The sequence below is a fragment of the Miscanthus floridulus genome, chromosome 17, assembly GCF_019320115.1.
Source record: "Miscanthus floridulus cultivar M001 chromosome 17, ASM1932011v1, whole genome shotgun sequence".
NCBI lineage: Eukaryota > Viridiplantae > Streptophyta > Magnoliopsida > Poales > Poaceae > Miscanthus > Miscanthus floridulus.
Window position 1 is genome coordinate 101,546,646 of NC_089596.1, and position 67,269 is coordinate 101,613,914.

The 67,269-nt window shown below is 46.8% G+C and overlaps 5 protein-coding genes across 10 annotated transcripts; 1 reads left to right on the top strand and 4 right to left on the bottom strand.

The window, feature by feature from the left end:
- Positions 1–8,874: 8,874 nt before the first annotated feature.
- Positions 8,875–11,828, bottom strand: LOC136516480 (anaphase-promoting complex subunit 10-like). Its single transcript, XM_066509886.1, has 6 exons — positions 11,572–11,828; positions 11,402–11,462; positions 11,223–11,315; positions 10,763–10,833; positions 9,490–9,594; positions 8,875–9,301 (listed from the first exon to the last, which is right to left on the bottom strand). Exons 1-6 carry the CDS (start codon positions 11,775–11,777, stop codon positions 9,232–9,234), a joined length of 606 nt encoding a protein of 201 aa, XP_066365983.1. The 5' UTR covers positions 11,778–11,828; the 3' UTR covers positions 8,875–9,231.
- Positions 11,829–12,324: 496 nt separating this feature from the next.
- On the bottom strand, positions 12,325–18,134 carry LOC136516479 (PH, RCC1 and FYVE domains-containing protein 1-like). Of its 6 annotated transcripts, none has more exons than XM_066509884.1 (11): positions 17,890–18,134; positions 17,643–17,670; positions 17,374–17,447; positions 17,190–17,276; positions 17,024–17,113; positions 16,775–16,861; positions 16,536–16,652; positions 14,048–16,090; positions 13,817–13,963; positions 13,090–13,472; positions 12,325–12,909 (listed from the first exon to the last, which is right to left on the bottom strand). In XM_066509884.1, exons 3-11 carry the CDS (start codon positions 17,389–17,391, stop codon positions 12,819–12,821), a joined length of 3,063 nt encoding a protein of 1,020 aa, XP_066365981.1. In that variant the 5' UTR covers positions 17,392–17,447; positions 17,643–17,670; positions 17,890–18,134; the 3' UTR covers positions 12,325–12,818. The 6 variants fall into 6 exon arrangements, with proteins under 6 accessions (XP_066365981.1, XP_066365980.1, XP_066365979.1 ...); XM_066509883.1 differs by having other exon boundaries at positions 17,374–17,441; positions 17,619–17,670; XM_066509882.1 differs by having other exon boundaries at positions 17,619–17,670.
- Positions 18,135–22,394: 4,260 nt separating this feature from the next.
- Positions 22,395–23,951, bottom strand: LOC136516096 (mitogen-activated protein kinase kinase kinase 17-like). Its single transcript, XM_066509493.1, has one exon. The coding sequence runs from the start codon at positions 23,865–23,867 to the stop codon at positions 22,395–22,397; it is 1,473 nt and encodes a 490-aa protein (XP_066365590.1). The 5' UTR covers positions 23,868–23,951.
- Positions 23,952–30,922: 6,971 nt separating this feature from the next.
- LOC136516097 (mitogen-activated protein kinase kinase kinase 18-like) lies at positions 30,923–32,443 on the bottom strand. The gene has a single exon (XM_066509494.1). It carries the CDS (start codon positions 32,303–32,305, stop codon positions 30,923–30,925), a length of 1,383 nt encoding a protein of 460 aa, XP_066365591.1. The 5' UTR covers positions 32,306–32,443.
- A 25,533-nt stretch (positions 32,444–57,976) lies between these two features.
- Positions 57,977–59,886, top strand: LOC136519033 (uncharacterized). Its single transcript, XM_066512709.1, has 3 exons — positions 57,977–58,955; positions 59,097–59,249; positions 59,342–59,886. Exons 1-3 carry the CDS (start codon positions 58,874–58,876, stop codon positions 59,713–59,715), a joined length of 609 nt encoding a protein of 202 aa, XP_066368806.1. The 5' UTR covers positions 57,977–58,873; the 3' UTR covers positions 59,716–59,886.
- Positions 59,887–67,269: the final 7,383 nt, after the last annotated feature.

Genomic DNA, 67,269 nt, shown 5'->3' on the forward strand with positions numbered 1-67,269 from the left:
AGTGGTATAAGTTACAAGTGGTATCTTCAAGTGGTGTCATTCCAACAATCAAGTGATGTCCATCAAAAATACAAGATTCAAGCCTCAACCATCTACCCCAAATGTATACCTTTGCATTGATGAGAAGCATACCTTTTATGGAAATTGATGACAAATGGAGAGAGATTGTACAAAGATATGAAACCTCTATAGGGGGAGAGATAAATTGTGTAAGGGGAGAGATAAGATATGGAAGCTTAGGAGGTTGGACATGGACATGGATAAAGAGGGAGCAACATTGAAGAAAAGAGATGGATCAAAATTCTTGGACAAGAGAAGCACACAATTAGGGGGAGCAAGCTCATGAACTTTGATTGATTGCATTTGATATGTGCATATTCATGTGCTTGCTTGCATTGCATAAGCTTTAAAATTCAATATGCATGCTTGTATGGTGTATGCTAGTTGTAGAACTTGAATGATGATTTGATAACTAACATGCATAGGATGATAGCTAGACACTTGGTATGTTTTTCAAGTAATGCTAGTACCTTGCTTTTAATGTTGATCTCACAAGGTATCTAGTGTTTTTATTGCCAAGTGATGTCTAGCTAACCATGGTGCTAAGGATGAACTTCAAGGTGCAACTCCGATTGGTACACACTTCAAAGGTTTATTCTATACACCTTAGCATCATCTGGTAGTAATTACTCTCCCACATTTTTAATCTATGCATATGTGCGAACTTCAAATCAAACACTCTAGCACATATGTAGGGGGAGCTAATACTACCATCTCGGGTTTATGGTACTTGTCCAAAATCATTTTCACATGGTAAAATTGCTTGGGCAAGCAACATGAATCCAAAAGAGCTTAATTTCTATATCTTTGTAGAGTAGTCATCAATTACCAAAAAGGGGGAGATTGAAAGGTCCTTGTGTGGTTTTGGTAATTGAGTGATAACCTAGGTGGACTAATTGTGTTTATGTGAGATACATAGGTGATTAGTCCACAGGTACATATGTGTGAGCAACATATACCATGAAGGTGAAAATGGCTTTGAGATGTTGCAAAGCTCACACATGTGAAGATGAAGGAGCTCATTACACATGAGACATGACATTGAGTCATGTGATCAAGGTGAAGATCAAGACAAGACTTGGCTTGATGGACCGGTTACAAGCGTGAAGGGCAAGTTGAAGGCTTTGGAGCGATGGACCGCGTGACGGTGAAGCTTGAGCAAGACTTGGCGCCAATGGACGAAGGCAATGGTGAAAAGCAAGTGAAGTCAAGATCGATGAACCAATATGATCACGTGATGATATGAAGTGGATCATATCATTGTTGATCATGTTGGTGCATATGTTGCATCAACATTGGAGGAGATGGAATGGAATGCGCAAGGCAAAGGTACAACCTAGGGCATTTCATTTCACCGGTCATAGGTGTGTAGAGAAGTTTATGACTAGGTTTAGGATAGATGGTCGTACTATCAAGAGGGGCAAACTTGTTTGTATATCGGTCATCTAGTGCCACTCGAGTGATCTAACTTTGCATCGTCGCTAGGATCGAGTGGCGTGGCAAGTTGAGTGGCTAACACCCTTAAAAATGTTTGTGAAAATATATTAACACATGTGCACAAGGTGATACACTTGGTGGTTGGCACATTTGAGCAAGGGTGAAGAAGATAGAGTTGAAAAGGAGTTAGTCGCGCTGGTTACAGAGTGACCGGACGTGTCTGGTATGGTGACCGGACATGTCCGGTATTCGGTGACATACTCAGCGACCGGACGTGTCCAGTCGCCACACCGAACATCCGGTGTGAGTCAGAAAACGCGGTGTTCGGCAGTATAGTCGATCGGACGCTGGATGAGTCTGGTCTGGTGTGACTAGACGCATCTGTACTCGACCGAACGCTGAGGCTCAGTGTCCGATCGGTTTCTAACTATCACGTCCGGTCGGCCCTGGAGGCTTACTAGACTCGACCGGACGCAGCGGTGTAGCGTCTGGTCGTTTCATGCTGAGCATCCAGTCATCTTGTCAGAGAGCTGTTGGAGGCAATGGTAGGATACATGGCAATCAGACAGCTAGCAGACACATCCGGTATAGCGGCCGGACACGTTCGGTATGCATGATCAGTGCGTCCGGTGCTGCGTCCGGTCGGCCCGAAAAACACCCAGTGAAGGGGTAACGGCTAGTTTAGCCCTTGGGGCTATAAATAGAAGTGGCCTTCGGCCATGGCTAGCATTGAGCACCTTGGGGGACTTTTGAAAGGTCCTAATATGGCTAGAGGGGGGTGAATAGCCTATTTAAAAATCTACAAATCAACTAGAGCCATTTGATTAGTATGACAAATAGCGTAATGCAAACTTGCTCCAGCTCTACAAGGGTTGCAAGCCACCTATCCAACAATTCTAGTTGTAATGATTACTTAGGCACCTAAACTTGCTATGTAACTACTCACTAAGAGCTCTCAATCTTGCTACTCTAAAGAGCTCAACTAGATGAAAGTAAATAGTAAAGCAAGCTCTCAATTCTAATTACACTAAAGAGCTTGTATCAACTAGTTTGCAATAATGTAAATAAGTGAGTAGGGTGATTATACCGACGTGTAGGGGATGAATCAATCACAAGATGAATATATAGCCAATCACCGGGAGAATGCCAAAGACAAGAGACAATCGATTTTCTTCCGAGGTTCACGTGCTTGCCAACACGCTACGTCCCTGTTGTGTCCACCAACACTTAGTGGTTTGGTGGCTAAGAGGTGTTTCACAAACCTCGTCCATACGATAGGACACCACAAGAACCGACCCACAAGTGAGGTAACTCAATGACACGAGCAATTTACTAGAGTTACCTTTCGGCGCTCCACCGGGGAAGGTACAACTCCCCTCACAATCACCGGAGACAGCCATGAACAATCACTAGCTTGTGCCGATCCTCCACCGCTGCACCGAGCCGTCTAGGTGGTGGCAACCACCAAGAGTAACAAGCAAAATCCGCAGCGCAACACGAATACCAAGTGCCTCTAGATGCAATCACTCAAGCAATGCACTTGGATTCTCTTCCAATCTCACAAAGATGATGAATCAATGATGGAGATGAGTGAGAGAACTTTGGCTAAGCTCACAAGGTTGCTATGTCAATGAAAATGTGCAAAATCATCGAGCTTGAGCCGGCCATGGGGCATTAAATAGAAGCCCCAACAATTAGAGCCGTTGTACCCCTTCACTAGGCACAATGCGGGCTAACCGGACGCTCTGGTCAGACTGACCAGACGCTAGCCCTTAGCATCCGGTTGCCCAATGGACGCCATGTGTCCCTAGCTTCAAACGCTGTTCGTCAGATTTCAACGGCTACGAAGCTGACCGGACGCTCCGGCAAAACTGACCGGACGCTGAAGCCCTAGCGTCCGGTCGTTTCCAGTAAGCTTCTTGAGGCGTATTTCTTCGACCGGACGCATCCGGTCCACCTTGACTGGACACAGACCAGCATCTGGTGCAATACCCTAGGTACTGTGCAGACCTGTTAGTTTAACCGGACACAGCCAATCAGCGTCCGGTCGCTGAGTGACCCAGCATCCGATCAATAGACTGACGCGGGCACCCTCTGCTGCCACTGACCGGACGCACCGATCCAACTGAGGCCAGCGTCTGGTCACTTGCAGTGACCTCCAACTTTTCTGTCTAGGGCACCGGTTGTACCGTTGGACTGTCCGCACTCTACGGGCGGACACTCTGCCGGTGGAGTTTTTTACCCTTGCACCTAAACTTCACCACCCTTGATCAAATGTGCCAACCACCAAGTGTATCACCTTGTGCACATGTGTTAGCGTATTTTCACAAACATTTTCAAGGATGTTAGCACTCCACTAGATCCTAAATGCATATGCAATGGATTAGAGCATCTAGTAGCACTTTGATAGCCACATTTCAATACGAGTTTCACTCCTCTTAATAGTACGACTATCTATCCTAAATGTGATTATACTCACTAAGTGTCTTGATCACTAAAACAAAATGGCTCCTACATGTTATACCTTTGCCTTAAGCCTTTTGTTTTTTCTTTCTTCTTTTCCAAGTTTAAGCATTTGACCATCACCATGCCATCACCATTGTCATGATCTTTGCCATTGCTTCATCACTTGGAGTAGTGTTATCTATCTCATAATCATCTTAATAAACTAGGTTAGCACTTAGGGTTTCATCAATTAACCAAAACCAAACTAGAGCTTTCAACTTTGTGTCCATACCTGAGAGTGCTTAGGAGCCCTCCATCTCACACATACTTGATAGTGATCATCTGATTGTGTGAGTGAGCGATTCTAGTGCGATTACATTGTGAGGTTGCATCGAGTAGCACTAGGTGATTGAGTTGCAAGTCGGTGGTGCTTGTTACTCTTGGAGGTTGCCACCTCCTAGACGGCTTGGTGGTGGTCTCCGTAGAAGCCCGCAAGAAGCTTGTGCGGTGCTCTAGAGAAGAGCTTGTGAGGGGCATTGTGCTCGCCCCACGGGAGTCGTGAAGAGCAACTTTAGTAAAGCGTGTCATTGAGCTACCCTCACTTCTGGGGTAGGTTCTTGTGGCACCCGACGTGCGGGCTTGGCGGGTGATTCTAATTAGCCACCGAACCACCAAGTGAGCGGTCGACACAACGGGGACTAGTATGTTGGCAAACACGTAAACCTCGAGAGAAAAAGCATCATGTCAACCTTGTTCTTCCCGTTGGTTTGCATCCCCGTTACACAAGCTTGCAATTACTTTCATATACATTGAGCTTGTGTTGTTGCTTTAGTAATTAGTTAGCTTGTGTAGCTTGCTAATTATCTTCTTGCTTATGTAGCATAGAAGTAGCTCCCTAGCGTGGCTAATTTGGTTTGTGTAACCTTGTTAGTCACATTGCTTAGTTTGTGTAGCTAAGTAATTGCGCTCTCTAATTTGGCATTGGTTGCCTTGTTATTGAGTGTTGCTAGTGAGCTTAGTTGGCTTTGTGCTTTTGCTTACTAGCATATGTAGGAGCTCCCTTGTTGCTTAAAGTACTAGTGGCATAGGTTTGTGTGACCTTGCTCCTAGAATTGGTTAGGTGAGCTCTAGCTAGCCCGGCACCTTTGTTGCTTGATTAGTATCTTTGGAAGGTGCTAAAGAATATAGAAAGAGGGGTGTAGTCTTGGCTAGACCGATAGTTATAATTCCGCACTTGTTTCTGTTAGCCGACGCGATTAATTTTAGAAAAGACTATTCACCCCCCCTCTAGTCCGCCATCTCAACCCTTCACCAGTAACATGTAAAAATAATAGTAGTTTAGCGGAAGTAGATAGTTTTAAGTTTGTGTGGGAAGCCCCTGTATAAAACGTTCGTGCGCTTAACAGTTATAATGGTATTTTGTTTTCTGCGATGGAGTCACTCCGTTCGAGGAAGCTTGTTCCCCTTCGTTCCTTAGTTTTTCCCTTAGCATAATTTTGTTTTTTAGTTCTTTCTTTCTCGTACCTACCCGTTTGTTCCGTAGGCTGCAACTTCGCAAGCCCGGGGCGTGCTCCGCGAGGCTCGGCCGGTCATAGCCGTAGGAAAAGGCAGGGTGCGACCAGTCGGAATGTTCTAAAGCAAAGTTACGTAAGGTAAAATAAAGGAACGAACTACCCTTTCGTTCGGGTAGGAAGGAGTTTCTTCATACAAAAGTAAAAGAGTACTTAAGGTAAAAACAAAAATAGAGGGGTAGAAGAGCCCCCTAGTGGAGCTCCCGAGCGCCCCGAGCCGAAAAGTGTTCGGGGCGGGGTGCTCTTATAGGAGCGTTCGCTAAGTAAAGGTAAGACTGAAACTTAGGAACGGAAGAAAAGACATAGATGTTCCAAGGTCCTCGGAGAGAGCGTCGTCGTCGTTGTCCTTCAGTCGGTAGGCTTCCGGTTGGATCACTTCAGTCGTCTGGATCCTAGCCCGCTGCGCCCCTACCCTTGGCCGCTGCTTCCTCGCCTTCTTCTTCCCTTGGCCTGCCAGCCTACCTCAGCAGGTGCTTGAGGAGCTAGCAGTCCTTGTAGAGATGCTTGACGGGGTAGTCGTGGTTGGTGCACGGGCTCTCCATGAGATTGTGGAAGTGGCCCAGAGGGTCTTGCTAGGGCTGTGTGCCCGCGTGATCGGTCGTGGCGACCGACGTGAAGTTAGCCAGTTGGCGACGATCCTTTCTGTTCTTTTCCCCCCTCTGCGTGGAGGGGCCCTCGTCTTGATCCTGGTGCTTGGCCTTACCTTTGTCGTGGCCCCCGTTGAAGCGCGGCGGAAAAGGCGCTTGCTAGGGGTGTTGGACAAAGGTCCATGGTTCCAGGCTGTCAGGGCTAGGACTCCGGTCGATGCTGCGCGCGTCTTGGCTCGGCCCAAGCTACGCGTAGATAGGCAGTCGGCACGGGGCGGTCGTCAAGTCAAGACGAGGTGCAGTTGTGGCTTCTTGTGCCGCAATCGGTGGTTGTGGCGATGGCAGGGTGTAGTGCCCCATCTGCTGCATCCCTATTCCCCGGATGGGGAGCGAGGTCGCGAGTCGGTGTCGCGATACGGAGCTTTCCGCTTGTTGAAAAGCGGCGGTCTCCACCAATGCCCGGAAGTTCCGGTATATTGCCTATTCGTGAGGGTCGTTCGGCTCGGACAGGCTACGTAGGAGCATTGCCGCGGCGGCAATGTTCTGACTGGCCCGAGCGAATTATGGGGGGTCGGTCCCCCGAACCGGGGTGTTGCGTTGGAGCTGACGGGCGCGACCCCGAGCGTCGCTTGCCGGTCTATGCGCACGGGGCGCAGTGTGGTGCGCCGAGTGCATTGGTGCAGTTGATGGCTGATGCGGCCACTGTCATCGTAGGTCCTCCCTGTGCTCACGTGTGAGCTCGAGGGTCTCCGCGTGAGGGCCCGGCAGGGCGTGGGTCCAAAAGGACTTTGTTACCCCTAGCGGCTGTTCTGGGTCGTCCGCCGCAACGTACTCCCAGGACCGACGGTGGCTAGGCGCCACGTCGCCGATGCTGGAGCCATCGCTCCCAACGTCGTCATCCATGATGTCGAGGAAATAGGTGGGAGCGTAGCTCGCCATCCCCACAAACTCAGACGTGAGAGGGTGCGGCGCCAGCACCTTTTGGAGTCCCCGGGCGTATGCGTCCGCGGAAGACGTGAGGCCATAGGGGAACCGGTCATATGGCGGAGCAGGGTTTGAGCAGAGAGTTTGCTCGGAATGAAGCGCAGATGCCGCGCCGTCGAAGTCGCGTGTCCCGGAGTCGATGGAGGACGTCCCTCTGACAGGTGCCGGGTCACAAGCCTCCTCGCGGAGGTGGAGTACGCCGAGCTGGTCGGCGACGAAGTCTAGGCTCCCGAAGCGAAAGGCCTGGGCTGGCTCGAAGACGGGTGGAACCCGCATCCTGACGGGCGAGAGTGCGGGGAACTCCAGCGAGCCGAAATGAATCGTATCACCCGAGCCCGCCACGGCGGGGGTCGCGAAAAAATGGGCCATCCGATGACCAAAAGATGTTGAACGTACAGCGTCTTCCCCACGAACAGCGCCAACTGTCGGTGCAGAAAGTGACCAACTAGTAAATATTTGTAGTTTTGCTGCACGTTGTGATCGGAGGTGGCTTAGCGCTCAATGACACAGGATTTATACTGGTTCAGGCAATGTGCCCTATGCCCAGTTGGGGTCGGTCGGTGACTTTATTCCTGAGCCCAGGCGCTCGAAGTCTGTAGTGGGGGTACAAACGAGAAGGAGAAAGGAGGGGGTGTACAAGAGGTTCGGTTGGCTCCGACTCGATGGGTTGCGGTCGGAACTTGGTGGTCCTGTGGTTGTAAGGTGTTGATGTCGATCTAGTGAGTCTGAGCTTCGTGAAGTCGATCCCCTCGTCGGAGGGAGCGCATCTCCTTTTATAGATGAAGGGGATGGCTTTACAGGTGAGAGGGAGAGAGTACGGATATTTCTAAGCCTTGCTGCCTACGGTGATGAAAACTGGATAATGGTTGACGCCCCCCAATACTGTCGATGTCGATGTAGGATGTCAGATGTGCACGGAGGGTCGAGCTATCTTCTTCAGGAAGGATGGACGCCGGTACCTGCAAATACTTCTTGATGTCTAGTGGCATATGAGGAGTCGCGCTATGTTCACCCGGTATAGTAAATCCTGGAGCCCATACTGCGATCGATGTCCAGAGATACGCGGGGGCTTACCATATGGGAGTTTCTAGTGGCCCCTACAATACTTTGTGTCAGGGTACCTGCAGAGCACTGTTTCGTGCAGGGTATGGTCACTGGTACAGTAGTTTTGACTTGTGTGCCATGTCTTGCCTTTCTTCGCACGTCTTTTGGTTTCTTCCGAACGGGGAGCCCCCGGTCGAATGGCTCCAGTCGGCTCTCGGTGCACCGGTCGGAGAAGAGCAGTGAGTAGGCTTCCCACGAGCCCCCGACCGTGGGGTCGGAGTAGGAAGCAGCGTTTTGAGCCAAGCCTTCCGATTGGAGAGACTGCTTGAAGACGGCTGGTGTGCAAAGCGAGTGCTCCGGTCGGAGAGGTGGGCCGAAGAAGTTGACGAGCGGACGCCTGTTCTTAAGGGTAGACCTTCCGGTCGACGACCGGACTACCCTTCCGGCCTGCTGTGTTTTTAGCTTTTTGGGCCGGCCCATGAAATATATGTTGTTTTCCTGGGCCGAGCCCAGGCGTGGAAGCCATTCCTCAAGGGACTCCGGGTTTATGAATCCGACAATAGCGTTACATACATGGATACAAATTGTTAACTCGAACAGACAATGTGAACATATTCGCCCAGAGAAGCTCTCCAGTCGATTGAACAACTGAGGCATTGCATTGAAAGATGCTTCAAGTGTTAAGTCCTGCGTGCATTTTGATCAAGGCTTGCACTTGGAAACTTTTCTTTCTTCATTCTACTGCAGATAACTCCAGCAAGGACTGCACCTACACATGATTAATTGATTAGGTACCCATTGTCAGTAGAACCAAATTTCATTACCAACGTAACGAAATTACAAAGTTCAAAGGTTCAACAGTACTACCGCCCACAAACCACATACCCTATCCTAAGGCACTGAACACCAAGGGCTCAGAATGATTGGGACCAACCAAACAAAGACTGCAAGCCAACAGAGGCTGCCAAACAAGTTCAAAAGTATTTATAGTAACGACTGACATACTGCACGCAGGCAGGCAAAGAGACTCTACATGGCGCGATCATCGAGAGCCATGGGCTGCCGATCCTCCGTGTTTCCTTCTCTTGATCACTCATGCACTGTCATCTAATAGTAGAGTATGTCATGAACTCCCTGGAAGTGAAATGAAATGGCTGGGCGGGAACAGGATTCCTGAAACAAGAAAAAGCATAAAATCAAGATTTTGATTGTACATAAAATCCTATGTAGGCCATGTGGCATGAGATGGGTACAAGCATCAAATTCTATGTTAACTCTACTGTAGCTCCGTAGATCTTGGTCTAGTCAAACATACTCATGTATTACAAAAAATTAATAGACATGAAAGGCATCCAACTTACGGTCTTGGCCCATAGATCTTGATCTGTCGGATATGAGTATCCCTCCCGTTCAGATGATTGGATAAAATCGCAATTTGGAGCATAAATGTGTGGATGAATGTTTCCCTGCATACACATACCCAAAAACCATAGTAATATATCTGTCTACATTACAGAAGTAAAATCAAGTAGTACAAGGTTTAAACATAGTGTCCCTTCCACTAACTTTTTAAAACAGTTTCACTTCCTCAATTATTATGATGGCAAAATTCTTCAAGCATTCACTAGATAAAATATTTTAACTCTTTCCTGGTGAGATTGTGACTTCGGCACTACTACTCGGGAGGAGGAAGATGTTAGTTTGGAAGATCAAGTAGTGCCTAGGAAGGATACATTTCGATATTTAGGATCAATGCTACAGAGGGACGGGGATATTGATGAAGATGTTAGCCATAGAATTAAAGCAGGGTGGATGAAGTGGCGGCAAGCGTCTGGTGTCCTATGTGACAAAAGGGTACCACAGAAGCTAAAAGGCAAGTTTTATAGGACGGCGATTAGACCTGCTATGTTGTATGGTGCAGAATGTTGGCCTACGAAAAGACGACATATTCAACAGCTAAGTGTCGCGGAAATGCGTATGTTGCGTTGGATTTGCGGTCATACAAGAAGGGATCGAGTTTGGAACGATGATATACGTGAGAGATTAGGGGTAGCGCCAATTGAAGAAAAGCTTGTCCAACACAGATTGAGATGGTTTGGACATGTGCAACGGAGACCTCCAGATGCACCGGTGCGTAGTGGAATCCTAAGTCAGGATAGTAACGTGAAGAGAGGCAGAGGAAGACCGAAGTTGACTTGGGTAGAGGCAATAAAAGGAGACTTGAAAGGATGGAATATACCCAAAGACTTAGCCTTAGATAGGAGTGCTTGGAAGATAGCTATTCACGTGCCTGAACCTTGATTGCTTCTGTTGGGTTTCAACTCTAGCCTACCCCAACTTGTTTGGGACTTAAAGGCTTTGTTGTTGTTGTTGTTGTTGTTGTTGTTGTTTCCTGGTGAGATTATAGATGCAGTATTATCTGCCTCAAATGTGTCAGTATCTGACAACAAACCTGACACGATATCCAAGTCTTTTCAAATTTAACACAAAGATTCAAACAATAGGAACAACATTAGCATTATCACCAAAACAACAAACCAAGGCTGTCAGCTTAAGTCTGCACATTTGTATGTATAAAGGGAGTATACTCATAATTTTGGGAAGTAGCATTCATCTTCAAGTTACAATGCATACAGTGGATCAGCCCCGGATAATGATATATGGACCCATCCAACTGGCTTTGCAAGCTCCACGGTTTTAATCTCCTGGAATCATGAGATATGTTCTATTGTAAATATTCAAATCATGGCAAAAATTGTCAGTTAGTATGCTCAACATTTCAATTTTCAAACGATTAGTTCAGTGCAGCAGTACTTGCAATGCGGAAGCAATTCTCTCAGGAAATGCCAGATCATATTAACTGTATCTAACTTCTAGGAAGGCACGAAATACCAGAAAAACAATCTAGTTATTACAGTGTATAAAATCAGTTCAAGCTTAGCCTCAGAATGATTACTTATTTCACAGGTTGAAACTCAGTCTCCCTGTCCTACTCAACTCGGACGAATCAACATGTAAAATCTTGCTTAAATCTACTACAGCCGACAAGCTTCTGAACATCCTTCAAACGATATCTCATGGAGAACAAGCGTACCTTGAGGTTGTGGAAGCCATCCCCGGCCCGGATGGAGATCTTGCTCGGCGTGTAGCTCTCGTCGAGCTTGAAATCCACGTAGAGCACAACAAGCTGCCGCGCAACACAGAACCAATTAATCTCAAAACCATCGGAATCACAAGACAAAGCGAATATAGCATCGCTACTGAAGCAGGCACCTGCAGCTGCACCTTCTTCTGGAACTGGATGCTCACCAGGTGCGGCTGCGCCCCATCAGACCTGAGACCAAAATCGCAAAACCCGAATCACCAACTCTGACCTTCTAGCTTCAACTAATAATTCAACAAAGGAACAAAAAAAAAATCGGTGATGAGCGGTCGCCACTGACTGCCAGTAGGTGTCGAGGTTGTCGTCGCGCAGGGCCGCGACGCCGTTGCCGGCCTTGCAGGAACTGACGCTCCACGCGGCCGTCTTTGCCATCTCCCGCATGTCCGCGTCCACAGTCAGCTCCGGGCTCCCCTTCAGCCTCCCAGCGCCTGGTGCCCCCGCTGCCGCCGGGGTCGCCGCCGCCTCCTCCTCGGTGTCGGATTCCATCGGACTAGTGCGAGGGGAAGAGTTGGGGGAAATTTTGGACGCCTTGATGAGCAGTTGCGCGGGCAAGGAAAGCGGCCCAGAAGCAGGAGAGGAGTGCAAACTTGCAGCAGGCCTTCAACAGGAATCGCAAAATGTAACAGGCTGGTCGCCCAGAGGGCAGAGCGCGCAACCTAGGTGGGCCGTGGCCTGCTACGACGTATGTGGCTTTCCTTAATCAAAATGGGCTGGTGGTTCGTCCTGGCATGCACGTGGGCTTCCACCACGCATCATTAACACGTCAATTAAAACAAAGTTTTTATTTGCCTCTGCATGTTAATACTGTTGTTAGTTCGATTTTCATCACCTTTTAAGAATTTGATATATTTCTAACAGAGTATCTATTTTGAAATCTGTATGCACCATAGCATTGTTTATAATGAAATCTATAAAACTAGACCATGATGCGTATGTTTTGAAACATTTTTTATATATTCACACCTTACGTTATATGCAAGTAGGCACTTATGTATTAAGTAAATATGCAGCAATTTATGTTGGTAATAATGCAACTACACTAAGTTGGCCGTTGCCGCGACACGGCAGTAGTAGTACAATATATCACCATTACATGCATTCTCATTTCTCGCACAACACAAGCCAGTAATGGAACCTCATCACGGTCACGGCGGTGGAAAGCATGAACAGCTGAATGAATAATAAATGAATATAAAATGAAATATCAAAACTGTGAAATAGTAAACTGTCGGAGGTGAACTGGAGAGGGTACTATCCTCCACGTGATGAACCACGCACTGCCATTTCCGTAGGTAGCAAGCACAACAACAATGAGAATCTACGTCAGCATCTTCCCCATTCACAACCTAATTCTACATCGCCACAGCACACAGCCACAAGAGCAATGCTCCAAGCAACACGAAGAAAACTTTGCTTTCTTCAAGTACAGGCCGACGATCACCCAATAACAGGCTCGCCTCCAGCTACTCTTCATGAGAAGATGGGAATGGAATGGATGACGTGTCCAGCCGAGTATGATGAGGCTGGTTAGTTGGCCGGGTGGTTGTACTTCCTGAATACTCTCTCCTGGTTCTCCCTCCACCATTCCTCGGCCTGCTGCTCCGCAAATCTCCTCTTGCTGATCGGGAAACAGCCAAGAAAAAACAAATGGTCAGCTCAAATTGTTCCTAGAAGCAAAATTTTCTTGGCACAAAATGAAAACTACCAAGTGCTTTAGAGCTATGTAATTAATGTGCTAAGTGATTGGTGGTGGTTTCTTCTCTATGCAATGACAGGAAAATGACCTACAGTAGGGTACCTGAATCTGACACGCTTGAACACTTTAGTACCATCTCTAAGCTGGATGAGTGTCACATATACCCCTGGTTCAAACTGCTCAATCAGTTGCACTTCTCCATGAGTACCAAGCTTTGGTCCTAAGTCACCATTAGCTCTCGAGCTGTTTTCCATGATACGATGGCATGGAGATTCGCTCGCCAAGGAAACAGCTGAGCTACTTGCATTTCCTGTGCTGCCGTCCTGAGACATTACGAGGTTGCTTATGCTTGCAGACTTACGATGCATACCTGTGACTTCCAGTGGACGAATACCTTGTTCCGTAAGAAATCTCGCTGAATGATTTTGCAAGGTTTTTAAGTTGTCAGCAGCATCACTGGGCACCCTATCTGCAATACTCTTGAGCTGAAGAATGAATGAACGTGATACAGTGAGCACTCCAAGACAGATCCAGTAAACATGTAAATAAAGAACCCCTATTTTATGAACCACAAAACTTATATCGAGTCAGGTTATTCAAATTTAAAAATAAGTTCTCTTAATACTACGCTTTTTCATTCGCAACAATGTTGAGGCACACCTCTATTTGTATTTTAATTGTATTATAGAAATCTTGGTACTGTAAATTGAACAGAATAAAAAGAAGCATACTATTGAGTCTCAAGTGTGCAGCATGATATGAACTTAAAATTTCAACATGCAGGCTCAAGAGCTGCATTCAGTCTTACAAAAGTAGTTTAAAAATTTACCTCATTGTCAAGAAACCTAATGAACTCCAAGACACCATTACGCCTTGAAGACTCTTCTGCAGCTATAGAGGCAGAATTTTCAGCTCTCCTTTCCGCTTTCTGCAGTTGCTCTTCTTGGGCATCACATTTTTGTTTCAATTTATTAACCTGACAAAAAAAATCGACCATTTTATCAACATCAACTATAAACACGATAAAGGCAAAAAAAACCTACGGTATTCTAAATCATACCTGAGACTGCAACTTTGAGATATCTTCATTCAGCACCTGTTTAGCCACCTTCAAGTTATCAGTGTCACTTTTACCACAAAGAGGAGTCGCTGCTGATGGACTTGGCTTCTTTGTGAGAGGAGATGGTGACATAGGCATGGCCATTGGCATTGGAGCCATTGCCATAGGCTTCAGACTAGCTGGACCACCAAATGTTGCACCAAAAGCGAGATTGTTAAAAGGTAACATGGAAGGAACCTGGGGTGCCCTCATTGTGGACATAGGATCTGGTTTTATCTCGTTTCTAACTGCTTTTATCTCAGCTTGCTTGAGCGGTTCTGGTGTTGATCCAGTTGCAAGCCTGGAAGGCCTTATTTCTGGCCTCTCTGACCTGTCTTTGCTATCAACAGAGCGACGAGCAATGGCATTTCTTTTGCTATGTGAACTGTTGCTGCTGGTCTCTGCAGCCTTAAGTTTCATGAAGCATGAATCGCATACGCGATGTGGTTTGCCAGGAGTTGGTGCCAAAGCAGCTTTCAGAACTTTTCTTGAACTACACGCATGGCAATGAACAAGCCCACAATTGTAACAATTATGTCTCTTTCTTGTGAAGCCAAATGGTTGTCTACAACCTGAGCAGACAGACTGATCAGCACCTGAAACCCACTTATGTATACAAATGCAGGTCGTGAAATTAGAACCACATGCTATACTTTTAACATGACGATCTTTTAATGCTTCCACAAGAGTTGGCTTTTTCTTATCTTCAACACCACCATGTCCCAGCCTCCCATTGGCCCCCATTCCCCATGTATATACTTCGCTTCGTGAAGTCAAGACTGCAACATGGCATGAGCCACATGAGATCTCTTCAACCAATTCTCCAGCCAGCCTATCTTGTACGGAGATAGGTTGTTTACCGTCAGATTTTGGATTCCCAAGCTGGCCATTGCTAGAGCTGCCCATTGTGAAAACATGACCAGATGTAGAGAGGGCAATGGTCATACTATGTCCACAAGCCACCTGATGGAAATTATAATCAATGAGAGATTGAACGCAAGCAGGAACAAGCCTAGCATCTTTATCCCCGAGACCTAGTTGATTCTTGTCACCAGCACCCCAGGTATATAGCTTCCTGGACATCACATTCACACCTGCCTGATTACTACCCTCCACAATCGCAGCAGAATGCCAGAGTCCACAGGCAACTTTCATTGTTCTAAATCCACTCAAAGTTTCGACTTCCTTTGGATATGCAATAGTTTCACGATTCCCATGTCCAAGAGCACCAAATGTTCCATCACCAAAAGTGAACACTTTACCACTTGATGTGGTCAGTGCTGAATGCCATGAGCCGCATGAAACAGACAATACCTGAACCCCTTCTAAAGGTCCTGAGACTCGTTTTGGAAGCCAGTGGCTAGCTCCAACACCATGTCCAAGCAATCCAGCATTGTAGTATCCATCACCCCAAGTGTACAAATCACCAGAGGCAGTTACAGCACAAGTATGGAACTCCCCGCATGCAATATATTCTACATTTGATACTGCTAAGGCTTCAACAAGTTTAGGACGACTAATATCTGCATCGGTCCCATGACCAAGCCGTCCGCCAAGTTCTTCACCCCATGCAAACACTTCTCCTTGCCTAGTAGTAAGTGCAATGTGCCTATAACCACACGCTATCTGTTGTACGTCCAAGACAACATCTGATTCAAGTGGTTTAGGAATTAAAATGTCTGCTTTGGAGCACAAATAGTTTGAGGATCCTTCTGTGGGGATCACATCAGTCCATACCTCACCCCACACATAAACATCACCAAGGGATTCAATGTCATCTTGTCCAGAACCTTGACTTGAAGAACTAGGAGCACTGGAAATACTAAGCCGGCTACTGTCTGTACTTGCTCTTAGCATATTTCCACGATCAGATACAACATCTGTTTTTGCTGAGTTGAGAGAATTGGTTGTGCTATAGCCAGCTGAGTTAAAAGTACGTGTAATACTTGAGGCAATATCTAATGTTGTATCATGAAAACTGTTATCTTGGTAATGTGATACTTCCTGAAAAACATAAAGAAATGCTTAGCTTGAAAATTCTGCAACACTTGATCAAAGGTAAGGAACAGTAGAGTCTGGGGCAGTCCAGCTGATAAAAGAAAGGTCAAGTGGATAAACTACTAAGTACTACTTTATTAGAGGCTAACTACTATGCGGAATAAATAAGAACCAAATAGCCCCTCACCCCCCACCCCTTGTTTTGTTTGTCAAAGGTACCATAGATCACATACATGCTTATCCTTATGACTTTGTAAACATATAATGACATATGTGTGCATCGATCAAAATACCATATTTCCTAAAGCAAACCTCACACATAGAAACCAATGTATTAATGAAATTTGAACCAATCTCAAATACTGAAAGCAAACCTCACACATAGAAAATATAAGTATTGATTTAACTGTAAAGTAAACAATGTGGCAAACTATTAGGAACATCAACTCACATCTGAGACTGATAACCTATCACTTGGACCATCAGCTGAATAACTTTTACGGCATGAAGTAATAAGTGCCTCAAGTGTTGAAAACCAGACCTCAACTTCTGCTTGATCCTTGCAAACCTGTAGATCAGCTAGAATGTCATGTAATTAAGGTCTTCCACGAATTGTAGTAAAAGATAGATCTAAACACATAACTTCTGCCACTAGTTTAGTGAAAGTTGTCTAAATCATATATACTTAACCAAGTCAAGGGAACGTTGGCCGTTCTTGTATATCAAAGAAAATGATAGGTAGTCCTTCTCAGGGCGTAAAAACCTCCTAAATACAGCCTGCCAAGAAAAGAAGATGAATTCATGTATGTCAAATTGAAATGTCTGAGACCCCATGTCTGAATAAATTATTGGACACTAAATATTGTAGTTTGACACTAAATTATTTGTATAGCAGCAAAGTAACCATCTAACTCAGTGGAAAGTTGTGCTTTGACTTACAGTTCTCTGTCCAGGAATGATTCTAGAGACTGAAGACAGTACAAGGTGCTTCACTTTGCTATGGGAATGCCATACTAATGATGTTTCATCCTGTAATGAGAAATCATCAAAGGAATGTTATCTGTGTACAGGCACTTAAGAAGTTAAAATTGGCATAAGAACTTACACTAGAAAGTCTGAACTCACGAATCTTGGGTCTTCCCTTCCGACTGTACTTGATAAGATTACTGCCTTTTTTGAGAGTTATAAGGGCCTTTGGGGCATATGGAAATGTTAGCATTTCCAATTGACTAGGGCTTAATGACATGCTCAGGAAAATAGAATAAAAGGGACGGCATTTAGATACTCACATTATCATCTGGTGTCATCTAAACAGTAACATGTCAACATCCTATTTCAGGTAGTGGATCTTGATCACCTGCAACTGCACATGCAGGCTAACGTTGGGACCTCAGCATCACCAAGAACGGATTCAGAACAAATCAACATGAAACGTCGCTGCCATTGATATTGAAGAAAATTGTACGGTGATCATAACAATACGAAATCTCCAGATTTATCGACAACAACCAATACGTTCTTATAGGATACCGACCCATGCGCAGATAGATCTCTTAACCTCCCAATCTTGGCTGGTTCCTTTTTTTCTGAAACATTACAGAAAAATGGATTGACATTGCCAAATAGATTAACGGTGTTGTATATATGGGGGAAATAAAATAATAAAAACAAACGAAATGCAACGCGATTAATACTTAACCACGAAGCGCATAATTCTGTTCCAGACAGGATGAAAGATTTGGAATTGAGGGCGCAGAACGAAATGCACAATCCATCCGACGCAAGCCCCCGTCTTGCATGCTTACCAGCAAAATAAGAAATCAATCGGAGTCCGGATGGATCTTCACTCCGCGCCAGTCTAGAGGGGACGAGGACGACGAGAGAAGGGCGGGGAGCGAGGTTGGGGTGGAAGGACACATTGATCTGCATGGAGGGAGAGGGAGGCGTGTTCGGCGGGGAGGGCGGGGAGGAGGAGCATAACGATAGTTGGGGAAGGAACGAGTGGTCTGCGCGATCGGTTGAACACGGTCGGGTTGTCGTTGAACAGGTGGTCAATTGGCTATTGTGGCTCAAGTGCTCATTGAAGTCTTGGTGCTTATATAAACTGGAGCGTTTTTGAGTTTTTAACGCAAATGCATATGAATTCTTAAAAACTAAATAAAAGAAAAAACACAATAAGAAGGGTCCTAGCACTAGCGAAGCTAGAATTTTTTTTTTGTCGTCATTATACAGTCTCGTACTAAAATTAATTGGCACCGCCGCATTGACAGAGCTACGTATAGACTATTGTGGTCACCGGATCCCCACCTGTATAAAATTTTCACTATCACCTTCTTGTCATCCACTAATAATAGCAAGCATCACTAACAAATGAAGTATTTTTAACCACTAGTAGAACTAGTAGGCAGCCGCGAAATGAACGAGTGCAAGGGTGTTTCGCGTTGCCTGTCCTCAACTGCTGATGTGCTTTACTCACTACTCTTCGTCTCGGGGTCACCGTTGACATCCGCACTCACCATGCAGGGCATGGTATTTCATACATCAACCGCCCACCATAATATCAAATAGCACATTGTGTATTTTATCAAGCATAGAGTGCCCATCGAAAAATACGATAGAATGTAATAAAAATATCTACTAATTTTGGAAATATAGGCACAACACGCAAACACTTACATAACACAACGCACACTCACTCTATGTTTATAAGCATCTTTAAGAGTTTAGACCAATAAAATTTGAATCAACGAAGCCACTGCTAATGGACATGTCATCTAACATAATTCATACCATAAAAAATAGTTGGTCGAAAGAAAACGAGTGTTGCTCGTGCTGAGTCAACTTCGACCTCGAGTGGGTAAGTTCAACGAGAATAAACCTACGCTCGATTCACAAATAAAGATGCAGATTGTAGGAAGTAGTTCAGGTGCTCCTACATGCCACCATATGGTACTGCATGGAAATGACCACAAGAATTATATGAAAAGCCCCAACTAACATATGAATTGATGCTTAATGTTGTATGGTTGCTTATGTAATTTTAATATGACCATAGCTTAAAGTTGTGTGCATATGTTGGGTCGCGCGTTGTGTACCCAATTATGTTTATTCCTCTTAATACAATGATACATGGCTCTCTTGCATATCCGTAAAAAAATAGATAATTTACTCGTCCATGTGTTATGCAAAAGCTGAGCTCAAAAATATTAAGGAGAGACAAAAAAAGAAGAGAAAGCAACCTGTGAACAGTGGCAGGTGTCTAAAGACAGATGGGTTGTTCAGTCTTCGACTAGTTCCCTTCTTTCTTTCTTCCTTGCTGTAGTTCAGTCTCAAAATTTGCGTAAACATGGATGAATATCTGAGATAAATTCATTTCTACTGTAATTTTGTACTATGTACTTTTGAGGTGCTATATACCATGGCTTTGGTAGCTCAGAAGATTAAAGGAGACCTGCTGCAAAAGAATCCACAGGTCTCGTTTGCTTAACTGACCCAGACCCAGCAGCAGGCCTTGTTGAGAGCCCAAGTTCATTTTGCAACGGTTTGGGATTTTGGCCCATCCAGACACACAGCTTCTGTCTGAATTTTTCTCTCTGGAAGACACACCACAGCGCCTGATAAATGTGCGCTATGATTCTTGAATTTGTTTAAGGACCACTTGCCAATTTTATCTGTGTCTATTGCCTGCTCATGACGCGCGGGTGACACACAATCGCAGGCTGCAGTTGCAAACCTGCAGAGCATGGGCAGTGCGAAGGCGACGGGACGTGACCCAAATGGTGAGGTCCCCGGCCGTTACACCCAACCCAACCCCAGCAGCACCTCGCGCTCGCCTGATGGTTGTGGAATTGACCCGCTGGCCGCCGCTCTGCCCCTCTCCTAGCCCAGTCTCAACGCACACAGACATAACACCTCACCAAAGACTCGTCGACTTGAGTAATCCTCGTCGGTCCACGAAGCACGAGCTTATAGTACCTTCCTAAACTGCGTTCGTTGGTTGTGTGCTGCAGACTCCAATAAAATGGTCTGAAACAGTCGCTCCTGTTATGCGGTCGAGAGAAAACACACACACACAGAGACGACGTGTTCTCTCCTGTGCTGCCCCGGAACGGCCCTCTTTTTGCCTGTCATTTGTGTTCAGGATTCAGGAACAGTCAACAGGCAAGTTCGTTCAACCTTCACCTGTGGAGGCGTGGAGGCTCATCCGCTGATCCACTGCTGATCCGCAGTCACAGCACACCGCACCACACCAGCCGGGAATGACTTGGAAAGTTCTTAAAACGAGGAGGAAATTAAAGCAGCCAAAGGAGAGCGGACTAGTGCCTGACTGCCACGGCCAGTCGGACGGCCACTGGTCCTCCCTCCAGCCGCCGCGCCGGCCCTTTTTGTGCGTCACGGCCAGCGTCAACAGCGGGCATGCTGGTTAAGCGCTGACGCACCACGCAGCTTCGATTTTCTTTTGGAAAAGTCGTAGCTTTCTAGTTTTGCCACCTTCTAGTTCTATTCGCTGGAACGGGGCCCATGGTTCCAAGAAGTCTCTCTCGGGGTCGGGGGCTGACCTGAAGAACGCTGACCTCGACGGGTGACGCTACGCGTGACGCCGGCTTACGTAACGACTGATCGTTGCTGCGTGGGTTGAGATTGTGGGACCTCAACCAACTAGCCTAACATTTGAGCAAGTCAGATTAGGCGATGAGATGATTCCCGTCAGCCAGAGCGTCGTTTACGACTGCAGCGTGGTGCCTACCTGTGCAAATGTGCAATGCGGTTGCGAATCTGCAGCCCGTTTGGTGGCTCTGCACTTTGTGCCTTTTGTCTGGTCTGGTCCCTTTGGGACGCTGTACACCTGGACAGGTCTCTAGATGCAGCAAGGGCCACGGCCACCAATCCTCACTGCCTCCAGACTCCCTTCAGGACTAAGGAACGACCCTTGGAGGAACTTCGTTCGGATCAGTTCGATCAAAGCGCAGCAAAGGCAAGGGGAATTCCTGAAGTGGTAACTGACGACACATGCATGCCAAGTTTGTTGACAGTTCGAGCTGGCACCTGGCACCCAGAAGAATTCTTGGCTGCTCTGCTCTGGCTTGCTCCATAAGAAGCGCTTCTTTCTTGAGGGCTACTACTCCCTGTATTGAAGTCTGTGGAGAGGAGTGCAATCGGTATGTGTGTGAACGCAAGACTTGAACTACTCCGTGTTCTAGTCAATGCGTTTTCTAGCATTTACAGGCTGGTCAACTGATCTCCAGCTGCAGAACATGTTGAGTTCACTATACATACAGTAAACACATTGTCAGCGGTAATAAACCGTTTGTAGAAAAAAGATCACTGCCTCAGACAAAACAAAAACAAAAAAGGATCTAGAAAGCACACACATGTCAGCGGTGAGCTCATCCAAAGCACCTGGACAAGTGTCATGGTGGTTCACATCACAACAGATCCCACACACAAAGCCTCCCCCCAGCTTTCCTGCCAACAACCAAGCAGACGTGTTTACGTGTACGACAGCGTCTCTGGGATATACTCCTACCTCTCGCGCTCTCGCTGCAGGGGACTCTGTCCGGGGCGGTCACTGATCACACACACCACACGGCCGCGTGCCACTTGGCCGGCGTCGCGCGCGGACAGGTCGCGGCACCGCGTCCATTTTCTTGCTGAGGAAAAAAAAATCTCTAGAAGCCGGGGGCAGCGGCAGGGACAGGGACGACGACGAGACGCCACATGACACGAATCGAGCGCGTTTCTGGAGATGGAAATATGGAATGGAGGTGAGGTTGCTGGGCTCGCCTGCCGCCTGCGGCGAGAGCCAGATGATGGGGGTCGCGGCCCGGGCGCCCGGCGTGTTGTGCTGCTTGCCACATTTGTCGGCAACTCCCAGAGTTGCTGACAAAATGTCCAAGCTTTTGGCATTGGACGTTGCTTTGGGTTTGGGACATGAGGGTGGTGGATTAGATATGGTTGGGTAAGGGTTGGTTTGGATGATTGGATCTGTGACTTGTCGACGAGGTGTTAATCGGTGTCAAGGATGCTGTCACTTCATGTGTTCCGAGGATAAAAGTTTCATAGTTTTCACTCAAGGGTTACTGCATGTACGGACAACCAGCTACTGTTACTGTAAGAGTTCACGTTCGTCTTGTTCTGCTGGATAGTGATGCCGCATCATAGAATGCAACTACGTTTGGGGTGGGGTGGGGTGGGGTGGGGTGGGGTGTGGGTGTATTGGACAGGAAAATGGTTAGAGTGTCGCAGGATTTTTCAATTAAAAAAAAATCCTGTATTCAATGGTTCCTAAGTCTGTCAGTTGTGGGAGTCATCATAAGTAAAAGAAAAAAGGGGGTGACAAAATTAGAAGACGGACAGAGGAGGAAGGAAGAAAACAGGGGTCGATTTGTCTATGAAAAGTAGTTTTTACTATTTCTTCAGCAGAAATATCAAGATGGAGTACAATCGGGTCACTGGTGAAATTCGCATAAACATCTAGCTGCTGCTGATGCGCATAAGCATCATCCGCAGCTCCTACATTGTGCACAGGATCATTGCCAACATCCAAGTCAGCGTCAAAATGCTCAGCCTCCAGTTCAGCTTCAGATTCGTCTCCCCAGAAATATTCATAGCTCGTCGTCTCCGCTGCCGGCGCAGCCACGGGTGCCTCACGGTGCACCTGCTCCGATGATGTCGCCACCGCCGTGCTGGGAATTTCACATTGCGTGGTTGGAAATTTCACTTCTTGGCCAGCGGCGGCGGCGGCGTCAGAAAATTCTGAGGAACCGCTGCACACTTCGATCCAACTGTCGTCGGATTCCCAGTCCGGCAAGGCCGAGCAGGGGCCTTCCAGTGCCCTGATCCTGTCGGCTGCGCTCTCTGGAATCTCCTCAACCTCCTCCTCCTCATCTTCCTCCTCGTCTGACTCCCAAAATGCGGCATCCAGCGTGCTCTTGGGAGACACCCACTTGGGCTTTGCATCCTCTGCTTTGCCGGCGGACGCCAAGAACGGGTGCTCCAGTAGCTGCGCCGCCGTCCACCGCTCGCTGGCCTCTCGCCTCAGGCACTTGTCCAGGAAATCCTTGGCCTCCGCCGAGAGCCACTCCGGCGCCTCCGGCACGGCGTCCGTGTACCCGATGAGGCGCACCGCGGCGAGCACGTCGTCCACGTGCGTCCACGGGGCGCGCCCGGTGGCCATCTCGATGACGGTGCATCCCAGCGCCCAGACGTCGGCGGCGGGGCCCTGGTCCTCCCCGCGCGCCACCTCGGGCGCCATGAACGCCGGGGTGCCGCCGATGGGGCCCCTGCTGGAGCCCGCTCTCCTCGCGCACCCAAAGTCCGCGAGCATGGCGCGGCCGTCGGCCCCGATCACCACGTTCCTCGCCTTGACGTCGCCGTGCACCACGGCCGCCTCCTCCCCGTGGAGGTACGCGATCCCGCGGGCCACATCCGCCGCGTACGCCCGCACGGCGGGCTCCTCCAGGCGGCCCCCGTTCCGGGCCACCGCGTCGGCCAGCGAGCCGCCGGGCGCGAACTCGAGGAGCAGCTGGAACTCCTCCTCCCCTCCCGCGGCGGCGCGGAAGCCCAGGCAGGGGAGCACGTGCGGCGAGCGGAGCGAGGCCATGATCCCGCCCTCGCGCCGCAGCTGCGCCGCCGCCGCCGTCGTGCCGCCCGGCGCCGACTTGACGGCCACGAGCTCGCCCTCGCCCGCCGCGAAGAGCGACACGACGGCGCCCGACGCGCCGCGGCCGAGCGTTCGGAGCCGCGTCAGGCGGCGGCCGCTGATCCCGGCGTCCGTCATCATCTGTGGCCTGTGGGTGTGGATTCGTGATCCCACTGGGTTTCTTTCGGTTTCTTGGGGCTAGGTCTCGGGCAATGCAATTGGAGTCTGCGTGGCCGCGATGCCGCCGATCCGGCTGCGACCGCGTATTTATAATCGTGGGTTGGGGGAGGCCGAGGCCGAGCCGAGTTCGGTGGCGCGGTCGCGAGAGCACGTGAGGAATGCGGTGACGCGGGGGCGGGGGCGGGGCGGGAGAGGCCGAGCCGAGTTCGGTGGCGCGCTCCGCTCGCCGCGTGCGGTGACTGACTTGTGGGCCGCGCAGGGCGGATCCTGATCGGTCGAGATATTTGGACACGTGGGACGCACCGAACGTGGGTTTTTGCCGGCAAAGCACAAGTGGAAAACGAGGGCGAAATGGTTATTTGGGGCTGCAGGCTGCTGGATGCAGGGCACACTACGCGTGTCGGTTCCGAGAGGAAGCTTCTTGGGTTTTATCTGTGGTGCGGTAAACCGCGACATTTGCATAGTCCCATGGATACCAGGAAACAAAGTTATCTAGAGGTATCAAAGCCAGAGATAATATGGCGCCTAAAGTACAAAAAAAATTATGCAAGGTGCAGCCGAACAGGATATTGCAGCATTTATCTAGTTCAATGAATATGCATGAAAAAAGTTATCTAGAGTTTGTCGGCATCGAAGCCACAAATAACAAGACACCATAGAAGTGCATCAAAGGTGTTGGCTGTAGATCTGAGTGTGGATGCATCGATAGAAAGAATAGAAATATGTAAAATAAGTGTCGTTGTCAACGCATAACATGTGTGGAGGAGGAAGAGCACAAGACCTTTAGTCCACTTGATAGTATTTAGGATTGTCGGATTGTTTAATGGAAAGGGATTTTGGCGACGCCCAAAATATCCATAGGAAAAAATGTCATAGCTGTATTTTGCTTATACATGGAGCATGAAATGCCTAAGAAGATAACGCTATGTAGTCAATTTCACTACTCATACAAAAATATAGTTCATTATCTAATAGCTCATGTTAGAGACGTGTTTGGGTAGCAGTGATATCCTTATGGGCATCAAATTCCTTTTCTTTTATTCAAAATGGTTCTGCCAAGCTTTTATTAATAGAGAGAGAGAGAGGAGAGTATCAGCATCAGAATCCTTTTTGGGTGTTGTTGGGAAGATTTGAAGAACTCGTAAAGCAATGTATCTTGCTTTTTTTTTAGCACTGAGTCCCAACATGAGGTGTTCAAGAAAAAAATCATGCAAGATGAAGCTAAAGAGAATAGTATGACATTTGCTACTTCAATAAATGTGCGTAAAAAAGTTATCTAGAGTTTTTTTTTTGGCATCGGAGTCACAGCTAACAAAGACACCATAAAAGTGCACTGTATGTGTTTCTTTAGATGGGAGAATAGATGTTGTTTAGATCTATGGCGGTGGAAGAGCAAAAGATATTCAGGATTGTTGTTTTGTTGCACAAAAAGGGGTTTTGGTGACGTCCAAAATATCCATAAGAAAAACAATGTCCTAGCTGTATTTTGCTTATATGGAGCATAAAATGCCAAAGGACCGATAAGTAGGTAACACTACATAGTCAATCCTGTAACACCCCGGTGTTACGATCTTATTTAGCACCGCGGTTTAGGCCTCGGAAAAATTTCCAGAACGAGTTTCTCGGATTTTAAATATTGAGCTTATGTTTTAGATGCCATTTTTTTAGCAAACTAAACTGAGCAAAGTAATTAAATAACGCTTAAAGATTTTGTCTCTGTGGGTTAGGGCGAAGTATGAACTTTTGCGTGAAATAATTACTGGTGGAAGTTAATCGAGCTCAAAACTTAAAAACGAAATAGAAATATAAATGTGAGTGCCGCTGGCCACTCGTCCCACCTGCCTCGCTTAGTTGACCGCGCTGTGCACGCTGGTCATTTCACTACGTGGCCTACGAACGTCGCCTGTGTCGGGATCTATAGCACCCCGTTTTCGCGTGGCCACGGCATCGTGCAGTGCCCGCCACCCTTGTGCACTGTGCGTTTCTCCTTTTTCCAGCATCCGGTCGGCTCTCGACTCTCACGCCTCGTCCCTCGTACCGGACCCCCCCTTCCCTCTCCTTTCTTTCTTCTTTCGGGGAACACGGTCGCCCGCACGCTTGCCTCGTCGAGTGGACCCCCTCTACTCCCCTTCATTTCCCCCTCCGCCGCTCACGCAAGAAGCACACCATGTTCGACCTTATCTCCACGGCATGAAGCGCCTGTGTATCCCATCCACTCCGCCTCCACTTCTGGTGTGTTGCTCCCCACCTCCGTTCGCCTCTATAAAATCCCCTTGGTCCTTGCTCTTCTTCTTCATCCCCATCCACTTCAATCCGAGCAGAGCTACGAAATCCAGTCGACATTGTGAAGCTAGGTTCGTCAGTCTGAGGTGTTGGTGTAACCTGAGGAGAAGAAAGGATCTGGTTCGTCGAAGAAGTTCAATTTCCCTTTTGGGTAGTTAATCTAGGGGTTCGCGATGTTTTACTTCTCCGTCGACTGTTTCTGGATCTGTTGGTGCTACGCCATGTTTTGGATCAGCAGGACTCGCTCAGAGGAAAAGGAAGACTCGGCACCTTCGAAGGACCTTCTTTGCCTCTGGTTTTTCTTTTTTTCTCTCATCTGTAATCCCTGTTTTCCCTTGGTCTATAAAAGGGAAGGCATGGCACCCCACTAAGGGGACCGATCAATAGAACACACCACGCATCACATAACACACAGCTGAGCAGCAACAAAGCTCTTAGCGTCATTTTCGACCTTTTCCATCAGAGACTTGGGACATGTCCCTCTCTCGCCCGTTTATAACCCCTACTACGAACCTTTCAGTGCTAATAACACGAGCAGCAGCCACAAACTGGACGTAGGGACATTCTGCCCGAACCAGTACACACCATGTGTCTTTTAGCATACCATCCGAGTCCAACGCGTAATTATACAAATTTACTCGTTGGTGTTTACTCGAAACACCGACATTATTATTGGAAATTAAAGATTTCGTCTAGGTTATCCCACCATCACCAATTACGCATCAAAACAGATCGAAGTAATCCATTGCAATAACACGCAGAAGCCTCTGAGAATTAGATGAGCTAATTTGGATGCCTTGTTAGGCAGCCACGTAACGATTTGCTCTCATCAGGCCACGCTCATTTGTCATCGCAACTCTCGCCACGTTTATCAGCTGATGCAAGCCATACAACCCCGTGGTTGACCCAACCTCGCTACCGCTTAATTAGCTCCTTCAGCTTCTTTCCCCCAGCTGCAGCCGGGTGTGCTGCCAGAGTGCCATGCCATGCCACATTGCCATCTGTTTCCGGCACGCCTGGTGCCCGGGAGTTGGCGGAGCACAGGTTGGTAGGTTCAGCCGAACAGCGGTCTGCTGCACGCACACCCGGCGCTTTGACAAGTGTGGCGCGGAACCGGTGTCTGGTGCCGCGCGCTGATCTCCTCCTTTTCTCAGTGCAGAGACTGGAAAGAACACACTTGTCCTTCGCAGGATCCGTGGTTGAACGTTAACGTGTGGCGGCAGCTACGCGGCAGGACAGATCTGACCCCTTCGTTCATGTGTCCAGCTTCAGCCTGTGTCGGTCGTTGTTTATCCCCGTACGGCAGAGCCGGTCCAGCCCGGACAGCGCCAACACTAGTAGCCCAAAAAAAAACAGCACATGTGGGCAGCGCGAGGCGCAGCCATGTGGCTCACGGGGCCGCTAGCCGAAGCGAGGAGAAGAAGAGCGAGGGGTGGTGGTGCCGTGGTGGTGCGGGAGGACACGCAGAACGATCGAGCTATCCAGTTGGCAGTTTGGCGCGGCGCTGGCGTGACGGAGGATATCGGGCAGGCGATCGGTCCAGGAGATACGGCACGGCACACGCCAGTCGCCAGCCAAACCCAAAAAAAACACAAGTGCGAGTTCGGTGAGCTGCACGCCACCACGGCACCACCACACCTGCTGCTGCGTGCCGGCTCGATCTCCATCGCCGCCTCATGATTGGCCGCCCCCGTCGGACGCCGTTGCAGGCTTGCAGCCTCAGGCTCTTTTTAGATTCCAAAAAATTCATCTTAAAGTGTCACATCGAATCTTATGGTACATACATGGAGTACTAAATATAGACGAAAAACAAAACTAATTGCACAATTGGATGAGAAATTACGAGACAAAACTTTCAAACCTAATTAGTTCATAATTAGACACTAATTACCAAATACAAACGAAAATGCTACAGTACCCAAGATAAAAAAATTTGCCACCTAAACGCGCCCTCAGCCGCAGCCGCAGCCCTGTGTTGACGCCAACCGCTGATGGGGGGCTGCTGAGCTGGTCAATCTCGCACAGGATCCAAAGCCTCCGTCCGTCGGTACGTACTAGTAGTACTCTACAGTAGTAGGGGTAGCACGCAACGATTAGCTACGGCTTTGTTTATTTGAGCTCATCATTAGCTATCGGTTTTGGGGGACCATGGGGCCTAATGATTGTTCTGGGTGGGACGCTTGTTTTTATATTGGCTCCGGATATATTTGTCAGGGCCAACTGTTGCTGTAAGTAGCAAAATTCAGCCCCCCTGTTCTTCAAGAACAAACTGCAGTAACATTTACTTGACTGGGTACCAAGATCCGTCGCAAATTATGGTGTCATGATGATGGAAGTTTCTTACTGTGTCTCTACACAGAAAGTCCATTACTGTAGATTACTAGTATTAAGTGCCTGACTGGCTACTAATTAGAAGTTGACACGAGTACTACTACTAAGATTACGTCTTAAGTTACATTACACCACTGCTGTAATAGTCTGTAGTCTGTCTGCCTATCAGGTACTACCAGGTGCACTTGGCCTTGCTTGGCTCGCAAGAAGCATTTCAGTTTAGCCGCACTCATGTATATAGAACTAAAATATGTGTGACTACTCCTACTCCTACTCCTACTCCTAAATTAATGAAAATCATGTCGTTTCACGGGATCCTGAGACGCATGACTCCTCCGCCGCGTAATCCATCCAGCACTCTTGATGCGTGATCGCCGAGACGGCGATTTAGACGCTGCATTGCATCAGGACGCGCCCGTGACAGCGATCGGATGGACTCCCAAGTAATTAACCGTCCGGATCTCTCTCCGGCCCTTGAAGATTATTCCTTCCCTCGGTCCGTTGCTTGGAAGGGAGGGGAAAGGTGGCGAAAGCAACAGAAAAGCACCCGGGGAAAAGGCACTCAGCAGCCGGCGAGTCAGCACGAGCACCCGGGGCCGGCGGGGGTAACCGGAAGAAAAGCCGCGGGCTCGCTCAGTCGCTCTACCTCTACTGCTCTGCTCGGGTGAGCTGACGACAACCAGATGATGGCAACGGACGGGCGAGGCAGCGGCGGCGGCGGCACATGCATATCCCATATATCCCGTATATATCCGCGTAACGCCCGCCGGGCACTCGTGGACGGCGGTGCGTGGACCGTGGCCTCGCACCGTGGCCCACCCGGCCTGACGCCGTCCGACTCAGAGACGTGCGGCGGTGTGCGGTGTGCTCGGTGCGGTGCCGTCCACTTGTACTCGCGCGCGGTGCGTCCATGCCGGGCCTGCTCAGTCTGACGCGGTTGCCGCCTGGGAAGATACTACCCATACCGCCGTCCCCGAATCGGTGCGAGTGCGGCGAGCCTGCTGCGGCGCGGCGGCGACCATGATATCCAGAACTCGACCCAGCGTTTCTTCGCCTTTTCAGTGATGTGACGTGACGTCCAACCATCTTGCGCCACGTGGTGTTGGATCCGTCCGGCGAGTGACCTGAGAAATCCGAACCAACGCTGCGTCCGCGTCGAACATCACACTTGTGCTGGGTAAGATTACTCCGCGACGGAGGGGATTGCTGAGGCAGGCAGCGCATCGAGCATATCGCTGGCTTCGCTTGCGTGCGTGATCAGACGGCTGGCAACCGGCTGTACGTGCCGTGTGGACCAACTGAGCTGAGCTAGTGAGCTACGCCCAACGCCCTCTCTTTCACAGTCTGGAAACGTTGGAAAGCACAGGCGGACAGCGGTGAAGGGTGAGAACCTACAGCGCGGCCAGGGGAGCCACCTCCCTGATCCCGCACCGACACGCTATCCTGAACCAGAAGCGTTCGAGGAGTCCGCAGTGCATTGGCAGGCAAGCAGGGGAAGCGCTGGCCGCCGGGCGGGGTGGATCGGCACCCACGGCACACGGCAGCATATCCCCTGTCTCCACTCCTCGTCGCCCCCAGCCTGACGGATCCCCACCGGGATAAGCAACCGGAGTCCAGAGGACGCGAACGCGACGCTTACTCGTAAGGTGGTGTCTAGATCAGTGTAAAGTCGGGAGATGTCACGTCGAATGTTGCGTGGGATATCGTATAGAGTGTTTGATACTAATAAAAAAAACAAACTAAGCCGTAGCGGACGCATGGGTTACTGTAGCACTTTATTGTTAAATCATAAACTAATTAAACTTAAAAGATTTATCTAGTAAAGTAGCCGTAATCTGTGTAATTAGTTATTTTTTTAATATATATTTAATACTTTAGATATGTGTTTAAATATTTGATGTGATGGGGTGTAAAGTTTTTATAAGGGTTTAAAGGGGCACCCCTGCTGGTACTGCTAGTATGCTAGCCCCCATTTTTTAATGTCGCCAGCCGGCGGCTCGCACGTGGTCCGTTCCTGGACCCCCGGGTTACGGAGCCCGAGCTCTCAAGGTTTTTGACAGTGCGGGCAGAGACCCTTTCTGCGTCCGCGCTGACGCTGCGCTTTTCCGTGTCGACGCGGCTCTCTCGCCTTGGAACCTTCGGTGCGTGCCGTGCTGGGGAAGCTCGACCGGAGCCGAGCACGGTGAATGGAGATTGACCTCTAGTAGGCAGGGCTCTTGTGCCCTTCCCCGTCATCGTCCGGGTCACTGAGTCACGCGCAGTCACGGCTACGCGGTCGGCGCAAAGCGACTGGTATTTCCCTCACGGTTTTACACCTGTACGCGGAGCGCAGCGGTGAATTTTACGTGTGAATTCGATGCAGCGAACAGGAATGATTCTATGCCAGAAAGTGAGGATTTTTTTTAAAACCGCAGAAAGAGAGGATTTTGAAAAAAGAAAAGAAGAAAGTTTCTGCAAATCCAGAGTGGGGATGAACAGAGCAAAATTGGGGCAAGAACGAAATCCATTGCATTGTTTGTGTCATACAGTAATTTACATGGAACTTCACCTTCACAGGGTGAATTCACACGGAGATGCCACTCGTGATCAGGTGAAGCGTCGGTTTCTCCTACATTGTGGGCGCCGTCAACGTCAATGTCGAGGGGCTCGGCGGCCTCTGCCCTCGCTTCTTCCTCGCTTCCGGCACCGCCATCGTCGATGCAAGGGACGTCCTCGTCCGCTGTCGCGTTCGTCGCGTCGGACGACGATGTTTCGGCGGGAGCAGAGAGCACGTCGATCCAGCCCTCGTCGGAGTCCCAGTCCGGCAGCGCCGAAGCGGGGCAGGCCAGCGCCCCGATCCTCTCGGCGGTGCTCTGTGCCGACACCACGTCGTGGTCGTCGTCGTAGCTGTCGGACTCCCAGAATGCCGCGTCCAGCGTGCTCTTGGGCGACACCCACCTGCCCTTGGCGGCGTCCAGGTCCAGCGCCGCCCGGCAGTCGGAGGTGCCGCTGGCGGAGGCGATGAACGGGTGCTCCAGCAGCTGCGCCGCCGTGGCCCGGTCGCTGGGGCGCCGCGCCAGGCACCTGCCCAGGAAGTCCTTGGCCTCGGCGGACAGCCACCGGGGCACCTCGGGAACGGCGTCCGTGTACCCGATGAGGCGCACCGCGGCGAGCACGTCGTCCACGCCGGCCCAGGGCGCGCGTCCCGTGGCCATCTCGATGACGGTGCACCCGAGCGCCCAGACGTCGGCGGGCGGGCCCTGCGCCTCCCTGCGCGCCACCTCCGGCGCCATGAACGCAGGCGTGCCGCCGATCGGCCCGTCGCCGTCGGCCGCCATCCTCGCGCACCCGAAGTCGGCGAGCTTGGCGCGGCCATCGCCGCCGATGACGACGTTCCGCGGCTTGACGTCGCCGTGCACGAGCCCCGCCCCGTGGACGTACGCGAGGCCCGCGGCGACGTCGGCCGCGTACGCCGCGACGGCTCGCTCGTCGAGCCCGCGCCCGCCATTCCTGGCCACGGCGTCGGCCAGCGAGCCCCCCGGCGCGAACTCGAGGAAGAGCTGGTACGAGCCGTCGCGCCCGCCGCGGCCGCCGATGCAGGGGACGACGTGCGGCGAGCGGAGCCCCGCCATGAGCCCCCGCTCCCGCCGCAGCAGCTCCGCGCCCGCCGACGCCGCCGGCGCGGACTTGACCGCGAACAGCTCCCCGGAATCGTGGTCGGCGGCCAGGAACACCTCCGCCCCCGACGCGCCGCGGCCCAGCGTCCGCACCCGCGTCCACCTCCCCCCGCTCACGGCCATCGCCATGCGCAGCAGTTGTTGTGAATTGCGATCCGCCTTGTTCTTGTTTCTCGCGTGCGTCTTTGCTATTGCTTCGGTGTTCGGTGCCTGCTGTTGTTTGTGGTGGTTGTTGTTTCTGTTGGCCTTGACTTGTCTCGAGCTGGAGCTGGCCTTTTTGCTCTCGTGCTGAGTCTTTTTGTGGCTGGTGCCAGGTGCGTTTATGTATATATATAGGGGATAGATAGAGGAGGATGCTTGTGCTTGGGGGCCGGGATTAGTAAGGATTGCAAGTTTAGAACATGGAAGGTGTTTGGCGTGTGGCAAAAGCGCGGCGCGCTGGGGGAGATTAGGAGGAAATCGATGGATACGGAGGGTCGGAGGCCACCAAAAGGCGTGGTGTGGTCTGGGCGCTCGGGTGTGCACTGTTGTGTTCTTTGGAGTGACAACAGAAAACCGTCGTGTCGAATTTTCGATCCATTGTCCAAGTCAGCGCGTGCGCACCTGAAAGGCGCTGTTCATGCAGGCACCCTGTACGCGCGCTTTGCTCCGCCGGGGGGGGCCACGGTTGGTCGTTCCACACTCCCTTGTCTGTATCGTTGTACAAGTCCACAGCAAAGTTGTGGTGTGTAGCCACGAAATCCTCCGTTAAACATTTACGAAAAAAAAGCAGGCCACCAAATCCTCCGTTACACATTTAGGAAAAAAACATTCTTTGTAACGCAAGCTCAGACGCAGCGGCTGCGTCAGCACTCAGCAGCAGCCGCAGCAACCCCCCCCCCCCCCCCCCCCCCCCCCCCCCCCCGCGCGCGCTCTAGACTGCGGGTGATGGCGCGCGATTGCTCCCATTCCAAGCTGCTGTCGCGGTCAAATACTCAAATGCGTGTACTGATGTACGGTGTCGTTCACGAACACTAACCGAAACTCGTCCCGTGCATGCACTGACTGATGCATGTGTTCGTCCGTGGCCGTGAATCATGCCGGTCGTCGTTGCTCCGCCTGAACCACGCCGCAACGCGGGCGGCCGAAACGGCAGCGCCTCCCCCCCCCCCCCCCCCCCCCCCCCCACCCCCCCCACCACCACGACGGGGTTTGACAGAATATCCCGCCGAGTATCTGTCACCTCAGCTCAGCAGCGTCGAGGGAACGAACGACACGCATACGCACCGTCCCGCGGAGGCATATTCCCGTGCATATGCACCCCGCGGCGCAGCGGCACGTTCACGCAGGCGCAAACACACAGCCGGCGTCAGGCGCGGCTGCATATGCTGCTGCTGCTGCGCGCGCCGGCGGGCGGTCGCGTCTCAGCGCCGCGGAACGACGTGCGGGCGGGCGGACGGCGCAGATGACACTGGCACGCGAGCGACGTGCGGCCGGCGCAGGCCACGCCGGGCGCAGCGAGCGGCGTCGCGTGAGGGCGCGGCCAGGTGGTGGTGGTGGGGACTCCCGCGCTCTGGGGCCACAGGGCGTCAGGGCCCATGCCCTGCGCCGACCGAAAGCGGCGCGGTGGATGCGTGCGGCGTGCGCTTTGCGGCGCGGGCGGGCCACAGAACGGTGGGGGTGGGGGGATGTGTGGATGGCCGGCTCGTGGCGTGCGGTGTGGTCGCGTCGGATGCGTTGCGTTGCTTTGCTTCCTTGGCCAGCGTGAGCTCAGCTCCACTAGTCCTCTCCAGCGGCTGCCATTGCCAGAGTGCGCCGTCGGCCCGCCCCGGGCCCACCTGGCTCTTCCCCTCCGCCGGCCAGCTCGCTTGATTCTACGCCACTTCACCTCCATTTCCACCCACCCGAGCCAAGTAAGAATCCCAGCTTTTGCCGTCGTCCATCTACTTCCAGATCACCACCCGCAGCAGACGGTATGGGCGTATGGCCGGCCGCGCCGTTTCTACCGGCCTGGCCGTCCGATTCAGGAATCCAACGACCGTTCCGGAGTGGACGGCGGCGTGTCGGCGGTGCTTGGGATCAGGACGTTCGTACGTGCACGGTGAATGATACTCTACTTAGAATCCAGTGACCCAAGGACCAAGGTGGCACGGCACACGGATTGTGGCCGTGCGCACACCGGTTATGCTTCGATTTCACTTTCACCACGAGCTGCGTCGTGCGTGGGCTGTCCAGTGTCCACTGCCCGTGACGGCGGCGCCCCCGGCCGTGCCAGCCTCTGAAACACTGGAAACGCGTCAGATCTGGCGACGCGAAGATGGAGAAAAACCGGCGGGTTTCGTACGGCTTGTGCACATGAACTTCGGCTTTGTGGCGATCCGGAGACGCGCCTGCCTTTTTGCGACGCCGAAGTCTTGAGTTCGAAGGTCCACTCCTCTAATAAGTCACACAGCCGAGACGCATATATACAGTGTCAACCATGATCACGTTCTTTATTGAGGGTTTCTAACACTTTAAAAAAAATGCCAAATCGTCTAATGATTGCACCGAAAACGAATCTTCCATGATTGAGCTCGGTGCCGTTGTTCCACTACACATTCCGTTTCCGTGGCTTGATCCTTTTCCCGCGCCAATGGCAGCCAGGGTATCAGACTACAAGGCGAACGGATGGATCCTTTTCGCTGGACCAGCTCCAGTTGTGATTTGTGAAGGCCGTACGCAGCAGGTCAACCGTTTGGACGCCTCTCGAGTGGTCTGTGTCCCAGGAAAAGAAAGTGCCGATGTACTTGCAAATCTTCGATCTGCCGGTTGACCGAAACGCCGCGGATGTGCGAGCATGAAGGTTGTTGATCTCGCCGGTTGTGAAGGTGATACGGGATCGGAGGTCGTGCGTCCGGTCTGATCTCGCCGAACCGAGGAGATCTCCGTGCAGATAAGAGAGTGACGCCCACGAAGCCGGCCAAAAGCGCGCGTACGGAGGTGATGGCTGAGTTGCTTGTGTTAGTGTGCTCGGCCCGACAGCTGAGTTGGGTCTTGACCTCGTGTTCTGATCAGGGGCGTCCAACCCTACATGGTTGGTGGGCCCCATCGCACTGCGCTATAAAGAGAGGTGAGGGACCGACGGCTCTCAATACGAGGTTCACCGTGAACCGCCACACCCAACGACAAAACCCAATCCGATCTAGTGACCAGGGCTCCTCCACCGCCGTCGCACCGCCGTCGCGAGGGAAGAAAGCCCCACCGCCACGCGGGAGAACGAGGCGAGCCACGCGCCATCGGGCAAAGAGTGAAGCCATAGTAGCTCGGGCTCAGGGTACCAACGCAAGGCCGCTCGACGGCGGCGCACCCACCCTCGGGCGAATGCGCGTGCTGGCAAGGGGGCCTGCGGCGGCGGCGCTATCTCTCCTCCGGCCGCCATGGACGGCCGCCCCTGATGCTCTCCTCACTCGGTGCGGCACTGAGAAGGAAGCAAGGGGAGGGAGAAAGCAAATGCTCTAGGGTTCGGGAGGAGCAACCGGGGAGAGGTTTTTGTTCCGCCGAAGCGCACAGAGAACCGTCGGATCGGATCCGACGGTTGACAGCACTCGGCCCGGCTTTAGGCCCAGGCGGGCGAAGAGATTCCCGGCCCAGGCCCAGGTTATGGCCTGGGCGCGGGGGAGCGGACGCGCGAAGCAGGCTGTTGGGCCGAGTTTTGCCGCTGGGCCACCGTGTTTTCGCTGGGCCGTGCACCGCTATTACGGAATGGGCCACGGATTGTGTTCCCCAGGCCGGGCCAAATAAATAGTAAACGCTAATTTTAAGTTCTATCCTTTCCAGAAGCATTCTTTTGATGAATTTCGTTAAGTTTTGAGTTAGTATCTCTTTTTAAATTTGAACCCTCACAAGAATTTATTGGGAGAGTAGTCAAGCACAAAGAAATGCTTTTGATAATATTGATTTTAAGATTATCTTTCATGTTTTCGCTGCGAAGTTAATGCTTATTATCTTCTAATTAAATTTGAACAAATAGGAGGATTTAATTTGAAGAACAATTATTTTTTGGTTCAGTAAATTATTATTATATTTATCCTCTAATTTTAATTGGAACCAACGAGAAAATTTAAATTCGAGGAGTAGTTATATTTATTTAAGGTAATTTATGATATTGCTATTTTTCTGACTAACATTGATAATAGCATAATTATAATTTTGTCCATGAGATTTGATGCATTAATTATATTTCTGCCCAATGGTGATGTAGAATTAATGTAGAAGAATGTTGTATGTTTTAATTTTGATTAACATTAAATTAAGGCATGTAATTATTATATCATGTTTTCTCACTATCTCTGACGCTGTTTTCAGGACTCAACCCTATGGCGTTCATGTCGCACATTACGCCTCTTGAGGGGGGCAACTATCATGTATGGTGAGAGAAGTATGAATTGGCATTTGCATTGTCTGAGAATGACTTAGAACTTACCTCTCCGCGTCCTACTGAGCTAGTGGACCCGGTGAGGGCAGAGAATGAAACTGATGCTAATTTCACTGCTCGATAGCGAGATCATGTAGACGTGAGAATGAAATACGATCTTGATCGTAAGAAGTGGGACATTTCGAACTGCAACTGCTTGATGGTGGCTAAGTCCACTATTTCAGATGCAATAAGGGATCAATCCTAGATTGTGACATCGCCGCCGAGTATCTCAAAAAAAAGTGGAGAGTCAATTTACTAGCTCTTCAAAGGCTTATGCAAGCACCCTGATCAAGTAGTTATTCAATAAGAAATATCCTGGTGGGGAGATAAGAGAGCACATATTGAAGATGACCAACACGACATCCAAGCTCAAGCCAATGGATTTGGCGCTAAAAGATGAGTTCCTGATTCATTTGGTTTTTGTTTCTTTGCCTAAAGAGTATGAAACTTTTGTTGTTAATTACAACATACAACCCGATAAATGTGACATTGAGAAGATCATTGTCATGTGTGTGCAAGAAGAGGAGAGGCTTAAAAGCTCATATGGTGACTCTGCTAACCATGTGGAGGACTATAACAAAGAAGAACTTTAACAAGAATACCAAACCTCAAGGGAAAAGCCTCTTAGAATGATCACCATTAGAAGAACAACAATGTCCAAGTTGACAAGGATCAATGCAAATGGTGCAAGAAGCATGGACATTACTAGAAATACTGTCCAGATTTCCTGAAAAGTCTTTTGAAGAGAGGTGAGGACATTATTACATTCATAGATGAGTCATTTTATTTAAGTTATTCAAAATCTACTTAGTGGATTGACTCAGGTGCAACTATTCATGTTGCAAATTTGTTACAGGGATTCCATACGAGAAGGACCCTGCAAAGAGGAGAAAAAAGAATTAAAGTAGCAAATAGAGTTAAAGCTGAAGTTGAAGCCATTGGAGATATCTCTCTAGAATTAGATGATGGTTTTGTACTTTAGCTTTCAGATGTCATTTATGTACCCTCTTTACATAGAAATTTGATAAGTGTTTCACGTCTAGACGATGATAGATATGATTATCATTTTGGTAATGGCAAATATCATATTGTGTTTAATAATAAGTGTGTTGGTCTTGCCTTCTGACAAGATAAGCTTTATTTGTTATTACTTTCTGAGAATGTGAATGTTGTGAGCACTGAGAATGAGAATGCCTCCTTATCTAAGAAATAAGTAGAAGAGGGTTCATGATATATCATAGAAATAATAGCACTATCATTTAGGCCATATTTCAAGGGGGAGAATAGAGCAATTGATTAAGAAATCAATTCTTACGTCATTAGAATTTTTAGATTTAGAACAATGCATCGATTGCATAAAAGAAAAGTATATTAAAAAATAAAGAAAGATGTCAAATGAAGCGTATGAATTTTAGAAATAATTCACACAGACATCTGTGTGGCAGAACCGCTCGAAATAACACGCTTTCAGAGGCGCTCATCTTCCACTAGGCACTAAGCACCTCGAAAGTAAGCTACATCGGACAGTTCATCGAACACACCCCAAGGAAGAACTCGAAACAATCCACGTATTATATCCAAAATTCAATAATGAGTACGAGCTTACAATACTTAGTATATTTTATACAACAAGAGTTCTTGGAAATTATTTATTACAATACCAGAGTTTAGAGTGCGATAATTAAACAGCGGAATGAAAAATAAATATCTAGCAGAAACGATACAAGGATCCATCTGTGCCCACCAGAAGAATCCTCCATACAAGAGCTACTCCTCAAGCTGCACCTGTAATAGGGGTAAAATAAACCCTGAGTACACAATGTACTCGTAAGACTTACCCGACTAGTAGGAAAATTTTTTCGACTCTCAAGGATATGATAGGCAATATGAGTTTATTGTTTTATTTTTATTTGCGGAAAGAATTACTAATAGTTCATACTTACAGTCAAGTTTTATTAGCAGTCATGATTACTTCCATAGCTAACCATTCTAGGTAAGCACTTGTTCTACTTTCAAGCAAAGGTAAAGCAATCAGAATTATTTCACTATCTTTCATCTTTCAGTTCTTACTACGGTGCTAGACCATAGCCAAGTCGTACCATCTCAAGGAAATGACGATTCACGAACCAATATATTCCAGCTGGGTACCCTAAAACACATGCTCTGTTTGTACCCTAGGCACAAATAAGACAAACCTATTTCACTCCTGTCATGGGGTCTAGGTCCCCATCTAAACTTGTACTCTAAGCCCCACACTTGAGACCCACGACAAGAGCATAACGAGCATTCCCGCTCCAATAAGCAAGTATGTGATCAGGATAATAAGTCTATGACCTGACTACCATTCATAGCAACGGACGATCCTTAATCGACACAACAAGGAAATAGTATAACCAAACTAAGCCCCGTTGGCCGTGGGACATAATCTGTTACATCCACCAATACACATATCATATCTCTGCCCTGTCTCTATTTTTTCTTTCATTATTTTATTATGAGAGTAATAATAATCCCCTATTGTGAGCAACAGTAGGTTACTCACGCTACCAATGACCTAAGCATAGCATCTACTCGAACCTACACTAGTAAGACTCTTAGGACAGGTATATCTATGCATGTGGTTTCCATAAAATTTCTATAACATAAATGCACAACACATATATACGATGAATTATAAAATAGAGGTTATGCACCGAGGCTTGCCTTAGGCAGACGCGGTGTCAGCTGAGTCAGTCAGTGGCGGCTTTGGGACCTCCTCCTGCACAAGAATCTTTTTCTCGTACTCCTCAACGATCTCCTCAAACTTGTGATCGTCGGTGGTCACAATCTCTGCCAACTTGTTCTCTACATGCATGCGATGATGATGCAACACTTAGCATTTAGGCAACAACAACCCTTAAAATAAGAATACACATACTAAGCTACTAAGATAGCTCTAATGGCTAAGATACTAAGCTAACTATCATTTTCATCAAGCAAAGTGTTGGGTTCAACTAACAAACTCTTAGCTTGGCAATTTAAGGATATATCTTTATTTCTACTAGTGATTTAATGTATATTGAAACAAAAAGCATTTAACTACCCTAATGCTTAGTCTATTCTAAGGCTACAAAAATTACAATGAGCACATAATAATATAATGAAACTGCTGTAAAAATTTCAGGATCAAAACTATCATCAATTCACCACAAAAATTCTACAATAATTAACTTAATATTATTAAGCATTATCAAATGATTTAAGAGCTCCTAATGTCAACACATATAAACATGAACTAAATACACCAACAGATAGAGCATAATTTTAGGAACCTAACAAAATTTGTTTCACAATTTTTGGACACCTACATGATTTTGTATTAATTATCAAATATCAGCTTAGAAATTAAACTAGAAAACTATTTCTAATTCCTTAGGAAAACAAAACGTGAATCTCCTGCGTGGCCCACATGCGCGGTCCGCGTGACCTAGCGAGCGCATCAGCCCGCTGGCGCGGCCCACGCGAGGCCGACCCACGGCGAGGGAGTCCCGCGCGCGTTGGCGGTTTTACAAAAGAGGCATCGCACTTCTCCCAAATCACAACTAAGTGCTAACACTATTTCCCCTCTCTCTTAGATCTTCTCACTTAACCCCCCTACTTTCCCTAATTCACCCGCGCGCACCCCCGGCACCTCAGTGCACGGTGGCACAGCGGACGGTGACTCAGCACGACTACGCCGTCCACCAGAGGCTCGCACTGGCCCATCAATTGGGCCGACCTTCGGCTACGATCCAACCGCCTACACCAAGCAGCAACGCGAGGCGGCAGGACACACTGGGGAGAGCTACAGCGACGCGTGACCTTCCGCGATGGTGGCGTGGCTGCCTCGACGAACCAGAGCACCTAATAATTTAACTGGCTAGTGAGGGAGCATTAATAGACTACCATGGAGCTAGCCAAGTTGATGGTTGGGATGGAGGATGGCGGAGGAGGTGTGGCCATGTGCTGCCGAGCCGTGCGGCGGTGTACCATGGTGGTGCGGTCGTGTCAGTGGTGACGGGGAGGCGGTAGTGGTTCCACTAGCATGCGCAAGGTGGAGAGGGAGGCAAGGAGAAGCTAGTGATGCAGGTGAATTGGCTCGAGAGGGACGGTAGGAGGGCCGCCCTCATCCATGGTCGAACGAGGCAACGCGTGTGCGCGCGCCGAGCGAGTAGGCATGGCGACGTCGCGCCCCCGAGACGTGGTGATCGTGCTCACCCGGTGAACTAGCCCAAAATCACGTCGTGCATGAATTTTAAAGTGCCTATAAAAACTAAGCGGTTGCTCTAGAACCTAAACCATCTTCACCATGCTCCAGAGGGGACATAAGGCTACCAACCCGAGCTAAAACACGACACCAGCTCCTAACTTGATTTAACAAAATAAATCACCAAACATTGCATTATCTAGCTGTCAACATACTTGAAAATATTCTAAATTTTTGAGATGAACTTGATTCCAAATTGCATTTCTAGGCTATTAGAAATGTTGGCTAGCACTGTTATTTTTTCACGGCAAGTATTTCATTGTCATCTACAAAGTTCATATTCCAAGCTTTATTTAGCGCCACATATATGTTCTATAGCATTTTTGTTCAATAAAAATTAGTTTTAAACCCTACTTGATACATATGAGTTATGGAATAGCTTATCATTTAATATTTTTATTGATCATCTAAAGTTACAAAAATGTTATCTGCACATTCCATCACATACATTATCGCATAAACATGATGCTCATGACATGATTTAGTAGTTTGTTTTGGACGTAACACCGAGGGTGTTATAGCTCTACCCCCCTTAATCAAAATCTCGTCCCGAGATTTCATGTGTGTGCCTAGTGTGGGAAAGAGATAAGAGATAAATTTCAATTTATATAATTACTTTGGTGAACTAGAAAGGAGATGGGGATAATGCTCTAGAATATAATTCTCATGTTCCCAAGTTGCTTCGTCCTCTGAATGATTTTGTCATTGGACTTTATAAAATTTTACCACTTTGTTCCTAGTGACTCTCTCTTTTTCATCCAAGATTTTGACATGGTGCTCAATATAAGAAAGATCAGATTGAAGAGGGAGTCCTTCAATTTCCACCACTTCATCGAGAACCCTCAGACACTTTGTTAACTAGGAAACATGGAATACATTATGGGCTGCTGACAAAATATCCAGGAGTTGGAGACGGTAAGCAACAAAACCACACCGCTCCAAAATTTTATAAGGTCAAACATAACGAGGAGCTAACTTCCAATGGACTCCAAACTGATGCACACCTCTTATCGGGGATACCTTTAGGTACACATGGTCACCAACTTCAAACTAGAAGGGCCTTCTCCTCTTGTCCGCATAAGCTTTCTGCCGATTTTGAGCCACTTTCAAATGACTCTGAATAACACTGACCTACTCTCTTGCTTTCTTTATGAAATCAGGTCCAAAGTAACCATGATGACCCACTTCAACCTAGTTAAGATGTGTCCTACATTTCTTGCTATACAAAGCCTCAAAAGGTGCCATTTGAATGCTCTCTTGATAGCTATTGTTATAGGAAAACTCAGCTAAAGTCAAGCATTTGTCCCATTTTTCTAGATAAGAAATGGCACAAGCTCTCAACATGTCTTCAAGTACTTGATTGACCCTTTCTGTCTGACCGTTAGTTTGCGGGTGATAAGCTGAACTTCTGAGGAAATGAGTACCAAGACATTTATGGAGTTGCTCTCAGAAATGAGAGACAAAGACTAGCCCTCTATCAAAAACAATGGTAAGAGGAATTCCATGTAGGGTCACAACCCAATCAAAATACAACCTGACATACTCCTTGGTTGAATACCTTGTATCCACCAAGAGGAAATGAGCGAACTTGGTGAGGCGATCCACAATGACCCAAATAGAGTCATACCCCTTTGCTGTGTGGGGCAAACCCACAACAAAGTCCATAGAAATATCCTCCCATTTCCAAACAGGGATAGGCAAGGGCTGTAAAAATCCAGGCGTATGCATATGGTCCGCCTTAACCCTTCCACAAATGTCACATTCTGAGATGTATTTGGTAATATCATGTTTCATATTTGGCCACCAATACAAGTGACACAAATCATGATACATCTTGTTACTTCTCGGATGAATGGATGATTTGGAGTCATAGGCTTCATCCAAAATTTTTCTCCTAAGCTCATCACTTGAGGGAACCACCAATCAGTCCTTGAACTTCACCACACCTTAATCATCAATATTGAAATAAGGACTAAGCCCTTCGGTAATTAACTTCTTGATATGCGGAATTCCCAAAGCATTTTACCTTTGCTCTATAATAATTTGTTCAAGTAAATTCAAGACTAGAGCAATATGGGCTAACACTTCTGAATGGGTGAGGGAAAAAGATTCTTCATCAACTTGATGCAACTTCTGACTTAAGGCATCAGCTACCACATTAGCTTTTCCAGGGTAATAATGAACTTCTAAGTTATAATCTTTGACTAACTCAAGCCACCTCCATTGTCTCATGTTCAGCTCAGATTGAGTGAAAATATATTTGAGACTCTTGTGATCCGTGTAGATATGCACTTAATTTCCCAACAAGTAATGTCTCTAAATTTTTAGAGCGTGCACAACTACAACCAACTCTAAATCATGGGTGGGGTAATTCAATTCATGCTTTTTCAGCTGACGTGAAGCATAAGCGATCACACGTTCACCTTGCATAAGCACACATCCTAGTCCAGTCCTAGAGGCATAACAATACACATCAAACAGCCTATCAATATCTGGTTGGGCAAGAATAGGAGCAGAGGTAAGATACTTCTTCAGGGCTTGGAAAGTTTCTTCACAAGTCGAACTCCATACAAACTTGACATCCTTTTGGATCAACTTGGTCATTGGTTGAGCTATTTTGGAGAACTCAAGGATGAAGCACCGATAATAACCAGCAAGACCAAGGAACTGATGAATCTGATGCACTAACTTTGGAGATTTCCAATTTAACACATTCTACACCTTGCCAGGATCCATAGAGACGCCTTTAGGTGTTAGGACATGTCCCAAGAACTATACTCGATCCAACCACAACTCACACTTGCTGAATTTGGCATACAGCTTGTGTTCCTACAATCGAGTTAGGACTATGCGAAGATGTTGTTCATGCTCTTCATTTTTCTTAGAATATATCAATATGTCATCAATGAACACCACTATAAACTTATCTAACTCTGGCATGAAGACTGAATTCATAAGATACATGAAGAATGTAGGAGCATTGGTGAGACTAAAAGACATAACTAGGTTTTATAGAGCCCATACCTAGTAGAGAAAGCTATCTTTGGTATATACCCAGAACGAAGATCAATCTTTGAAAATACCTTGACACCCGCCAATTGATCGAACAAAGTATCAATACAAGGTAAATGATACTTATTCTTAATGGTTACCGCATTGAGAGGGCGATAATCCACACACATCCAAAGAGTGCCATCCTTCTTCATAAAAATAGCTGGACACCCCATGGTGAAGAACTTAGATGGATGAATCCCTTTTCCAACAATTCTTCTAACTGTTTCTTCATCTCAGCCAGTTCCTTTGGAGCCATGTGGTAGGGACACCATGAAATAGGAGCAGTACTAGGTTCTAACTCAATGGCAAACTCCACATCCTAATCCAGTGGTAACCTAGGTAGATCCTCGGGAAAAGACATCCAGAAAATCATAGACCACAGGAATAGAAGCAAGGTCAGAAGAAGCTTCAGCATGAGGAACAACTGGTAGGGTGGAAACTGAAGACATAAGGAGAGACATTCTATTCTTAGAAGAAGGAAGCTTCAATTCAACAATTCTTTATCTAAGGTTCAAGACTACCACATAGTTTCTCAACCAGTTTATTCCTAGAATTGCATCTATGCCTTGACCAGGCAATACCATGAGCTAGAGATGATAAGAGTGAGTTTCAAGCACTAGTCTCACTATGTCCGTGTGAGTTTTAACGCACAACTGTGCACCCGAGTTCTGATTCTATAGGTAATAGGAATAGCCGTAGTAGATATATTGTACCTTTGTGCAAATCACATACTCATGAATGAATGTGATGCACCAGAATCAAACAATACATATGCTGGGTGAGAATCAATGGTGAACATACCAGCCATCACAGGCTCTCCCTATGGGATCTCCTTAGCCTCAGTGAAGTTAACCTATCCTGAGCGGCTCACGGGCACCTTCTTCCTGATGATAGTCCTCTTGACCAAATGAGAGTTGGCTAAAGGCTAAAAAGACTGGGGAGGCTAATTCTAAGGGCACTCTTGGGCATAGTGGCCTTCCTTACCACACTTGAAACAAGCACCCGACTTGTTCCCCTATCCCTGACGAGGTGGAACCTGCTGTCCCTGAGGCTTGCTGCACCTACTGAGTAGGAGCATGGTACTGAGTGAGAGGTGCCTGGTGAGTCTGGCGAGACGACTGTCCACCTAGAGAGTGATAGGACACCCTCCTCACAACCTGTACCTTCTGAGATTGTGGGTGACTAGAAGACCCAGTGATCACCCGCTTGTGCTTCCACTCAGCCTGAGAGTCATGCTGAAATCCCTCCATAGAAATGGCAGCATTTATCAAAGCACCAAAGGTCTAATAGCCCCCTATATATAGCTTCTCTTGCAAGATGCAAGAGAGACCACGATTGAAATGGTCCATCTTCTTCTCATCAGTATCCACATGAGTCCCTACATACTGTGCAATATGGTTGAACTTGTTCACATACTCTATCACAGTTATGTTTCCTTGCTTCAGCTCTAGAAACTCGAACAACTTCCTATTCAGCAAACTAGCAGGAATATAGTACTGACGAAAAGTAGTGGTAAACTCCCGCCAAGTCACATGGTGATCCACAGGCTGCATGGCATTGAAAGTGTCCCACCAAGCACCAAAAGATCCCAGAAGCTATTGTCTGGCAAAACACACCTTCTGCTCGTCAGTCACATTGAGCAGTTAAAACTTTTGCTCCAAATATGAAGCCAATGCTCCATGTCCAGAGGCTCAACAGTCGACGTGAACATAGGCAGGTGTCCCCAAGAAGTCCTGATAGGAATAAGGTCTCTTGGGACCATGGGCACCACCCTTGTTCCTGCCATTGCCACCGAGGCCTCCACGGACGAAGCCACCAATAGCTTGTGCTAGCATCTCTAGGGCATGGGCTGACTCGCGACTAGCATCCAACATCTCAGTCATTATCTCAGCATAGGTCATTGGAGGTGATGGTGGTGGCAGAGGAGGACCAAGGAGTGGGGCCTTATGGCTCTCACCGTTGGCATTGCCATGACCATTTTCGTCCTGGTCTTCACTAGGACCATGGCCTGTCCTAGCACTGGTGCTCCCACGACCAAACCTCAGGTTTATCTGTATACAGATAGGAACCTACCGTTAGGGACCAGGCCTCCATATTTAGAAACAAAACGTCTAGAGAGATGATAAGGCCCAATAAATGATTACAAGCGAGAACTTTTCCTTAAGAGTTAAAGCCTTTCTCTTTATTTATTATCCTATCAATTTACTACCCAAAATTATATGTGTGGGGGAGTTTAGTTTAAGTAAGATTCTCTTTTCATGATGCATGGATAAACCTATTCGTTCGCTCAAGCTGGAATATAGCGGCATTCGTATATAATTTTCGGCACAACGCACACTCACTTTCCGTACGCTAAATGATTCCTACACAGCATAAGTTAGTGTACCTGCAGAAGATTGATTAGATAAAACCAGTGCCACTATCCTAGATAGACCATATTACTAGGACTTATACTTATTTACGTAATTTATCGCATCCTGCTTTTCACAAAGTTTTTGTTGGTCAAATTTTAGGTTTTGAAAAGAGTTTTGAACTCATAGACTTATTATTGGCTCTAATACCACCTGTGGTAGAACCGCCCAAAATAACACGTTTTCGGAGGCTCTTGTCTTCCACTAGACACTAAGCACCTCGAAAGTGAGCTACATCGGACAGTTCCGTCGAGCACACCCTAAGGGAGAACTCGAAACAATGAAACTGCTGTAAAAATTTTAGGATCAAAACTATCATCAATTCACCACAAAATTTCCTACAATAATTAACTTAATATTATTAAGCATTCTCAAATGATTTAATAGCTCCTAATGTCAATACATATAAACATGAGCTAAATACACCAACAGATAGAGCGCAATTTTAGAAACCTAACAAAATTTATTTTATAATTTTTGGACACCTACATGATTTTATATTAATTACCAAAGATCAGCTTAGAAATTAAATTAGAAAACTTTTTCTCATTCCTTAGGAAAACGAAAAGTAAATCTCCCGCGCGGCCCACACGCGCGGCCTGCGTGGCCCAGCGCGTGTGCAGCGGCTCGCTGGCGTGGGCCACGCGAGGTTGGCCTGAGGCAGGGGAGTCCCGCGCGTGTTGGCGCATTTGCAAAAGAGACCTCACACTTCTCCCAAATCACAACAGAGTGCTAACACTATTTTCCTCTCTCTCAGACCTTATCACTTAACCCCCCATCATTTCCCTAATTCACCCGCACGCATCATCGGCGGCTTAGTGCACGGTGGCACGGTGGACGGTGACCCAGCACGACCGTGCCGGCCAGCAGAGGCTCACGCTAGCCCATTGGTCGGGCCGACCTTCGACTACGGTCCAACCGCCTAGACCAAGCAGCAACGCGAGGTGGCGAGACATGCTGGAGCGAGCTATAGCGACGCGTGGCCATCCACGATGGTGGCGTAGCTGCCCCAATGAACCAGATCACCTAAGAACCTAACTGGCTAGCGAGGGAGCATCAGTAGACTACCATAGACCTAGCCGAGGTGACGATTGTGGTGGAGGATGGCAGAGGAGGTATGGCCACGTGCGGCCGAGCCATGCAGCGACGCACCTCGATGGCGCGGTCACGCCAGCGGTGATAGGGATGCGGTAGTGGTTCCACTGGCGTGCGCAAGATGGAGAGGGAGGCAAGGCGAAGCTAGTAGTGCGCGTGAATTGGCTCGGGAGGGATGGTAGGAGGGCTGCCCTCATCTACGGTCGGACACGGCCTTATCAGCACGGCGGTGGGAAAAACACCAAATTGGAGCTTGGCAATGCCTTTTTCATGGTTGGGTGGGGTCAGGCAGCGAGAGAACTTGATGGTGAAGCCACAGACATGCTAAATTAAATGAAAATGATCACTCGGTGGCCAATTGGATAGCGCGGCTCGATTACGGCAATAGAGGGAGAGAGAGAAACGAGGCGACAAGTGGGCTCGTCTCGATCTCGCCTTGGTGGGACGTGGCCGGTGTGATCTAGGTGCGATGCGCGCGCAGACGCAATGGACAAGCACATGCGTCCATGACCAGCATGGCCCGCACGTCCACAACGCCATAAATGACAAGGCGACGGTGAGCTCAACCACATGCGCGCGGTAGTGGCGGCATCGAAAAGGACCGACAACAGCGTAGAGGTGTAGAGGAAGGCACGTACATGACGGTGAGGCGATGACACCGGCAGCAGCTGCATCATGGCACGGGGTGGATCGACGGTGCGGCAGCGCGGCGAGGCAGGCTACAACGTCGTCCAGCCATGCGAGCAACAGCAGCGGCTCCACGCGACAGAGCTAGTGGCGGTCAGGCCAGGGCTGTCACAACCGGACACGCGCGGTAGCGCACGTGCGCGTGTAGAGCGAGCAGGCATGGCGACGTCGTGCCCCCGAGACGTGGTGACCGCGCTCACCCGGTGAACTAGTCCGAAATCACGTCTTGCATGAATTTTAAAGCGCCTATAAAAACTAACCAGTTGCTGTGAAACCTAAACCATCTTCACCATGCTCCAGAGGGGATATGAGGCTACCAATCCAAGCTAAAACACGACACCACCTCCTAACTCGATTTCACAAAATAAATTGTCAAACATTGCATTGTCTAGGTGTCGACATACTTGAAAATATTCTAAATTTTTGAGCTGAACTTGATTCCAAACTGCATTTCTAGGCTATTAGAAATATTGGCTAGCATTGTTATTTTTCCATCAAAAGTATTTTATTGTCATCTACAAAGTTCATATTCCAAACTTTATTTAGCGCCACATATATGTTATATAGCATTTGTGTTCAATAAAAATTAGTTTTAAACCCTACTTGATACATATGAGTTATGAAATAGCTTATCATTTAACATTTTTATTGATCATCTAAATTTACAAAAAATGTTATCTACACATTCCATCACATAAATTATCACATAAACATTATGCTCGTGACATGATTTAGTAGTTTGTTTAGGGCATAACACCGAGGGTGTTATAATCTGTGGTCCTTTTTCTGTGAAGAGTGTGGATGGTTATGATTCATTTATAACATTCACAGATGATTATTCTCGTTATGGCTATATTTATCTAATTAACGAAATATTAGAAGTATTGGATAAATTTAAGATATTTAAGGCTAAAGAAGAAAATCAACACAATTTAAAGATTAAGATAGTAAGATCCAATAGTGAGGAGAGTACTACGATCGACACACCTCATATGGCCAAGTTCCTGGACCTTTTGCAAGGTTCTTACAGGAAAATGGCATAGTTGTCTAGTACTCTACACCGGACGAGCCTCAGCAGAATGAAGTAGCTAAAAGACGCAATCATATCTTAATGTATATGGTGAGAAGTATGATAAGTTACTTTACTCTATCGATAAGTTTATGGATGGAGGCGTTAAAAACCACCATTCATATTCTTAATCGAGTTCCAAGCAAGTCGGTGCCCAAAACACCATATGAGTTGTGGACAGAAAAGGAACCCTCACTTAACTATTTATGTGTGTGGGGTTGTCCAACTGAGGCTAAAGTCTTTAACCCAAATATAGAGAAGCTAGACTCTAAGACAGTCAGTTGCCATTTCATTGGTTATCCAGAAAAGTCAAAATGTTATCGCTTCTATTGTCTTGACAGACATATGAAGTTTGTAGAAATAAGATATGTTGTGTTCTTGGAGAAAGAGTTAATCAGGGGGACTATGGTAGCGCGAGAAATTAGCCTAGAGAAGAAGCGGGTATATGTGTCTACTTCGATGGTTCAGAAGCCATTCTTCACGCTACCTGTTGTTGCTGCATCAATAGTGCAAGACACTATAGTAACAACATCTGTTATTAGTTCTCTCGTGGCGACAATGAATGAACTTGAGAAACCTATCCTTCAGGATCCTGTAGAACCTGTTGTCACACATGAGGAAGAGCAACAACAACCTCATATAAAACAAGCGTCAATTAACGAGGCCTCTAGAAGGTCTCAAAGAGTTAGGAAACCAGCCATTCCTGATAACTATGAAGTCTATAAATGTGAAGAATTTTAAATAGTGGGTGATCCCACCTTATTTGAAGCCAAGAGAAGCGCTCACTCATCAAAGTGGCTTGAAGCCATGCAAGATGAAATAAGATCAATGAATACCAACGGTGTTTGAGACTTAGAAACAATTCCTAAAAGAGACAAGACAGTAGGCTGTAAATGGGTCTAAAAACTAAATATGACTGTAAAAGGAATGTAAAAAGATTTAAAGCGCGACTTGTGGTAAAAGGCTTCACGCAAAGAGAAGGCATAGATTACAATAAGACATTTTCTCCAGTATCATGTAAGGATTCTTTTAGAATTATAATGGCACTTGTAGCACATTATGATTTAGAATTACATCAGATGGATGTAGAGCCGACATTCCTAAACGGAGATTTGGAGGAAAATATTTACATGGCACAACGAAAGGGTTCTGTTGTAGAAGGAAAAGAACGTATGGGATGCCGCTTGAAGAAATCCATTTACGGATTAAAACAAACATTAAGACAGTGGTATTTAAAGTTTGATAGTATAATAAGAAAGTTTGGTTTTAAGAAAATATAGATGATAATTGTGTTTATGCAAAGTTTAAGAATGGGAAATATATTTTTCTAATCTTGTATATGGATGACATCTTACTAGCTAGTAGTGATGTTAATCTACTACTAGACACGAAGAAGTTCTTGTCCTTGAATTTTAATATGAAGGATCTCGGTGAAGCTTCGTTCGTTCTAGGAATAGAGATTCACTGAGATAGAAGAAAAGAAGGTTTTAGAATTATCACAAAAGACATACTTAGAAAAGGTTCTAAAGAAATAAAGTATGTAAAATTATATGCCTTCACCTGCTCCCATAGTCAAGGGCCATAGATTTGGGAAATCCAATATTCCAGGAACCAATATGAGATCGATCAAATGAAAGCGGTTACATATGCTTCAGCTGTCGGAAGTTTACAGTTTGTTTAGGTGTGTACATGCCCTGACTTAGCGTTTGTTACTGGGTTACTTGGCAGATATCAGAGTAATATAGGAATAGAACAATGGAGACTGGTAAAGAAAGTTTTACGTTACTTACAAGACATAAAAGGTCTCATGCTAACGTATAGAAGATCTAATTTCCTACACATAGAGGGGTATACAGATTCAAATTATGTGGGAGATGATAGAATGTCCACGTCAGGATATATATTTACTCTCGCAGGAAGAGCTATATCGTGAAAAAGTTCCAAGCAGACCGCCACTACATCATCTATGATGTAAGTCGAGTTTATAGCGTGTTATGAGGCCACGGGACAGGTAAAATGGCTGAAGAAATTTATGCCCGGGTTGAAAGTGGTAGACGACATACATAAGCCACTCAAGTTATACTGCGATAATAATCTAGCAGCATGTTATGCTCACAACAATAAGTTAAGTGATGCTGCCAAACACATTGATATAAAGTATTATGTTGTGAAAGACAAAGTCCGGGATCATATAATTAGTCTTGAGCACATAAGTACAGAAAAGATGCTCGCGGATCCGCTTACAAAAGACTTACCACCCAACGTGTTCAGATAACACTTAGCCAACATGGGTTTAAGGGGAAGCCTATGATTCCTGGACAATAAGGGCCTAGTTGAGAATCTGTTTCAAAATAGAGAGGGGTATTGTAGCTGTTAATCTAATGGCACTGACTGTGACGATGAGACGCGCTCTATGTACTGATCTATGATGGAATAAGAAAAAGATAAAGTAAATTAAGTTTAAGTAATAAGATGAGATCAATGGAGAGATTGTTAGTATTGATCTCTCCAGTTCGACCCAACGGCCGAGTTGGGCCTTGACCTCGCACCCTGATCGGGGGCGTCCAACCCTATATGGTTGGTGGGTCTCCGTCGCACTGCGCTATAAAAAGAGGTGGGGGCCGGCGGTTCTCAGTACGAGGTTCACCGTGAGCCACCACACCCACCGACAAAATCCAATCCGATCTAGTGAGGGGCGTAACCAGCGACGGGAAGCTCCACTACCGTCTTCACCGCCGTCTCTGCGCCACCAATGCACTACGACTGACCTTAACACCGTCACCGCGACACCGCTGAGCCGAGCCGCATCACCTTCGTCATGGCTACGTCGAACTCTTTCTCTAAGTTCACGGATGGTCGGTGACATCTCATCTTCCTTCCTCTCTCTCTAGATCATGTTCTACAAAGTTTTTATCCTATATGTAAGATTGTATCCGCTAAATCTATATGTAGGTGATCACTATGTCTATCAGCCGGAAGCCTACCGTGAAACGTAGTGCTCGCGGAGTGCCATTTCGTTTCAGACTTTCTCGACTCATCCATCCATGTCGTTTGACTTGCACCCAGCACCCAAACTGAAGCGAGCCCTCTTCGCGCGGTCTGCACTGCTCATTTTTTTCTGAAGTCTGCACTGCTCACTGGTCTCGTAGTTGCTTGCAGAGCACAGGTTCAGTGGATCCATCCTTGCTGTTCGATGTTTCACTGAAGTATTGAACCCAGCATCAGTCTGCTGTTCGCTGCACCTGTGGTCAATGTCCTAGTTGCTTGCAAGAATTCATGCATCGTTTTGAGCTCAGATGTGGTTCTTTTTCCCTTGTTTTGTGTGGCTTTTCAGCATCAGGGAGCGTAAAGATTGTGCTGCACTCCAGTACTAGCCAAAGGTGAGCTGAGCTGACCGGTTATGCCTTTGAGGAGTGTCAACGCAGTTGCTTGTCAATGGGTGCGGGCAGTCGACGAAAAATGTCTGCGCGCTTTGCTTTATGTTCCGGATTGTTTATATATAGCAGGGTCAAAGGCCAAATTTCCCGCTTGAGCTACTTTTCAGCCCTGGAATAGTATTTCTCTCTCATAATATTTCAGCATAAGCAAACAGGGTGTTTATTGTTATGAGTGTAGTGGAGTCAATGTCCTTGCAAAAGTACGAAGGGACACTGAAAAGTGAGACTCAACTTTAGGAATGAACTTAGCCAGTGGATGTTGACTTGCAAAGGCTGGACGAACCCTGTAGTAGTTTATTCGATGGAGAAGTTGACGAACTGAAAAGGATGGGATTTGTTTATTTCATCGTCCCCTTTTTTAGGGTCGAGCACTGTATCGTCAATATCTATAAGATGAAGGGTATTATCTTTTATTTCCTGTTGATGAAATGGATGGACATGAGACTGAGAAGCACACACTGTGCCTTTTGGGCTGGCCAACTCCACCAGATCACATCAAGTCTAGTCTGAACTCTGAATTTGATTCCTGCAATTGGCAGCTTGCCACTGGCCTTTGGCCTTGGCGAACTGGTGTGTAGGATAAGGCTGTTAGTTGGCTAACCACTCGGTATCTGAACCTCTCGAGTGATCAAATAATGTGGACTCAGCAGATGAGGACTAAGCACTGCACCAAGATGCATCATTGGTGGAGGCAGTTATTGTCTGCACTGCACGGTCCATAGTAGTAGTAGCTGAGAAACTATGGACAAATCGACAAAAGGGCTGCTGCATCAATGTGTCCATGGAATTTCTACGAACACAATCTTCTTTATTTTACGAATCTCAATCTTCTTTATTTTGAAAGAACACACCATGATTATACTTTTTTTTAGCAACATATCTTTCTTTTCTCTGGGTTAACAATAGCATCCCATAACTGCAACTCACACCATCGGACTTCGTCAAACAAAACCGAAATGGCCCAATGAGTACTGGTCCAATGTAAAGCCCAGTAATGAATTGACCAGATCTGGCTCGCCGAAAGGCCCAAAACGATCCAAGTTGGGTTTTCCGCTGATCACTAAGCCTTACCTGTGACGCGGACTTGGCCCATTTCTCCATCGTTGCGATACTGGATGCCGGGATTTTTAATTTATTTTACTTTTTTCCTTCGAGGATTGAATCCGGGAAATAATGTCGCATACATAATATATGATAGATGAACGGCGGTGCTAGCGCCCGCATGTCCGGACGCCCGGGCCTTCACTTCGCCCCGCGCCAGCCCGACGTGGCGTCTGCGCCCTACCCGACCCCACGCGGCGTCTGCAACCCGTCTGCCCCCTCGCACCCCCTCTAGCAGCTGCAATAGGCGGGTGGCATTGCAACATGTGCAAACACTCGATCTACTTTTGAAACATCTAGATGCAACACTTGCAACATATATCTAAAATACAATAAAACACTTGAAACATGCTTCTGAAACACTTGAAAAAAGCACCTAAAATGCTTGAAAACCATGGCAAACATACGCAACATGCAGAAAAAACACTTACAACATATGTGTGAAACATATGCAACGTCGAAATAAAAACACTTGCGACATACGTATGAAAACACAGATGAAATATTGTGAACAGACACTTGTAACATACGTGCACAAGCATTGCAACATATGCAACATTCCCGATCTATTTTTGCAATATTTATATGAAACACTTACAACATACCTCTCAAACATTTGAAGCACTTGAAACATACAGTTGCAACATGTGCTTTCAGCACAACATCTCCTTGCCACTTGGGAGAATGGAGGCTCGTCGGCGTGCCGGAGGCAGCGGGCCGATGGCGGTGGCTCCGCAACGTGGCAGAGGGGCAGCGGCTGCACGACTTGGAGAGGGCAGCCGCGCGCCATGCCGTCCTGCAGCAGCATCTCGGTGGCGCGGAGCTCACCGCCGCTCCGGTGGAGAAGGCCATAGCAGGTCGCTCCGGTGGAGAAGGCAGGTGAGAGGCGCGATGGAGAGAGAGGCGCGATGGAGAGAAAGACGAGCGGGAGCGCGCGGTGGAGAGGGAGGCGCAGTGGAGAGAAGGCAGGCAGGAGGCACGGTGGAGATGAATGGATAGGAACAGATAGGAGAGCCTTCTGGGCCTCCCGGCCTGCCAGCGGGGCCGTCCGGGGCGGACAAACGCCCTAATACAAGCATTACCGATTACCGATTGATCAAAAGTAACCTTATGGCCCACTATAGATACCTTATAAACATCTATTTTCCTCGGTGGAACAATTTTCCTCTCCAACCAGAGCATTTGAACGTTAGTTAACAATGAGTTAGTTAGTTACTCCTCCATCTAAACAAGACTGTGATTCTGCAATTCAAGCGCATTCTCCTGTACAAGCACTATAGTACATGCAGCTAGACAAACACATTCCTCAAACAGCTTTATACGGCTCCTGTAATGCAGGCTGAGCAGAGCAGGGCAACCAAATAGGTCCAAAGTTGATTCTTTGCCATTGCAGTTTTTTAGGATGGAGGGAGTACTACTATACACAACACAATATACCTTTGATTCGTGCACGACTCCTCGCTGGGTTGATGATGACCTTTGTGAGAAAACTAGGTTGATGACCTTTGTGAGAACGCTAGATCGACCGGTGGCAGTGAAGGCCTACCAGGTAAATGCATCTTTTTTTTTCCTCTTATCTGGGTACAGCTGTAGTATCTGTTCGTACACACGCACGTACGCTCACTCAACGCACGCACACTACTCACACCACCCGTGTACAAACAAACCTACAACTACACTCAGATCTGAAGACCGCGTCCTTTGTTGAGATCACCGAAATCCTCAGATTCTATAGGCGACGGGCACGTCACGATCCCATTGTGGCATCACGCGAAAGAGGCACTATTTATAAATGGGTGCTGCATAGCACACACCCGGTGCGTCACCAACGCTGCGATCGCCAGGGATCGAACGCTGGCGGGCAGACTCGCCACCGCGAGTACTACCACTGAGCCACTGGCTCGTTCGCAGGTAAATGCATCCTAGTACCGAGTGTGGGAAGGATGCCTAGCCCAGACAACAATTGTCAGCTTCAATCTAAACAAGCCTTGAGTGCTACGTACAGTCGAGGCCTTTTGTATAACTGGCAGGAGTAAGCGAACTGAACTACACTCAATTAGTTATGTTTTTTAGGGTGCAATCTTTTTACTCAGATTAAAATTATGGATGGACTTGATGTAGGTGATCGCATTTTCTAAATTTATTTTAGCATTTAGCGGTGCTAGCTATTTTTTAGGGTATATGAGTGTTTACGTTTGTACTATGATCGGTGTCTGCTGGGTCTTGCAAAAAGAAAAGAAAACTAGTATGAGTATGTAATATATCTACTTAAAAGACCTATGCTCTGTTTGGATCCATAAAACTAACAACTAGTTGACTAATTTTTAGTTCTTAAGTATCAAACAAATTCACTAGTCATGAACTAGTTGCTAGTTTACTAGTCCACTTATAGAAGCTAATAGGACTAGCTGTTACTCCTAGTTTATCCAAACAGACCCCTACTCATTTAGTTTTAAATTGTAAGTCATTTTGTTTTCTTTCTAAATATCGTTTTTATTAGATAATAGTAAAAAATATGTATATCTATAAGAAGGTGAAATGGCTTTATTATTATTTAAAACGCAAGAGTAGCAAGTACTCTCTCTATCTAAAAAAGAATAGAATTCTAGGTATGAAACTAGACAAATGCTCGTGTAAATTTATATCCAGAATTTTAGGTATGAAACCGATATTTGTCGCTTCTCCTGTCGAATGCACGGCTGCAACCTCGCAGAGTCGCAGACAATTCTCCGAGGGGCAGTTGCTCCAACAACTTGAGCGCTTTGAAAATAGTAGAACGACTCGATGATTGGCCGTTAGCTGCTAATGCATGTGTCTGTACACGGTACACCACTACAGTACTTAAGTAAGAGTAGTTCTTTGCTCGGTTCGTTTGGCTGATAAACCATGACTGAAAATATTATTGCCTGATTTATTATAAAAGAAAAATACTATTCGTTGACTGAAAAATACGACTTATAAGGAACGCGAACAGGGCGTCCCAGTCCCTAACCGAACCAGTCGAGCGCTTAGTAACGAAGAGTTGACTTGCCCCGGCTCGTCCACACACGCATGACACAACCACTAATCCAGCACTGTACTCCTCAGATCGATCGAGTATACTAGAAAAGATCGCGGCGTTGCCGCGTATGGCCAGTGGACGTGCCCGTTGTACTATAGATGGTCCTTGTTTTGTGAACAAATAAAATCATGTGAAAACATTAATTTTCTTATTTGGATCAATGATCTAATATAAATATGGGATTATTATATAATCTGGGCTTAGTGAATGCAGGGCCATGATAAAACTATCCATATTAATTAAGTAAAGGAAGGTGGAATAGGGTGTTCTTCTACTGCCATCATAGGGCTAGAATTTTTTTTTTGTCTTAAATGGACTTAGGCAGAGTGGAACAACAGTTATTATATTGGTTTTGTCCTCTCTCCATGCCTGACCAATAAAGTTAATAATTATTGAAAAATAAAAAATAATGATTCCATGCTTGAAAAAATATTATACCTTATTTTGGAGAAATTATTGATAGAGGTAGCCTAAAAGACCTGTGAACTATAGCTGGAGTAAAAGAGTCATTTCACGTACAGTTTAACACCGTTAGCCCATCAAAGTAGCGAAAGGGCCAAGAAACCAAACAAAATTCGTTTTAGGGCCAATAAACAAGTTCGAGAAAAAAAAGGGCAAGAAACTAAGCAGTACTTTTTTGGGACCAAGGAAATAATTTCCTCAAGTTTTATTGGCATATTAATACAATGAGCACATTTAACTCTTCACAATTATATGAATATGAATATTAAAAATTACATTTGACAGATATATTTATTGCATTCTAAATTTACATGTGACAAAGCTATACTTTAGAACCCAATTGAGGAGCATAAGTTATGATTTACCTTCAAATTGTGCTACATGCTTATTTGAGCTTCTCTCTCCCAGTTTCCTCCCTTCATTTTTGTTTTTTTAATCACTTCCGGCTGGGCCATGTAAACGTGGCTAAAACCTTTGAATTATCTGATGCTTGATAAAAAAGAAAAAGAAAAAAAACTTTGGCCACTTCGGAACGAAATAAATTCAAGGATTGGTGTGTGGGGCCCATGTTCCATCAGGTCATCACAGCAGCACGTGAAAGGCTGAGCCAAACTCCATCCTTTATCGATCCACTGCACTGCTGCACACACAGCACTACCACCGCAGCGCTCAAAAAAAAAAAAAAAAGCACTACCACCGCAGCAGCTAGCTTCTTCCCCTTTTCCAAGCAGGATCCCATTTCCCCCCTCCCTTTTCATCCACAGAAAGAGGAGCAATAGCAGATCCATTTCGCTTCTCCACAGAGCAGATCGCTCGTAGCTGCTTCCTCTTCGTCCAAATCAGCAAGCAACGAGCACAACCAGCAGGCCACTGCTCCCTCCTCCCCCATGACTCTCCATGTTTTCCTCACAAGAGCATAGCAGCAGCACCATGCCAGCAGCAGTAAGCTGCAGGGCAGGTGGTCTCTTATCTCCGGCAGTGCCCGGGCTTGGGTTCGGACAAGCGGAGGCGGAGGCTGTGCCGTGGCGGTAGAGGCGCCGACTTCCTCATCCACCGGCGAGCTTTGTCCAGTGGCCGCTGTGCGGTGAATGCGGGTTGAGCCATTCTGCCATTGCTTCTCCAACTTGGTCGAGGTACGACGGGCGGAGGCCACGGCGAGGCGGAGGGGATGACACCGGCTTCTCGATGATTCCAGTACATCCGGATCTATGTGTAACGGGCACGGGCAGACGCCCGATCCACTACTATGCTTTAATGGGCGGGGAGCCCAAAGGCCCGATCCACTGCCCTAGTATGTTTTAATGGGCGGTCTAGCTTAACAGGTGCGAGGTCCGATCCGACGGTCGATAATGGATGTTATGGGGATCCGACGGTTAGCGGGTTTGCGGACGACGTGCTCTATCCGTTAGCTTTTTTTTTTTTTGCATGAATCATATATATAAATATATTACGTAATCACATGTTTTATGCAGTTTTAACACATAATTTTTTTGCACAATAAGATTAAGATCCAACCGCCTCCGTCCTTCTTCTACCTCCAGGCTTCACATATCAGATCACATTTTTTTGAAGGATAAATCATAGATCCGGCGCCACCGGCATGGCCGACGCGGGTGCCACCGCCACCGCCAGTGCCATGAGGCGCGCCAGGGCGAGCTCACCGCCGTCGTCGACAGTCACCGGTGAGAAAGAGAGTGGTAGAGAGAAAAAAAATCTATATGTTTTTTTTTTTCTAAAACAAATGTGTGTTGAATATCATTTGTGTATATAGAGATAGGCAATCCAGATCACACAACCGCGACTCCTGAACTCCAACTCCACAGGTCCACAACCAGACAAGGGAGACCCAGCCAGTCGCCTTCGCCTCGCACGGCCATTCGCCATGGAGAGCTCACCAGTTTCTCCCAAGCTTCTTCTCCTGGCGCTCCTCCTGCTGCTTCTGGCTCCAGTGCAGCAAGTCCAAGCACGAGAGCTCGGTGCGCTTACGTGCACGCTGCACGCGTCTGTTTGTTTCTTCTTTTGATGTCTTCCGATAACTGACTGACTATAAACTTCTACTGATCATCAGGTGGTTCGACGCAAGCGCAGCACGTCGGCGGCTTGCCATCGGTGTTAGTGTTACCAAGCAGCGGCGGCGACGGCGCGGCCGTCCCTCCGAAGCTCGACGTGCTGCCCGGCGTGAGCAGGTCGGGAGGGCTCGCGCCGCCGGCGCCGAAGCCTGGTTACAGGCCGCAACCAGGGCACGAGCCATCGCAGGACGTCGACTCGTCTCCCGGTGTGACCGGGAATCACAAGCTCGCGCCGCCGCCGCCCGCGGGAAACCCGCCGCCTCACTACCGCCGCCTGGGTCCGGCGGCGGACTTGCTCCGCGTGTTCCGGGGCGCCCTTGCCAGTGTTACGGGGTTGCTGCCTAAACTGCTGAACAGAAGCCTGAAGACATGAGTTATGAGTAGAGTCCTAGTTGCATATAGTTGCATGCAGGCGGTGGCCGGTGTACCGGAGCGAGCTCGGCACGTGCGTGCGTGGCAGCGAGTATGGCCCTGTTCGGCTTGTCCCATATTCGATTTGTTTGGGGTTTTTTTTCAGCTGAAACAGTGTTTTTCTCTCACAACAATTCAGACGGAACAGTGTTTTTCAGCCAGTTTCAGCTAAGTTTCAGACCAGCGAACGGGGCCATTATGTTGTACTAGTCCATGACGTTTGCCCTTGCGCGCGCCGATAAATCATGTGGTGAAGACGTAGTTAAAAAATATGTTTAATCTTTAGATGGAAACAATATTAGAAGTTTAATATAGACTGGTGAAAGGGCGCGCGCCATCGCGCGCACGTGCAGTTACAAATGCAGAGACTGAATTGGTTTAAGATATATCATGAAGTACTTATGGATATTCATAATCTGAGTGAATGGAAAAAATGACGATACATATAGGAACCTAAGCCATTTGTTTGAGATATACCATGAAGTACTTATGGATATTCATAATCTGAGTGAATGGAAAAAATGATGATACATATAGGAACCTAAGCCTTTCTTTCGCCTAACTTTGGACTGCAGATAACGAAGTACAGAGTGAAACTTGGAAGAAAGCTGAGACTACCCATTTTGTAAGGTTGTAGGAAGCACAACAAAAGTAAACTAAATGCAAGTACCTATGGTCAGATGAGTCCGTTTTCGACATAGTTCGCATCAACAACAACAACAACAATAAAGCCTTAAGTCCCAAACAAGTTGAGGTAGACTAGAGTTGAAACCCAGCAGAAGCAATCAAGTTCGCATCTCTACCTTTTATTTCTTGGACACCTGAAAAAGATGAGATGGACAATTAGAAGTGCTGCATAGCTTAAACCATAACGGTGACGCCAAATAATCACAAAAACATTTACCACTCTCATTTTGTTCATGACTGCGGACTTTGCATAAGAATCGCCAAAGCAATAGTTGCAAGTAGACATTGATCGGGATGTACCTTCTGAATCATGTATTGTAGCAATGCAATATGAATCATAGTCCCTAACCAATCAGAATAGATTAAGTACATAGCATACCAGAAAAATCACTTTAGGTTAGAAGCAGGTGCACATATCCTATGCAGGTGTATAACTATTTATTTTAAGAAATCAGGAAAGAATATCCTATGCAGGTACACATATCCTATGCAAGGGCAGTAACAAAAAGTAGAACTTGCTATATTCACCGGCATACATACATATATATATATATATATATATATATATATATATATATATATATATATATATATATATATATATATATAGGGAGAAGCTATTCAGTAGCCGGCTACAAAATAAGTTATTCTGTAGCCACCTCCATTTACTATAATTTTATATACTAATTTACCATAATGTCAATACATATTTACGATAGTTGGGTTACTATAACACATGGGGATATTTACCATAACGTTATATTAAACCACTTAGTAAGGAGTTACTATAATCTCGTAAATTAACATAGTAATTATCATAACTCAAAGTGGCTACAGAATAAGTTATTCTGTAGCCAGCTACAGGATAGTAGTTCTATATATATATATATATATATATATATATATATATATATATATATATATATATATATATATATATATATATATATATATATATATATATGATTCAAAACCCCACAAATATGCTGGTTCGAACACAAGAGCATTAGCTATAGAGCAGCCACAGTTTTAATTAACTTGTCATACGAAGATAGATATGTGTACTTAACTTTTCGTCAACAATTAGGAGGCATGTATCTTTTGGGGAACTATCACAGCAGCAGCTAATACATGTCCATTATGACATAGCAACCAATACGTGGCCTTTTTTTTGAGCAGCTAGAAAAGATATATTTGAAATATAAATTTTATGTAGCATATAATAATATTACGTCATCGTCAGTTAAAGGCATAGATAGAAATAATGTACAGAAAATAATCTGAAGGCTATTCTTTTGTCATGCTGCTACAGTGAAGCAAGAAGCGTTGGGTATCTTGACTCTATTCCTGATCTTAAGACCTAGGAAGGCAAATCTGAAAAGTTGACACCAAATTCATATGCTGAATGTTAGATTTCCTGACATAGCACGCTATGGAACCTACGTCCAACAAATATTAGAACAAGAGAGTGGAGCGTGTTTTTTGGTTTTGCTAAGATGCAGGTTCAGCTGCGATTCCATGTGGCTTGTGTTTCAATAAAATGTAGTGAAACAAAGCATAACTGAAGACTAAATTAGTGATTTGAGAGGAAGTACCTAAGTTGGAAAAAATGCAGGTGGACAACACTTATTATGTTGTACAGTCTACAGAGATATGTAGCACTGAATCCATAACAGGGTTCATACATGTCTGAAGTTAAAAGAGGCAGCAAGATTTGACATGTGGTGACCGATTAATTGGAACAATGTAGAGGCACTGCTGTGTCTAGCAGAAATCATTGCCATTTTTAGGATAACATGTAAGAAAGGCAGAGGAAGAGGATAACTCACCAAAACGATGAACTGAGCTTGGAAGGTATTCTCTACGGATTAAGAAAGTGTTGCCCCTAGATAAGCAATGGAGCCCAACCTAGAAAATACGGACATATATATCATAATTGGATCAGAAAATATCATAGAGCAATAAATCTCTTCTGATTTCACTATGTTCTTTTTTTAGGACACACGATAGATCAAAGAACTATCTACTTGTAAATTTGTTCACAATCTTCTTTTCGGACAACAAATGCACATTGTCTAATATGTGAAATACGTTGCATCATTTTAGACAGGAAACTCCTCTGCAGAACCTAAAATTTACAAATGTCTTGAAAAATAGGGAGGACTACGAAAGAAGAAGGATGTGAACATATCAATGATCAAGGAACATGATCAGTGTTGTGTCTAGCAGAAATCATTGTCATTCCCAGAATAACATGTAAGAAAGGCAGAGGAAGAGGATAACTCACCCAAATGATGAACTGAACTTGGAAGGTGTTCTCTATAGGATTGAGAAAATACTGCCCCTAGATTAGCAAGAGAGCCCAACCTAGAAAATATAGACATATCATAATTGGATCGGAAAATATCATGGAGATTTAAACAGTTAAAAAATAACAAGAGAAGGCTGAAGGTGGGTGCAAGAATAATACTGAAGGATAAGGATAATACCTCTGAATCCACAATAAATAGACAACCTTCGCAGCATGCTAAAATGCTGAAGGTGGGTGCAAGAATTTGACTGACTCAAACTCTTAATCCTCAAAGTTCACGGAAGATCCAATCTGCAAAAGTGGAGGAAAATGGCAATTCATCATTCTGCATGGATGTAAACCTTGTGGTCATATAAATAAAATCATAACTCAAGGTAACAGGAAGCTATGGCTGCATAATCTAGAATTATTCCATGGCTATTGCTAATGATGATCCTATGCTGGTTACTATCAGAGATAAAAATGTGATCCCCACCTTCATCAACTGATATGCATGGTTCAACACATTAAACTATAGAATATCACTTTTCAAGTACATATAGGTCTACTTTCACAAGGAACAGAGCATTCATATGCACACCTACATAGGCGACCAAACCACAACTTTATAAATAGGAAGATGCATAATAGCAATCAAGGAATCGTGATGGTATCATCTGTAGTAACATGACCACATGTCACAAACATTTGGGAATTGGGACCTTTACATACAATCTATCAGATTAAATAGGAGCAAACTGAAATGCACCGGCTGACAAGGGAAAACAGCCCAAAGAGGGATTTTTACCTCTGGCGGTTCACGAAGCAACGATAGCCTGCATGAAAATTCTGCTCTTTAGTTAAGAGCTTGCATTAGCACCTCAAAAGAATATGATAAATGCAGTTGACAAAGATAAAATTCAGAATTTGCTATTAACAAACAAAAGATAGCAAAGGGATTTTTACCTTTGGCGGTCCAGGAAGCAACGATAGTCTGCATGAAAATTCTGGTCTGTAGTTAAGAGCTTGCATTAGCACCTAGAATATGATAAATGCAGTTCCCAAAGATAAAATTCAGAAGTTGTTATTAACAAACAAAATATAGCAAAGGCTAACTATTTTTATTAAGCAAAGATGTCCCAATCCATCACCTTTTATTGCACAGACCGTAATGTAAAGATCGCTCAATCCATCATCTATGATTGCTGTCTAAATTAATCTAGCAGAAACGAATGGCTTTTAGGCCTCCATAAAGCAACTCTAAATTAAATAATGTCCATGCTCAACAAAGATGCCTCAACAATTTGATATGAATAACATAGCAAATGAATATCTAGCATATTGCTTTAGGGAAGATGGGAAGCCAAAACACAGCCTAGAAGCTGCTGAAACACAACTGGAAAATGTTATCATTTGTTTTTAATGTTTCCATTACGGAAAAAGGGAATTACTTCAGTTGTTTTCTCCCATAATCGAGGCTTCTCATGCAAACCATATGCTACAGTTACAGAGGTATTACTTGATCTTCTTTTTTCCTGGACGCAGCACTGGACGTTAAGTGCACAATTACATAATGAAAATATAAAACAGTAATGATTCAAATTGATCTGTTTATGAAGGTCAAGAAGAGAAGACGCAAGTACCTGCACCAAACTGATGTGCTAGGAACCCATGCTAGGCTAAATCTAACACACACTAATCTGTCATGGACATAGAAACCCTAGAGTAGAAATCAAAACTAAAATCGGAGAAGGTCGCTAGGGTTTCACAGATCACAGTAGCAGAAGAGGACCGGCGTAAAGAGATAGCGCCGGGGGTGCATGCCGTCGACGGCCACCGGTGGGGGTCACGAGCGGCCTGCTCGTGCAGCGTGAGGGGCGTAAAGGAGGAGAAGGACAGCCGTCGACGTGCTGAGGGCGGCCACCGCATCGCCGCCCTGCCTGCGCCCACGTTAAGAGAGATGGGGAGAGAGAGGGAGGGGAAGAGTAGAGGATGTTGGGACTCACCAGCGCGGGGAACGGACGGGGAGGGGGCCACCGGTGCGCCATCGCCGTGGTGATCGTCGCATCGGGAGAGATCGAGAGCGAGAGATGACGGGGAGAGAAGCGGGGGGGGGGGGGGGGGGGTTTGCTGGAGGAGAAGCGGAAGTTGAGCAATATATTTGCCTGGCTAGATTCCAAGGAGAAGTAGAAGCGAAAGTTGAGCAATATATTTGCTTGGCTAGATTCCAATGAGAAGTCAAAAAGCAGAGTAGAAGCCCAAGAAGCAGGAGAAGCCGCCACCGCTGGAATCTAGGCCCTCAAACGGCAAGATCGGACGGTTGCATGAATTTCGGGTGGCATGGACACGGCTTCCATCGGCCAAAGTAAACCGGCTTAATGATAGTAGATTCCAATGAGAAGTTGAAAAAGCAAAGTAGAAGGCCGAGAAGCAGGAGAAGCCACCACCGCTGGAATCTAGGCCCTCAAACGGCAAGATTGGACGGTCGCAGGAATTTCGGGTGGCGTGGACACGGCTTCCATCGGCCAAAGCAAACCTGCTTAATGATAGTAGATGATATTGTGTTGTTCAAAAGAGTATGATATTTGCCATGTTCTGTGGCATTACTTTAACAGTACTTTTTAGTGAATGGATAGTGTTTTCCTCTCATAACAAATCAGCATAAGCATCAGCCTAAGCTAAATTTCAGCGAAACGAACAGAGTTGTGTTTTCCAGATAAAATAAGATGTTCAGTTGGTGGTGTAGGGGACCGTGACGCCTAAGAGGGGGGTGAATTAGGCAACTTGAAATTCAACTTCTAAAGAATGGCCTCTTTTTCTAACCTTAGCAAAACCTATGCAAACAATAAACTATCTAAATGTGCAACTATGGTTTTGCTAGTGTATTGCTATCTCTACCGTAAAAGAAGTAAAACAATCAATGTAAATGCGGAAGCTAAAGAGCAAGGTAGAGATATACAAATTCCTATCGATAAATCCGGTATTTTTACCGAGGTATCGAGAAGCGCGCAAGCTTCCCCCTAGTCCTCGTTGAAGCCCCTCGCAAGGGCCAAGCTCCCGGTCGGGTAACTCCATGGATAGCCTCAGGCCTTCCCCACACGCAAGTGGATCTCCGACGTGCCTTCTGGCAAGCCTCTCTCGGATGCTCCCCGCCGTCTTCACTATCAAGCTTCCGGCCAAAACGCCGCGGGCCTTGTTCCCTCCGGTACATGGTGGCGGCTACACCACAACCGCGGTTGGTGTGATCTCATAAGACTATAAACCCCTTTGATGTACAGCAATGGTGCACGCAAGCACCGAGTGATAAGAGGTATGAAAACCTCACTAAACACACAGCCTAAACCTAGAGCAAGCGCATAAGCGGTGGTCTAATTAACCTAAGCACTTAACAAAGCACCTACGCTAATCACCTAATGAATCACTAAGCACTATGCAAGTGGAGATCACTAAAATGGTATATCAACACCCTTGATATGTTTCCTTAGCTCCACTCACTTCAAATGATCAGTTGGGGATTGTATTTATAAGCCCCACTGAGAAAGTAGCCATTGGGGATGAAATCCCACTTTTCTACTACTGACCGGATGCTCAGGTCATTCTGATCGGACGCGTTCGGTCATCCCAACCGTTGGAGCCGCTATCCATTAATCGGACGCTGCCAGCGTCCGATCACATGCCACCGGACGTATCCGGTCGCAGTATCGCCACTCTAGAACCTTTCTATACTCGATCGGACAATGTTGTCCTACGTCCGGTTGATTTTGCTTTTTAGTGTCTGATCACTGCTTCTGCTAAGCCTCTTGATCGGAGCGTCCGGTCACTGTGCTGTCGGCGTCCGGTCCAGCGTCTGGTCACCTCTGTGAGCTCGTTTCTTCATGATCTTACGTCTGGCTTGGTTTCTATCTGCGTGCTTAAACTTTGCTTGATATCTTGGATCTTCTCTTGTGCTTCTAAGGTCTTGCTTATGGTGTTGATCATCGGATCATCATGTCGCCTTCGTCCAAGTCACGTCTTGCACCCTATTGAACTACAAAATAATCACTTGTAAATTCATTAGTCCAATTTGGTTGTGTTGGTTATCAAACACTAAAATCCAAAGTAAATGGGCCAATGGTCCATTTTCCTTACAATCTCCCCCTTTTGTGATTGATGACAACACGACCAAAACAAGCAAATAATAAAAATTTGAAATTTAAAAACTATCTACTTGCTAGGATGCAATGCAAGGGGCAAGGTTATATGATGCTAAAAGATACTACTTGTAAGACTGGAAGATACCACTTGAACACTTATCTTGCCCTTGCAAAAATTCTCATGTGATATTATGGATTTAAGCCACAAATTATCCCCATTACATAGGCTAATCCATAATCCACTATCCTCCCTTTCTCGAACCATTACCACTTGTAGACCATTACCATTTGTAAATTATTATGATCTAGCTTTTGGTCCTACAAATTAATGCTTGCTTTTGGTCCTCTAAATTCTCCCCCTTTGGAATCAAACACCGGAAAGAAAGACATTAGTAGCACAAGGGAG

Coding starts and splice junctions, on each gene's coding strand:
- LOC136516096 (XM_066509493.1), bottom strand. CDS start 23,867: ATGATGACGGACGCCGGGATCAGCGGCCGCCGCCTGACGCGGCTCCGA.
- LOC136519033 (XM_066512709.1), top strand. CDS start 58,874: ATGGCCGACGCGGGTGCCACCGCCACCGCCAGTGCCATGAGGCGCGCC. Junction 58,956..59,096: donor GCCGTCGTCGACAGTCACCG/GTGAGAAAGAGA, acceptor CCAACTCCACAG/GTCCACAACCAGACAAGGGA. Junction 59,250..59,341: donor AGTCCAAGCACGAGAGCTCG/GTGCGCTTACGT, acceptor ACTGATCATCAG/GTGGTTCGACGCAAGCGCAG.
- LOC136516480 (XM_066509886.1), bottom strand. CDS start 11,777: ATGGAATCCGACACCGAGGAGGAGGCGGCGGCGACCCCGGCGGCAGCG. Junction 11,463..11,571: donor AACCTCGACACCTACTGGCA/GTCAGTGGCGAC, acceptor TTTTGGTCTCAG/GTCTGATGGGGCGCAGCCGC. Junction 10,834..11,222: donor ATGGCTTCCACAACCTCAAG/GTACGCTTGTTC, acceptor TCATGATTCCAG/GAGATTAAAACCGTGGAGCT.
- LOC136516097 (XM_066509494.1), bottom strand. CDS start 32,305: ATGGCGATGGCCGTGAGCGGGGGGAGGTGGACGCGGGTGCGGACGCTG.
- LOC136516479 (XM_066509884.1), bottom strand. Junction 13,964..14,047: donor TCTCAAAGTTGCAGTCTCAG/GTATGATTTAGA, acceptor TTTTTTTGTCAG/GTTAATAAATTGAAACAAAA. Junction 12,910..13,089: donor TTCAAGCGTGTCAGATTCAG/GTACCCTACTGT, acceptor TTTCCCGATCAG/CAAGAGGAGATTTGCGGAGC.